Raw genomic sequence first — 72,089 nt, forward strand, 5'->3', positions numbered from 1 at the left:
CATTTTCTTCTAGCATTTTTATGGTTTCATGCCTTACATTTAAATTGTCTATTTCTCTACTTTATAATTTTCTCCTGAAAATATAAATGAACTTTTTCAACCTTTCACGATTACATACCTCTTTACTTTCTCATGTGCTAATTATCTCCAAATGAAATACTCTCTCTTCTCCTATCCCTCTTCCCTTTTTCTGATATCTAACTAAATTATATTATTCTTTACATTAAATCTCAGCATCTTTGTGAGGCTTTCTCTAACGCTAGGAATAAGTGAATCTGGTTTATGAGTATTTCGTAAGGTGTATCAGTTTTCTCAAGAATTTGTAAGGCATATGTTTTTATCTTCTATAGTTAGTATATCAATCACCTCTTTTATTGAATGAGTATATATTAAAGCCTCTCAAAGATTCATATGAAGCTTTTTTCTTAACAAAATGCTATAAATTGACTTTCTGTAGCAATGAAGTAAACAGTTAAAGTTTGAATTCTGTTTTATATCTGTAGTAATTCACTGATTTAGTAAGCCAACATTGCTATGTTTTAGAATTTTCTTTACAAGCGGGTCAATCTAAAACTCAGAAGAACATAAGAAAATAAAGGACCAAAATGTAGTTACAAAGTCTCCTTATTGTAATAGTAATTGGTCCAGTTTAGACCAACAAGTTCTTTCAGGCTTGGAACAACTACAAAGTCCAGGAAAACTTTCTAAGACATGAATAAAATATGTCATGCTATATTTTCCAAAATTCTAAAATTCCATGTATGAAATAACTGAAATAACACCTGCCTGCAATACTGAAAAAGAAAAATGATACCAGCTCCAAGGAGACTGATTTTACATCAACTTTAACTCTTCTGAATATAAATGGTTCAACCAAATACACATGATCTTTAAAGTTGCTCAAAGAGAACAGCAGTTATTTGGACTATGCTATTAATGTTTCCACTTTCACAAACGTGTTTCAGATTTATCCTTACACATTAATAATATTAAAATCTCCCAAAGCAGAGATTTAATTATACTTTCCAAACAAGGCAATAAATTTTTGAGCATACTTAAAACTGTCGTAAATAATTAAAACTAAAATTTACTCTTTAAAATAAATGAACCAAGTAAATTTGTGTTGCTGTGACCTTGATTTAATAACATTGAATTTTTTAATCATTCACTTGCTAATCAAAGAAATGTTATAATCTTTGATGGCATATCCCTGGGTTCCAGTTTATTTCCTTATTTTAATGAGATAGGATATATTTTTCATAAAATGTTATTTAAAATGGCCTTATAAACAGGTATTTATTAAATATTTACTGGGAACATGTCAAGCACAAAACTCATTATTCAAGCTTCACCAAGTCATCTGTTTTAGAGACTAAATTAGTTACAGATTATTGTAACTGATATTGCAAACAATATCGCACAGAGTTGGGCAAATGGCTTCATGATGTTCCCAATTTCCTAGGACCTAATCTGTTCCCATATCCTCAAGTAGTTTCCAATGACTTTAATTACTCTTGTTCTTCCCAAACTTAGGTGATATTATATCCTATGATACCTTTCAGTTTTATTTATTCATTCATACATTTATACATCCATTCAATACTTATTGAGTACTATTGTGTGTGTGACACTGTGTTAGGCACAAAGCATGTTACCTGCTATCAAGTGTTTACATAAATAATTTTTCACTGATAAGTAATTTTAGCAATGGGATAAATGCATTATATCAGGTAGCTTTACAGCAGTATCAACCCCAAACATATTTCTCATTCACGGTACCTGCAGGTAGCTGTGGGTTGGCTGCTGTGATTCAACTCTATGTGAATTTCCACCCCAGAACCCAGGCTAAAGACATACTTCCTATTTAGGACCTGATATTCTAATAGTAGAGTAAAAAGAGCAGGATCTAATTGTGCAGTGGCTTTTAACATTTCTGCTTGAATGTGATACACAGTCGATTCTCATTATTTGAGATAGCGATATTCTATAAAGAATATATCTATAAAAATATATATGTCTATGAAATATCTATTAATTTTAATATATTATTAATTATAACATAGTTAATATGTAGTGAAAGATAATTAATGGTGCTGTTATAAAAAAACAAATTGAAAAACTAATATCCTCCCACAGAAATTCTCCCATTTCCAGAGCTTCTTGCCTATGTCAGTGGCGTTGAATGTAAGCTGATTACAAAGGACACAGGCAAATGACCCAAATGCAGTTTTAATAATTGAATAGTCTCCACTAGCATTTAATATTTTCAGTAAAGCTGTTATGTTTTATATCATATTGAGAAATAAAAGGGTTATGAATAGGTAAGTTGAATAAAAATATTATGCTCAATCATTTAGCATATTAATTACCTTGATTCAACTATTTGTATTGGCTACTTAGCATACGAAGACACTTTATCTGGGAGACTTGAGCTTAAATTAAGCCCATGAAGGATTACACCTAGAATTATATGCTTACAATGAATGAATTTTATTATGTATAAATTATATCTAAATAAAATTAATTTTCAAAAGAACTTGTATCTCTATAGATGTTTTAAGTTGTAGTAATTAACATAGGTTTTATGAAACAATTTTTTGGCTGCCAGTATTACTGTTTAAGTTAAGTGAATAACTGGGAGTGGTATGATGAAATCCACGGCATTAGAGGTCCAGAAGTATTGATTCAGTTTCTCTCCACTTCAAACAAAAACAAAAACACCCTGGGTCAAGCGCTGATTACAAGGTTAGCCATGTAAGAATACTATCACATCTGGTTAGTAATTAGACATACATAAAAAGTCTGGCCAGAATACCAGAGGGCAGAGACAGAAGTAACTCCAGTATACAAACAAATTTTTGGCTGCTTCCTCCTCATTAGAGCGAATAGATATCCATCCTTCTGAGGAATTTGGTCAGGACTTTCTTTCATTGCAATGAACTATCTAATAATGAGTTTGCAGAGGTGGAGAAGTAAAATGCAGAGTACCCATATCCATGAGAAAAACAAAAAAAAAATTCTAGCACTTGGCAAAAAGCCAAATTAGTTTAGGCTGGCTTGATAAATATCCTTTTGCACATTTGAAGAGCACTGAATTCTCAAAATTAAGACACAGCTAAGTTTAGACTGAGTGTTGAGCATTATATTAAATGATGTTAACCAGATGAAAACATTATGCTTAAATATTTATTACTTTTTAAGTTATCAGGTTAAAAATATCTGTTTATACATCTTTTGGACATATGGTTGGGTTTTTTTTTCATTTTATTTTTTGAGTTAAATTTTCATCTATCACAAAGTTATAGAATGTTTCTCAAAGTACATATGGTAAAGAGCTAGTTTTATTATATAAATTCATAGCCACTTAGAATCAAGCAAAGTGGAAAAACCTCTAGAGCTAAACTCTACTTTTTTTATCTTGGGCCAGCACCACTGCATCTTGCATTTTCTTATACTTGTTCAGGCACTGTCAAATAGATCTTCTATTTTCCAATCCTATGAACAAAATAAATTACCATCTTTAATCCTATGATTTTTTTTTTTTTTTTTTTTGATACAGAGTCTCACTCCATCACCCGGGGTAGACTGCAGTGGCATGACCATAGCTCACTGCAACCTCCAGCTCCTAGGCTCAAGAGATCCTCCTGCCTCAGCCTCCCAAATAGCTGGGACTACAGGCACATGCCACTATGCTGGGCTTTTTCTATTTTTTGTAGAGATGGGGGTCTTGCTTTTGCTCTGGATGCTCTTGAACTGCTGGCCTCAAGCAATCCTCCGCCTCAGCCTCCTGTAGTGCTAGGATTAGAGGCATAAGCCACCACACCTGGCCTAATCCTATCATTTTAAAAATGTAAAAGTCATTGCAATGTAAACAATAAGCAGATGTGAATTATTTACACTGAATAATACTTTTAAACTTTAGTAAAACTGGTAATATCTACAACTATGTTTCCTACATACATCAGAGATATGGGAAACATACCTCTAAATTTAAAGATCCTACCCTTAAACTGCCGTCTTTAAAAAACAAAAACAAGGTGACAAGATACAAAAAAAAAAAAACCAAAACACAAGAAAAAATATCAGCTTTAATTACTCTCCTCTATAACTTTTAAGTCAAGTATTGAAGGGAAAGCCTACATCTTCTGTCTATATTAGTCATCATTAATCACCACCTGGCTTTTCCCATTTCAAAACACTTCCCCAAAGTTGCTTCCATTAGTCAGTCATCAGGGACCTCCTATCGACAATTCTGTATTTCTCCTAAAATTGATGGGGTTCACTCCCCACCAATCTATATTTCTTTATTAATCCTAAAATTTAGATTCATGTTCCAACTTTTTATGAGAAATATCCTTTAAAATGTCCCTTGAATTTTTCCCAAATTGAAGGTATCTAAAATTAAGTTCATTATTTCTCTTTAGCACTTGAGCCTGTGCTTGGATTTTCTTAACTCTTTAAGGGAACTGTAATTCACCCAGTTGCCCAAAAGAGAAAGTTACTCGTTTCTCAAATCCAGAGATCTCTAAACCTTGTCAACCTGTAATTTCAGTAAAATCTCCCACCTCACAGCCACTGCCTTATTTTCAAGCCCTTTTCATTTCCCATCTTTTATAAGTCTCTTAATTGTTCCACCTGTCTTCACTCTGTCTTTCTGCTATCAGAGTTAGCTTTCTAAAATGGCAATTTAATTATGTCACTGCCCAAAATCTGTAAGATAAGCCCCCAAATCATAAGCCTAGCATACCAAGCCGACTGCCCTCTGACTGAGCTCTGAGGTCAGCCTCACCGCCCCCACCCCACTTGTGCCGCATGCTCCACCTCTTTCCCAGCATGCACTGCGCTGTGTCAAGCCTGGGTCTTCAGATGTTTCAACTCATGGACCATTTGCCTAGAAGCTTCATTTTCCTGATGAACAATCCTCACTCTTCCTCAAAATTTGCTCAAGTATGTCCTCCTTAAAGCCTTCTGGAAGCCCCAAGAAAGTTATGTTATATTCTTGGTGCTCCTATAGCCATTTGAACATCTAGTAAGCCCTCATTCAACACTGGGAATTTTCTTGGTTGTTGCTTTTTTTGTGTTTGTTTCTTGAGACACGGTCTTGCTCTGTCACATAGGCTAGAGTGCAGTGGGGCCATCATAGTTTACTGCAACCTCCAACTCCCAGCGTCAAGGGATCCTCCTGCCTCAGCTCCCAAGTAGCTGGGACTACAGGTTCATGCCACCACACCTGGCTAATTTCTTCTATTTTTGTATAGAGACAAGGCCTTGCTATGTTGCTCAGGCTGGTCTCAAACTCCTGGCCTCAAGCAAAGCAATCCTTCCACCTCAGCCTCCCACAGTGCTGGAATGACAGGTGTGAGCCACTGCACACAGCCTGTTGCTGGTTTTCAAGGGAAAGAAATTAAAGCAAAATAAATTTCAGTGATTTTTTGTTTGTTTGTTTTAAAAAATAATAAAAGCTATATGCTAATTTCTTTTCTTTTCATTCAAGAGTGGGAAAGATTAGCAAAAAGGAGCCTATATATAGGTAAGTGGGTATGACAATGAGTTTATTTCTGTGGAATAAAAAGCAAATAAAGAGTGAAAGGCAAAAATAAATAAGAAGTAAAACAGTAGGCAAGAATTTGAGAAAGAAACTTACAATGAGAGAAAAAGATCAAGCCAAAGTTCTTTGGCATTTTGTTGTTTTTTACTTCCTTGAAATTTCTCTTTCTTGAGAAAATGTCCCCGTGTTCTAATCATTCAGGCGCATAAGGGGAAAGCAGTTCTGATGACATGAGCTGAGCCTGACTGTGGCTGCGCTAGATACGTGTGTGGTCAGTAAGCCATGACAAACACACACCTTAGTGGGGTAACTGCATCCGTGCTCTTAGGATGAAACATCAGATTTGGTTGAGGAAATCCAACTAAGGCAGGAAACCCGTGGAGACCTTGGTATTAGGCCAATGTAGCTAAAGCAAAGCCCGTGTCTCTGTTTTCTGGTATTTCTTCTCTCAGGAAAGCAGAGACAATCCCAGATGCGAAAGCCGCCAGGAGCGTGAAGGAAATAACGTGTCTATGGAGAAGAAATCCATCGTGACTGTGAAGCCAAGACTGTCATGGGGCTCCTTCCTTCAGAATTTCCAGTGACCACAGAAAGGATGTGCTATGGAACGTATCCTTTCCTTTATTTGTCACCTGAATATGCAGAATTGATCTGAATGCTGGAATGTTTCCTAAATTCATGCTGGTGGGGGTTCTGGGTGGAGCCGGTGCTGTTGGCGCCTACTCCTGTGCACACCAGCCACGACGACAGCTGCCACCAGTGGGAGTGCCCACACCTGGGCGGGGACAGGGCACACTTGCCCCTTAATGTCAGTAGTGTTTGGGGTATGTTCTTTCAAAATGGGATATCTCAAGAAGTTGCATGGGAGCCTCAAAATATTGTTACAAAACATCCACATAAATATTTAAATGTCATCTGAATACATTTTCTTCATTTGCTGCCATCAAAGACTCCACAGCCTTTTTCATTTTTTGTACTTCAATATCTGAAAGTAACACAACATCAAGTCAGAAGTCAGTTTAGTTAACACGTGTGACAATGACGAGAAGCTACTTATTCTTCAGACTCAAATGTTTTAAGGTCAAGATGTTAATGATTTGTTTTATTTGTTTTTTAAAAAGGGCACGTTTAACACCCAGATTCTCTCTTAGGGAAAATCTGAAAGATGAACACCTTCTATCTCATCCTCAACAGTTGTCATTCCAGAAAGAAAATAAGCGTATGTGAGAGCTAGCTATCCTCTCTCCATGAAGAACACTGAAGATGAAATTTCAGTGCTATAACAATAAAAACACAGACTTTCCAAAAAAGGAACCTATAAAGCAGTGGGTGAAAGCAATGAACGGTTCACATAATGACAAAAGCAGAGAAAATGATATTCAGTCATAACTCAGAAGGAGGCACGGCCGGTGAGAGCCTGAGGGAGTGTGATATTTATGAGTACTCATGCTAAGAAGCTGGTTGTGGTTCCATACAGAAGGACAGTAAGTATTTGCTTCATCTATAAACTTCATTTCCAATAGTATTTTAAAACAGATTTCAAGATATAAAGGCCAAAGTAACAAAGGCCAAAGTAAGCTGAATGTGCTTTTCCTTGAAATGTGATATTCAAATACAAAAGCATGTTACTTGAATAATTAAAAACTTAAACATTTTAAGATGAAAAGTTACCCCAAAGTGAAACCACGGACAAAAAATTGAAACAGAGAAAAAAATTTTCAGCTAAAATTGCCTGCTTCTGAGGGAAAAAAATGCTATTTAAGATAATTTTTAAAACAGTGGTACATCATTCAGCACTGATGTAATATTTTCAATTAAGATATATTCTGTAGGAATTGAAAATTCAGTGTCTGGAGGAAAGAGCTCACTAATGACTTATCTGGATGTCGCACTAAATCCAGGCTCCATTAATCAGCCTGGATAAAATCTCTGCTGTAGCAAGAAGATACGTTCGAAGGAGCTTCCAGTGCAGATCTGAGACAAACAGTGGACTTCAAAACACTGCAAATCAAAAGCAAAATAGTTCAAAACTATTTTGCAACTCTGGTAAACCTTTACAATAGTGGGTTTTCACAGGAGTATAAAAGTTATTTTTTCCTCTGACCCTATATCATCTGGACCACAATGAAAACATGTTCTTATATCCACCACTCTGTGTGCCCTGTTGTATTCTGTAGAACAAAAGAGCTGAATCAGACAAAAGTCACAAAATGATTTTTTATTGCTTGTTTTGATTGTTTGTTTACCCTCTATTTTGCACACTTTGAAGAAATGGAGGGCTTATCAATGTAGCAACTTTACATCTTCAGTGAGAGAAATGTTTTAAAACACATGCAAAGAACAGTCCAAGCAGTCCTTTTGGTGAACATAACAGCTGATGGGAATACACCAAAACCTTACTTTGTTCTTTGAGCTTCTTACTTTAAAATTTTCATCTACGCAGGAAAACCCAACGAATTGTAAATTAGCATACATTACAATAAATAATATTTTCAAAGTATTATTATTTTGTCTCTTTTTACCTAAAACAAAGGAACTCTAACCTCATAAAAACTGAACATTAAGCACTATTTTGTGACTTCAGGATTGGCAGTCTAATAAATAATGCTCTGTGCGAGGTTGGCAAGAGATTGTGTTGTAATTAATCAGAAGACCTAAATTTGAGCTACTACCTCTGTCGCATCATCTTTCTGAACCTTGATTTTCTCTCATTAAAATTAGGCTTATGGAATACAAGCACTTATTACACCGTATGTGCTGAAAAACCAGTCAATGCCGCTTTGGCTGTTTTTTACATTTCCATCACAGTGTGATCCCTGGTCCTCCACTGCTTGTGTCACGTCCAACTCCCCACTCAAGTTCAACACACTGAAACAGTCTCTCTCCTGTTCAATGAGATGAGGGCACTGAGGATGCAGTCAGATGCTGTGCCAATAGCAGACTGCCAGGAGGTTTCTGAACACTTGCTCTTAACCCCTGTATTTACTTGGTGGTGCCCGGATAATAAGCAGCCCCCAGACTGGTTTGGACCCCCAGATCAGACTCTGGCTAGCACTACCCTAATATATCGTCTAGCCCCCAAGTGCTGTAATTCCATTTTATTCTTAAAACCCTAAATGCATGACCTGTTTCTGAATTCTACCTATGCCAAAATATAGGAGAGAGGAATTCATTTCCCTCAAGTTTGATGAACTGGGTTTTCTGATGGATGGGAAAATGTGAGACCTACAGGTATACAAGGCCACGGTATTCTAGAGCCAAGAAAGACTTTATAGGTAATCTGATTCAAGTCCCTCAATGGACAGACAATAATGTTACTAATTTTCACATAACAGATGAAAATGTACCAAAGCTACACTAACTAGCAGTCTCTTTTGAATGAGTCACAAGTTGCTTTTGTATCTTGTAGTGCCACTGTCCTCATCTGTAATCATAAAGAAAGGCTAAATTTGACCTAGTGTTGTCAGATGTTACATGCATTATATTTCCAAATATAATTTTTTAAAAACCACATTTCATTCAAGATATTTTCTGTCATGTATAACCTACATTATTAGAAATTACAGTCCATATCATACTCAGAACCTCCTCAGGTATGAAAACAAATTTTGATAAATTCATACATTTTTCTAAAAGCAGAATTAGTCTATTTTTACCTTCTAAAAGGTTAAGGGCTCTAACCTTGGTATGAAATTTTCAATAATTTTCCAAAAATACAAAGCCATTCATGTCTTCTCTTAAAAGAACAGGAAAGGTTTCCAAATTCCTTACTTTATTTCGTCTCGATTTTAGTTTTGAGGGAAACAATCTTGGGATGTAGTAGTGGTTCCTTTTAATTATTTTGATATTCCCTTGTGTTGCAGTTTGGACAAATACATTCTTGTGATGAGAATTTACAATTTAGTAATCTAAAATGACCACCCAATAAAGTACAGAATTGTCCTTCTCTAACTGCGGAAAAGGAAGTTAGTGGATTCCTGGGCACAGGGAAGAGTCATGGAGAATTCCCTGTGGCCCTGGGCCTAGCTGGCTTCTGCTACCTTTTCTTTGATGCTAAAATTACACATTGACTAACATCAGTTTCTTCTACAGATTTTGGAGGATTTTAACAAGATAACAAATGTTAAACATATAATCTTACCTCTATCAAGAATTTCAATCCCTTCTTTCATCTTGGAAACCAATTTTTCGTGTAGCTTTTTTACTTCAGATTCCTTTTCTTCCAGTTGTTCTTTTAAAGATGCCACTTCATCCTACAAATTACAAATTCATTTTAAAATAGTAGATTATGACCAAAGGAGAATATTCGGAAAGCATCTTAGCTCTTTAAATCAGTAATTAGATTTTACAGATGAAGCAAGAATCTATAAGAATTTAGACACAAAAATAGAAATCAGGGGCAATGAGAAGAAAGCAAGACTATTAATAGAAGTCCAATTAGTAATAGTTATGGTATAATTATTTCAAATCTCTTTACAGTGTAATTAGGCCCAAGAGAGCCCTAAAGTTTAAATCTTATGTTAAATACTAAATAAATAAATAAATAACCAAGGAAGATAATCAAATTAGATACTTAGTGGGTATCATAAAAGCAAAATAAAATGCAAATTGGAGAAGTCTTGCTTGACGTTTACTCAGTGTTTCAAGATGGCACCTACGCTTCTTGGACAAGCACAGAGCTCATTTAGTGAGTACGGTAACAAGTCATGAACAACTTTATCCAAATCTCAGAACTAAATAATTCATCTTCATCACTAAGATAAAAAAACAGAATCTCCTACAACAAAGGGAAAAAAGAAATTTAGAAAACAAATTTTGTAAGTCTTCTTTTTATTTTTTAACTATGCAACTGTAAAAGATTCTAAGTCCATTAATCTATTTATTAATGTTTTAATTTCAGTTTCATTTTAGTAAAGAATTAGTTTTAGCAAATTTCACTTTTTTTGACTGTATTTAACATAGAAAATAGGGCTATGCAATGCTAATAAATATACGTTTATATTTGATATCCCATTTTACTTTCAGAGGTTTTTAAAGATATTTATCACATCTAATAGTATATGAAAACATAGCTCATAGAAAAGCTAGGTTGACTTATGGTAGGAGTGGACACCAAGTATAAGAAATGTTCAGTAGCACTAGCAAGAAGTGCTGCCCTGTTCTCATAGTCCTGCTTCTAAGCAGTAATTTCTATCACTGCCATGACATAGTAAACGGCTGGACATTTACCTTCAAGAAAGTCCCTAAAGAAGAAAGCAGTCTCTGCTGTTGATATGCAAGAGAATTCTTTCACAGGTGAGCTTCTACAATTATGTTACCATGCTTGGGTCTCAGTCCATTCCACTGACCTTCCTAACAGTGGACCAAATGAATGGGGGAGACCCGGTCTCATTGTGGATGGACACCATCCAATCAGCTGGGGGCCCAGACAGAAAAAAAGGCAGAGGAAAGAAGAATTCACTTTCTCACTCTTCTCCTGCCCTTGGACACCAGAACTCCAGGTTCTCCAGACTTTGGACTCCAGAACTTGAACTAGCAACCCACTTTCTACCCCTACTGGACTCTCAGGCCTTCTGCCTAGGACTGAGGGCTACACCATCAGCTTTCCTGGCTTTGAAGGCTTTCAGACTTGAAGTCAATCATGCTACCAGCATCTCTGGGCCTCTAGCTTGTTGAGGGGCTTCTCAGCTTCCATAATCATGTGAGCTGATTTTCCTAATAAATCCCCTCTCATATATCTATTAGGTCCTTAAGTATGAAATGTCCGATTTCCTTAAGTACTAAGGTCGACAGTTGATACATCTGACATTTCACTTTGACACTTCTTGTTTTATTTTTATTATGAAGGTGTGTCTACTTTTATTGTGAAGGTATATCCTCATTCTTTTAAACACATGGTTTGGCTTATGATTATTTTCAATTTTTTTTTTTTTAGAGCAATTTTTGTGAAACCATGGATAGGTCAAAATTCGTGTCATTTTCAAATATGAGTTCCATTGTGGAACCAATATAACGCAGATAGCTCAAAATATCAACGAAGTGTTTGTGAAGAATGTGGCTAATGAACGCACAGTACATCGGTGGCTTGAGAAGTTCTGCTCTGGTGATTTTAATCTTGAAAATGAGCCACAAGGGCAACCTGATACCAAGGTGGATGATGATGAGCTGAAAGCTGTAGTAGAAGCGAATCCATCTCAACCTGCACGTGAATTAGCAGCAAGGTTTGACGTTGCTATTCCAACAATATGGGACCATTTGAAACAAATCGGCAAGGTAAAGAAGCTGGCTGGATAGATGAGTACCGCATGAATTAAGCATCAGAAGAGAACTCTCAAAGCTTACCTTTCTTTGCTGTCACGACATAAAGGCAAACCATTTCTACACTATATTGTTACATGTGATGAAAAATGGATTCTTTTTGACAATCACAAGCCTTTGGCACAATGGTTGGATAAAGATGAAGTGCCGAAATACAGTCCAAAACTGAATATTCATCAAAAAAAAGCTAACGGTGGCTGTTTGGTGGTCCAGCGCTGGTATTATCCACTAGTTTCATGAAACCTGGTAAGTCAATTGCAACAGATGTCTACTACAACCAGTTGGATGAAATGATGAAGATACTTGCGATTAAGCTGCCAAGATTGGTCAATAGAGACTGGCCAATCCTCTTGCAAGACAATGCTCGACGACATGTTGCACAAACAATGCTGCCCAAAGTACAGAAGCTGGACTTGGAAACTCTCTGTTATCCACCATATTCACCAGACCTTGCACCAACTGACTACCACTTCTTCCAGGCTTTGGACCACTTTTTGCAAGAAAAAATATTCAATTCTCAACAAGCTGTGAAAAATGCCTTTCGCAATTTCATTGCCACTGGCTCGCCAGACTTGTTACTGGCATAAACAAGCTACCATTAAGATGGCAATACTGTGTCGATGGGTTAGGTGCATACTTTGATTAATTGTACTGCTTCTTGTTTGAGATATCATAAACTTTTTATTTAAAACCAGACATTTCATATTTAATGGCTTAACATGTATTTCTATCTACATCTGTATCTATACATTATCCTATTGGTTCTTTCTCTCTGGAGAATCCTGACTAATAGAGTTGGGGAAAAATCTCTTGAGGAAATTAAGTTAAAACCTGAAGGATGAGCACCTACCTTACCGAGCCATGGAAAAAGGTAGGTGAGAAAAAGAGTTTCAAGAGAGTGAAAGGACATGAAAAATCAAAGTAAGTACACAAATTCAATGCGGCTGAAATTGAAAAGTAGAACAGAGAAAAAACTGAAACAAGAGGCAAAAGATATTTAATAGGCTTCTCAACTATAATACATCCTTATCAGATCTCTTGATTTCCTTCTTCCAGTCTTCCCAATCCCTGTAAATGGTACTGCTGTTCACCCAGCTGCTCAGGACAAAACTCTAACAGGCTTTTCTGAGACTTGTCTTCAAGCCCCACATCAAATCCATCAGTAACTTCTATCAGCTCTACCTTCAAAATATAGCCCAAATCCAACACACCACCTTCTCCATTATTACCCCAATCCAAGTCACCATCATCTCATTTGGACTACTTCAACAGCCTCCAAACAGTTCTCTGGTTCCATTCTTACCCCAATAAAGTTAGTTCTCCACAAGGCAGCCAGTGATCTTTTAAAAGTGTAAATCAAATTAAATCACTTCCATGCCCTGTTCAAAGCCTTCCAATGTGATCCCAAACTCAGAATAAATCCAGGCCAAAAATCCAAATGGAATGCCTACGAACCCTTATAAGATCAGGCCATGACTTAACTCTATGACGTCTTATACTATTACTCCCTCCTTTGCTCAGCTCCAGTCACATTGGCCTTCTTTCTATTCCTTGATCACACCCCTAAGCTTGTTCTCACTTTTGGGCCTTTGCACTTGCAGTTCCCTATGACAACAGTGCTCTTCCCCCAGACCTTTGCAGGGCTCTGGGCTCTGCTCAAATATCACTTTCTCAGGGAGGTCTTTCCTGACTACCTTATCTTATCCTACCCTATAGCCACTGCTCTCCCCAATCCATCATTCTCAATACTCTGCTTTATTTTTCTTCAAAGCACTAAACACTACCTGAAATTTTATTTAGTTCTTTACTTGTTTATACTATGACTTCCCCAAAAGAATGTAAACTTCATGAGGTTAGAGACCTTGCTGTATATCCCATGTCTAGAACACTGCCTAGCATATAGTGAGCGTTAAGTATTTGTAGAATGAAAGAATGAATGAAAATTTAAAAACAGACAAATGTTAAGACTATGAGGAGTCACTATGAAGCTTTAAGAAATTTATAATCTACCTTAAAGCAACGGGAAACCATTTGGAGATTTTGAACAGGGGAGTAGCAAGACACCTCATTCTGGCTGTTCTGAGAATTCAATTCAGGAGACCAAGGGGGAAACAGGAAACAGAAAGGAAACTATTGTAGAAATGAGGGATGGTGGCCTAGACTGGGCTGCTGGTAATATGAAGAGAATAAATTGGAGATATTATAGGAAGCAGCACAGATAGGACCTGCTGATATACTGGAGGTGCCCACCCCGTGGCTGAGCCTTTCCAGACTCTTGCCAGCTCCTCAACGCTCCCCTGTCACTCTTCACACTTCTATTACTGCGCCTTTCACTCTACACAGTCTTCACCATTAATAAATCTACCTTTTCCACTACACTTGTCTGGGGCAGGCACACTATCAAGCATCCCTATAACCTGTTACATGAAGGTCATCCCATTTGGTGGACCAGAATTCAGAGCCGCAGTTTGTTCTGGCACAGCCATATGCCTCTTTTAATGTTCAGGAAAATCCATGGTTCAACACTGCTTGATAATCATTACTGAGCACCAGCACCTAGAGAGAGAACCCCAAAAGGAGCAGGTCCCAAGGGAGGGAGGATGCAAACTTTCTGACCAAGCGTCCAGAGGGCCCAGAGCAGAAACCAGCGACTGGGAGCAAGGAGACGCGGGCGCAGAGTACAGAGCGACATCCGCAGCTTTCCTACTGGCGGGCTAGCAACAAGCTGGCAGAGGATGTACCGGCCTCCCCAGGGCGGCGCTGGCTCAGCCACCGCCGCAGCCATCGTGGGGCCGGTCTTCCGCCCTCGCACCTCCCCCACAGCCCGGAAGCGACGATACAGACACTCACGCGGGCTAGGAGTGGCCTGGGACAGGCGGTGGAGAATGCTCGCCGTGTCTTGGCCCCAGGTTACAGAGCGGCGGCCGCCATGGCTTCGCGGACGGCGAGCCGTAGGGGACAAGTGTGTTCACCGTCAAGGGGGCGGGCCTGGGGCCGGAGCCGCGGGCTCACCGGCTCTTGCCCCGCCTCTTGGATGGAGAAACAGGAACCACGTGGGTCTGAGAACTTGGCGCGGGAATCAGATGTGCATGAAGCTACTTCCAAAATAGGAAAAAAAAAAAAAAATCACGAAAAGAAAACAAAAAGATCTTTCAAAAAGCGAATCCATCAGTTCCAAGACAATTAGGAAAATGTGACTCACAGAGATCTGCGTCCAACCCCACATGACCCAGGAATTTCGTCGTCTACCCTAGGGCCCTGATTCTTTGCAGTTGCTACTTTTCTACATTTATTTAGATTAAAGAAATCTTAAACTAGTGCAAGTGATATACACCAAGGGGAGAGAAGCAGTATCCTGTAGTAGTTAAAAGGTTGGCCCCTTGAGCCAGACTGCTAGAATTTGAAACTTGACTTTGCCAATTCTAGGATGTATGATCTTAAGCAAGTTAATATAGACAAATCTCTGGGTACAATATTGGCATACAGTGAATATGGTGTGAGTGTAGTCTATAACTTATCAATGATTTGGTTAGCTTGTTCATAGGTCAGGTTAGAATAACAAAAGAACTCATCAGGACCTAGAAAATAATGTTTATACTTTAATGAGTGCTCTTATTTTCTACCCTAGGATGGATTAAATACAACCGTTAATAAAACTATTCCCTATTTTTTAAATCAGAGTACAAACTTATAATAACAAGAACCACTGGAAATAATCACAACCGACTTTTAGTAAGCATACAACTAGTAGAGCAGAGGTCTACAGATGTTCCAGAGTATTCTAGCTGTGTGTATTTACTGTGCAATAGGCATCAATCAGTAAGCAGAACCATAAATGGCATGAGATGGACAATTATTTGTAATAATCACCATCCTCATCTTTTCTGACCTCTTCTCATCCCATTATTGCTCCAAAGCAGAAGCATGGTGTATTAGTTGTTCTAGGGCTGCTGTAACAAGTACCACAGAATGGGTGACTTAAAACAACAGAAATTTATTCTTTCACAGTTCTGGAGTCTAGAAGTCTGAAATCCAGGTGACTGCAGGGTTGGTTCCTTCTAGAGGTTCTGAGGGAGAATCTGTTTGATGCCACTCTTCCAGCTTCTGATGGTTGTTGCCAATCCTTTGCATTCCTTGGCCAGTAGATGTATCACACCAACTTCTGCCTTTGTCTTCACATGGTGTTTTTTCCTCTCCTCTATTTTTAAGATAAAAAGCATGGCCTTTTTGGTCAGATGGATATGGGGTTTCAATCCAGGCTCTGCTTCTTTGTGATGTTGGGCACATCCACTTAACATAACTGAGATACGTTTCAGAAGGTATTATATAAATGGCCATTGGAATTAAACTAAGGGTCAATGCAACAGTGTCTTTTTCTCTGTCAAGTCTGTATATTTCAGTAAAGTGCAAGGCCTATACCATAGAAATATAGGGGTAAAAGGAATATGATCATATTCAGAGAATTCTTAATTTGTGAGCAGGCTACTAAGAGAGGTTTCCATTCTACCTTGGTATTTTCCTGTCTTATCCCAGGTAAAGTGGATAGATGGCCAGAGCTAGAGGAACCAGAAAAATACTTCTTATTATTTTCCCTGGCATCAAGTACAGTAAATTCTATATTAAAAGTTAAAAACTCATTTGTAATGCTATCAACAGGCAATGATATCTGTTTTGTGCAGTGTGAAGAGTAAAACATTGAAATCAAGGTGTCTGCTGGGGGAAAAAAAGAAAAAATGGAGTAAAGTATGTACTATCTTGCATATAGGGATTAGTAAGACTTAAATAAGTTTTCAGTTGGGAAGGATCTTAGAGGTGAAATCATTCATTCATAATAAAAATTTATAATGCAACTTTACATAAAATGCAGAAATTTCTCCAAGAACAGGTTGAGACTTTGACCCAGCATGACACATAGAGGCCACTTTGGCTGGTCACTTTCTGCTAAGAATAGAGATTGGATGAGTGGCTTACCAGCACCAAGATGTCAAAGAACCAAGCCTTACTGTTTGGAGCAGACTGGATTTGGACCCTTTGGGGATCTGATAAGCAAATAAACCTTCAGCTGGCAGTACAGACTCTGCAGACGTCTTCTCTTCCTCTTGTGGAATCTAAACCTTGTGACCTCTCCAATCCAGAACCAAGGGTAGAGGAGTCTTTCTAGAAGAAAAGTAGATTTGATAAGCTGGAAGAATTCTGTAGCTTGATAGCAGAGGATTGTCTGGGCCTGTTTATCATCTTTGGTGTACAGGAAAGCCTAAAGACATCAAAGGAGTTGTCCTGGACAGTGTCAAAAGTCAAATGGTGAGGAACCATCTGCCAGGAGGGAAAGATGTGGCTAAATTTGTCCTGGAAATAAGATTGTGTCTCCATCAAAGAGCAAGGCTTGGGAACTGTCTGGGTAAGAAAAATGGGCCAAGAGAAGTGGGCAAGGTTTATATTAGCATCTTCTGAACTGGATATGTGTGATGTGACTGGCCTGTAAGATGAAAAGAAAAAAATATTTTATTCTAATAAGCAAGCTCATCTACTTGCATCATTCCAGTGTGGGATATTTTTTTTATTTCTTTTTCTTCCCCCATTGATTGAAAGTGATTACCAGGGTTAAAGCATATTAGTGTCACAATTATAGAGAAACAAAAGACCCTGACTGTATTTCAGGCAAACTTATGATCTTTTATTCATTTATTCAATAATAAAAATGGGGAAAGAGAATAATAAAGTCATACTTAAAGTTTGATTTGCAAAAAACAGTGTCTTTGAAATAAGAAGTCTGGCACTCAGTAGTATAACATGTGTTGTTTTTACTGCTATTGGTGGGAGGTGGGTAGGGTGAGGTGGTGTGTAAGGCTACAGAGTAGGTTTAATTACATTCATAATGCCAGTTTCAGTTCTGGATTCCGGTGCAAAACTCATGTGGATCTTTTCCTCTAACCCCTCTACCCGTGATCTGCCCCCTCCCTACTGCTTCCTCTGCACAGAGAGGACTTGGGTGGGATTTACTTTGGGATTCAATTGAGTGTTAGCCAGTGTGCTCTCCTCTCTGCCACGCACCTCACAGACCCCACGCAGGGGCTGCCCCACCTGCCCAATGGTGGAGGGCAGAAGGTACGAGGGCATATTTAAAACAGTCACCTATATAACAATTAAAAAAAGTCACCCATATAACAATTAAACTAAAATAAGTAACAGAGAGATCACAAGAAAATCTCCAAATATTGGAAGTTAAACAACACACTTCTAAATAATCCATGAGTGAAAAAGAAAGTCTTTGGAAATTAGAAGATATTTTAACCTAAATAAACATGAAAATACAAGACATCAAAAATTTTGGCATATATGTAAATCAGTACTTTGAAGGAAAAATCTCAAATCAATTATCTAAGTATCAACCTTTAGAAACTAGGAAAAAGAGCAAAATAAACCCAAAGTAAATAGAAGGAATTAAAGAGCAGGGATCAACGAAATTGAAAACAGGAAAGCAACAGAGAAAAACAAATGAAATCTAAAGCCAACTTTTTGAAAAGATCAATAAAGTTGGAAAACTGCCAGCAAAACTGACCAAGAAAAAAAAGGAGAGAAGAAATAAATTACCAACATCAGAAAAGAAAGAAGGGACATCACTGCAGACCTTTAATTCATTCAAATAATAAGTGAATATAATGATAAATTCCATATATATGAATTGGATAATTTAGGTGAAATGGACTAATTTCTCAAAAACCACAAACTACATTAAGTAACACAAGACGAAATGATATTAAGTATGAAATGTCCGATTTCCTTAAGTGCTAAGTTTGACAGTTGATATCGCTGACATTTCACTTTGACACTTGTTTTATTTTTATTGTGAAGGTACATCCTCAGTCTTTCAAATGCATGTTTTAGCTTGTATTATCCTTCAAATTTTTAGAGCAATTTTTGCACAACAAATTTGTGTTATTAATATTTTAAATTTCCAATCTTTCATGAGTTGATAACTCTATTGAAGATAATAAAAATGAATTGCTAGAAAAGTGAAATGAAAGGAAAAATAAAGACCTATAAAATATAAGCTCATTTTAGCAGTAGATTCCACAAACATAAAATTAGTCTATCATATTCTATAAAAATTTCTAAAAGTTTGTTTGTAATTCCTGTACTTATCTACTTATAAATCAGCAATACAGGGTTCTGAACAGGCACCAGTCCACAAAACATACTTTTGAATGTATACCTGTGTTTTTTTCCACAGGTAAAATAATTGCAATAAGCTTATAATTTTTCTAAATAAGGAGCACTATCCTTACCAACCTTTGATTCCTTTTTCCCAGATTTAACTACCTTCGACCCTCTAATCTGTTTGACATTTACCTTTATAAATTGAAATAACATGCCTGTGTTGCCATTTTTTGATTTTTCAATATTAGACATTCTCAAGTGACTTCATATCATGTAATATGAGGATACAGTGTATCCTACTCATATACAATAGTGTTTTTACATCCTCCCAGTAGAGGTCTATTAGATTTTTAAAAAATTTGCATTAATCATTCAAATACAAGATCCTGACTGATACATTGAACTAAGATAAAAGGAATGACAAATAGCCAATGGAAGAAATAAAAAGGGGAATTGTAATAATTTATATGATAAAATTTTCAATTCTCCCCTTAAATTGTCCTATAGATTCAATACAATACTAATATAGCAAGGAGCATTTTTGTGGGAATTAATAAAACAAAAATGGATATACAATGGACTAAGACTATCCAAGGTACTCTTAAGGAAGCAGAAAATAGTGAAAAGATATGCTCTACCAGTTATCAAGATTTATTTTAAACATACAGTAAAACAGTGTGATGTTGTAACAATAAGAAAGAAATACAGCAATGGAATGGAATAGAGGGTTTAGGAAGAGACCCATACAAATAACATGGACCCTTGATTTCTTGATTTGGCATATGCTGCACTGCAGAGCAGTGGTAATAAAATGGCCTTTAATAAAGGTAGCTAGGGCAATTATTTATTTTTATGGAACAAATTAACTAGACCAATACCTCTCATAATCATTAGAATTCATTGCAGGTGGATTATAGATCTTAAAGTAAAAGGCAAGGAATAGAGATTCTATGAAATACTATAGAATAATATGTTCCTGACCTAAAGACTTCATAATTGGAACTTATCATAAAGGAAAAGATTGATAAATCTGAATACATAAATTTAGTAGTTTTCACAATTTTTTTAAAAAAGCAAAAAAGTCATAGAGAGTGATAAAAGATATTTTCAAAACATCCAAACAACAAAAGGCTCATGTCTATGTTCTGGTAACTGTGAACAAAAAAAAAAAACCACGAAAGACAAAAGGCTCATGTCAGGAGTAAGAACTTCTGTAAATCAAGAAGTAAAAGCCAGACAAATTGATGAAAAAAATGGACAACTGACTTGAATAAAAGTATTCTAAGTGAGAATATTCAAATGACAATAAACATATGAAAATATGTTCATCTTCATTAGTCATTAGGGAAATACAAATTAAAACTACAATGAGATGCCATTACATATACACCAGAGTAAAATAAAAAACGGATAATACCAAGTGTTGATAAAAATATAAAAGAAGAAAAAATCTCATACATTGCTTGAAGAAGTATACACTGGTACAGCCACTTTGGAAAACCCTTTGACACTATTTCAACTAGAAAATGCACAGAATTATGAGGCAGTGATTATAATCCTAGGTATATACTCTACAAAATGTGTGCTTAGGTAATATGTTCAAGATACACACAGACACACACACACACACACACACACACGCACGTACGCACACACAAAGGTGCACCATGGACTTCAAGTTCTAGCGGAGATCTGTTTTTACCTTGTGCTAAGTGTTGGGCCATGGGTGCCAAAGTGTTTTCTCTCAGTGTTTGTTCCTGCTCCAGCTTCAACTTTCAGCACTCCTTGCAAACCTACACCTCAGAGGAAACTTTCTCTCCAATCTTTGCCCTATGGTAGCCATGGACTATTGTCACTCAGTGCTAGCAAGCTTCATAGTGGGGGGTGAGGAAGTAGGGTCAGTGCTACTGGTCCATGTTCAGTGGTAGGCAGGATCTACCTGAGGCCCAACCTGAAGGGGGGGATGGAGTAGCTTTCAAGTTGTTCCTGTCCCTCCCTGCGGTAGTAATCAAACTCTGCCTTGCATCTGTGGCAGCTCTAGAGCCAGTGAGTGTTCCCAGCTTCTGCCCTAGTAGCACCAGACCTCTGCTTTGAATTAGTGCAGGATCCAGGGTCTTAAGGCCTTGCTGCCACTCCATAAAGGGCAGAAGGTTTTTACTTCCCTCCCTCTCTAGGACCTTTGCCTGTGTCCTGAAGTGGAAAGATCTCACCTTCCTCAGAGAACTAAGGCTTTTACTTCATATTATTGAAGGGCTCAGAGAAACATGCAGTATTTTGTGTTTGTCTCCCAGAGACAGCTAATCACCTGCATCTCCCTCAGACTCTGGCTTCTCACCTGCTCCCAATATTTTTTGCATGATGATATGATATCTTCAATACAAAAAATAATAGTAATGAATTATTAGTATTAAAAATAATGAACTTTGAAAACTTACAAACACAGCCATCCCGAGTGATGGTCATATTAGGCATGACCATCAGCATATGTGAATGCTGATCAATAAACATCCCAGAAATCAGGAAACGTAAACTAGAACATGAGTGGAATCTGTTATAACAAAGGTAACACATTGATCCTGATTTTGCTGAAGTTGTCAGCACCCTCTAGTGGAAGTAAGTTTTTTCTTAAAAAAAAAAAAACAACATTTTTTAAAATGCACAGACCTTTCTCAAATATTTTTGCACAGATTATTATTGCTCATTAAAATTTGGCAGTTACAGAAACTACATTTTGGGACAATAATACACAGTGTAGTATCTAATTTTATTGTATTCAATAAGTATAAATCTTTTAATATAATTTTTTGTCTCATTCAGAAAAGCAATCCACAACAAAAGGAAACCTGAAGGGAGAACAGGGACTGCAGAAGATCAGAAACTACCCATATATGTTTCTGCTTTTCTAGGTGAAAAGAAATCTACATGAGCCTTTATATATTTAAATTTTATTTATGAAAAGTTAAGGTATCTCTGTTCTCACTAAATTAATATTATACAAATATTTAAAGAATATTTTGAATATATTCCACCTTCTAATCAGTACAGGACACCAAATGATCAGTCTAAGTATGCCCACATGTTTTACTCTGTCTCTAAAATCAAAAGGGAAATAAACCAGAAACCCTCTTCAATATTTCACATTAACTGGGATAAACATCTCTTTTCAGTAATTACAATTGTATCATGAATCTCAGCCTGATCTCTGAAATTTTAAAATTAGTAAGATCATATTACTGTGTCTATGAAAATGTAAAATTATTTATAAATTAAAATTAAGTCAATGTCTTCCCTTCTGACTTTTTATTTTGGTTGATTTAATAGTCCTGCAATTTCATCAGTATAATAGCCCAATTCCTTTAACAATAAATTTATGATTCTCTTAAATTTTATGTTGTTTAAGGGCAAAGGACTACATGAAGTTTCTTTTCCTTGAAATGTTTCTCTTCTAACTGACAACAACAGCTGTAGGGCTATTGTGTTTCAGCTACTTATTTTTGCAAAAAGCACAGTACCTCCTTCACATAGAGATTTTTGGAGTGAAAAAATAGATCTGTATGAATATGAATATATTTGATAAAAACATTAAATTATAGATATTTAAATTCCTCCTCTTCATTTGCTGAAGAGGAACTAGTTTATATGTTCCTTGGCAATGAACTTTGTGTTTCTCAGCAGGGTAAAGCCTGGAGATGAAGAATTGGAGAAGCCAAATTCCTCTATATGAGGAAAAAGATGAAAAAAACAAAGTAAAGATCCTAGAGAGGGGAAAAAGTAGTGTGGGTTGTCAGAAAAGAAAAGCCAGGGCAACGTGGAAGACTACAGTGTTCTCACTTGAGAATTTAAAGGCATGATAATTGATTACTAAATGAATGTTAAAATACATATTGCTTTGTTCCACCGCCAGAGTTTCAGTTTAAGGCATAGCTAATACTATGTCTAAGGCATGGTTTAATAATTTGCCTTGCTAACAGTTTCCCAGGTGATGCTAATGCTGCTGGTCCAGGGACCACACTTTAAGAACCACTGTTATGAAGCATATATAAGAAGTTTTGCTTTGTGTTGTATGGTATAAATTTCTAGATAACCAACCTTCCCTATTTGTCTGAGACTAAGGAATTTCCCTGGCCTGAGACTTTCAGAGCTGAAACTGGAACATCTCTGCAAACCTGGAACATTTGTTCTATGAAAGTTATCAGAGTCGAAATGGATTCACTTGTGTCAAACCCTAACAAATGGTGCCTGGAAAGGCCACATTCTCATGCACATATGCCGGATAACAAAAACTATTAGAGAAAACTGTGCAAAAGCCACAACCTTGCACAAAGGCTGCCACAATCTTACAAAAAATTACTTCCGCGAGGACATCTGCCCAGCAACTGCCCGTCCAAACTTGGACTGATGCTGTCCCTCTTACAGATCCTAGTAGCCAAGGATAATTATCTCAAAACAATTTATGTAACCCTCTTCATTTTTCTTTTAAAAACTCTTGTCTTCCTTTACCTCCCTGAATATGCCCATCGTATTTCATCGAAATGCTCAATCCCAAATAAATACCATTTTCTTTTAGAGAGCATCTCTCTGTGTGTTATTTAGATTTGATAGGCTCCTATATTGTATCTTTAAGATATTTTCAGTAAAGAGCTAAAATACTTGCTAATACTTTTGTACCCAACGTTTTGTGTCTTCTTAATTGATTTATTAATTCATTAATTAATTTTAAACTTTAGAATTTTTAAAAATTAATATGTTAAGATTGACATAAAGGTTAGAGTGCATTTTGGAGGTAATCATCCATGATTTTGACCCAGAGTGTAGTACCTTGCTGTGGCTAGAATTAATTATCACCTAGAACTGAGTAAGCTATCACCATGACTATCAAGTGGATGGCGTTTTCTTTAAGCAGCTAGTGAAAAAGAGCTCAGTAAGAGGCAGGATGTTTCTTGGACTAACATGTCAAAGTGACAGGGTACTTACACAAATTCTTCAGTTATACAACTTTTGGGCAAATGCACTGTTCAGTAATGGGCGTTTCAAACAGGTAAGTGTATACAGTGTTTTGTGAGTTCATTAAATTAGGCAGTGATAAATGAAAAATCTTAATGGCTTAAACTAACAAAGATTTATTTTTTGTTCACATTAACTATCCTTAAAACCCCAAAAGAAATTGCCTGTTTTTTGCCATAACTACTTATAATTCAAGTGGACAGCACAAAATAGTAAGGTGTGCAATAATGATGAGATTGCTCACCCTCTTGATGACTCTTTTACACAAAATAAACATCTATGGAAAATGGGGATTGGAATTCTTAAAGGAGAATATAAGTTGAATGTTAATGGTGATCCAGTTAAAATCCCCAGAGGTAGCTATTTTAATGGGAGGTTTTGCTTTAGGGGCAGAGCATGGGAAGGTATTTACAAGTTATCAAAGATGTGGTAATCCAAGAGGAGAAAAGTGACAACAGCTTCATCAATTTTTAGATAGTGAAAGTAAGTAATTCACTAACAAAGGAGTGACGTATTCTGCGAAGACCTCTATTAGGCCCATAGAGCTTCTTAGCATTCTTAAATAATGTCTCACACTGATGATTTCCATATTTGAAGATTATTATTTAGTGGTTTGAGATGGTACCCTGGAATCTAGCTTTTTAACATGCTCCTTTGCAGATTTTGAAGTAATTAGTCAGTAATGTGGACATTAAAAAAAAAAAGGAAACCTATATTTTCAACTTGGTTTATGGAAACAGAGAGTGGAATGTAAATTTAAAGTTATTGGGGCTAGTGAAACATTCAGTTCAGTATAAATTGTCGATTATTTTAAACTATAAGGCCATGAAGTTATTTTATTACTCTTGGTCTGATGTTCTAATTCATATTCATGGCTCTGACATTAATTAATTTTCTGTGTAATTGTCAGTAAATCATTTATTTTAACTTCAGCTTCTTCTATAAAATCAAGTCAAGTAGATTATTAATAAGTATTCCTAGTAGTTCTAAATCCCCATATTTCCTTGAAACTTTCCAACTAATTTAAAATGATTTGTACAGTGTGTATAAGGGTCAGATATTTAACTTAAGCTCTTGGTGGCAATTATTATGAAGAAAATTATATAGCATAAATGTCTAGACTTGTTTTACTCCCTTCAAAAATGCCCACTATTTCTAGGGAGGGTCCATAAGCTGCAGGGTATGTATAACACAATTTAGCAGGTTATCAGGTCTGGGGACAATTATGTAGATCTGGGGACAATTATTAACCTCTTGAAGACTGAATCATCTGGAGATGAGTTACAAGTAACTTAAATACCTAGGTACAGAATAGACTCAATAACAAAATGGGAGATAATGGGGAAAAAAAAGCTAAGCATCCCATCCAAGTAGGATCCTGACATGGATTTTATTCCAGTAGTTTAAGTGTTCCCATCCCACTCCTCATTCACTGCCTACTCCTCTTAATCATTGAGGAAATAGAAGACACCGAGTAGGGAGGCAATCAGCTTAATTTGAGAAACTTCCTTAAATTGTGAGAGACTGGATTAACTTTGACCCAAAGTAAAGGCTGAATTGAGAACCCTGAGGTTTACAACTCATCTTCTTTCTGATGTATTCTTGCCAAAAGCAACCTGAGGTTACCTGAGAGATCATTTTTCTACAAAATATTGCCAACCATGCTCAAGGCAAAATTACAAGACATAATTTATCTTCCGCATTCCTCAAATAACTTCTCACCTCCTGCCCCCAACCCCCAATACCAGAATACAGGAATTGTATGAAGTCTACACAGCCTATAAAAGTCTACAAATTTACGTGCCTACTATGTGAAAGCCATTTTGGGGACTACAAACAAGCAACACATAGAGCCATCCATTAAGATCCTCATGCCTGTGATTTAGTAGGAAAAACAGAACGCTACCACAGATATATTAATAAGAACAACCAAATTTACAGGCAACAGAGAATTTTTCCTTACCTAAAACACCCGAAATTTTAGAATAATTGGTTTCCCCAGTCTCCACAGAGTACTGAGATATGGCTATCAGGGTGCCCTATGAATGTCAATTTAAATAAATCCTCTTTTTGAGAGTATCCACATTTTGAAAGTGTTCTCTTTTAACATAAAAAATTTTCTAACTGGTGAAGTTCATTCAGCAGTGAAGAGTCTCTGGTCCTTCAAGTTTTAATATGAAAGTTTCAATATTTGCTCCCACAACCAACTTTTCCCTCCCACCCTCCAAAACTGATGGAATGAAATGTCTTGGAATTGAAAGCTTTAGTAATTCTGATCGCTGAACAGAAAGAACAGAAATAACTGGTGCGGGGTGGGGTGGGGCGGGGAACGTGCTAATTTTTAGAGCTTGGGCTCTGGAAACGTGGAGAAACGGCGCCACCTTATGGTAAGGGAAGATTTTTCTTCGAGAAGAAAAAAAGCGGACTGCCGACAAAGGAACTACTACCTTTTCAAAGCATCAACCGGCTCATCTCCCTCACAGGCGTATCCCGAGACCCGCCCCTGCCAGAGGCTCTGACCACTCAGTGCGCCCCGGGCAATGTGATTGACAGGGAAACAGTCCGGTCCGTTACATAAATTTGTCACTCCGGAAACAGTGACCCGATCCTTCCGGGTCCGCTCCCTCCCAGCATCCTTTGCCTTCCGGCTGTGCTGAGTCTTGTCCGGCCAGTCCCGCCTTGGGCGCCCATTTCGAGCTCGAGTTTCAAGCTCGGCTTTACGAGCTCAGATTTTTCCAGGAGTGGGTTCTTGGGCAGTGGCTATGGGGGCAGGAATGGCGCAGTTGGAGGGTTACTATTTCTCGGCTGCCTTGAGCTGTACCTTTTTAGTGTCTTGCCTCCTCTTCTCCGCCTTCAGCCGGGCGCTGCGAGAGCCCTACATGGACGAGATCTTCCACCTGCCGCAGGCGCAGCGCTACTGTGAGGGCCATTTCGCCCTCTCGCAGGTGGGGTCCCCAACCTGTCACCGCCCCAGGACAGGCTAGAGAGGGCCCAGCGTCCCCAGCGCTGACTTCTCCTGTCCCTATCCTTAACTCACCCCGTTCCACCTTCCTAGCCTGGTAGCATGAACTGGGTAATCTTTTGTTCTTGTCTCTGAGATCTGTGACTTATTTGTTAAATGAGTGCATAAACAGCAGATCTGGCTCCTGGGAAGGAATGATCTGGGAGAATACTTAATGGGGAACTGAGTTACTGCTTCTTTTACTGATTATCCCACTCTGTCTTTCCCAGTCTCAGGATTAGCGACCTTGGGGTGTTGCTTGGAAATGTCAGAAAACTTCACTTTAACTCACCTATCAAGCACCTTACTGTGTATTTTGGGAATGGAATAGGGTGAAATGGAGCGAGAGATCTTCAGCTACCAAAAAGTGACAATTTGCACTAATTCTATCCCTGGGTTTTTAAATATATATTTGGATCTACAAGGATATAGATATAAATACAAAAAATAAAGTATTATCCCTCCTTTTTTGGTGACACAATATTGGGTACTGGTTAGAAATATAAAGTCTGTCGTCTATTATTTACTAGTTTTTTGACCTTGGGAAGTTTTCTGAGTTTCAGGTCACTCATCTGCAAAATGACAGTAATAATAGTGACTACTGTAAGCCATGTTACAATATTAAACACAGAGGGTCTAGTACGATTCCTGGTTTAGTACATGTTAGGTGTTCATTATGTAGCCTGTGGTACACTCTCTCACTCAATACTTCTTTCTTTTTAAACTTATCAGAGTTACAACCAATTTTTCCATGCTTTTTAAAACTGGAGTATTTGCAAATTAGCCACCCAAATCCAGGCTCTCTGAAGAGTAGTTCTTGGAAAATAAAAGTGGATTTTAAGTTGTCTATTGATTGCTTGTTCCTTAACAATCATAAAGCAAGTGCAGGGGCAAAAATATAAGCAAAACTTTTCCTTGGAGGAGACATCTGCTCTGCTGAGGACTTACTTTATTTAAGCTTGTCAAAGAATAACTTCTTAAAATTCTTGATTCTTGTTGGTAAAGGTGAAACTTGAGCTTCACATGTTTGTCTGTCCGGTCTGTATTACTTTTTGCTTTTGCTTCATTGTCTACCTTTCATTTTTAAGTGGGATCCCATGATTACTACATTACCTGGCTTATACCTGGTGTCAGTTGGAGTGGTCAAACCTGCCAGTTGGATCTTTGGATGGTCTGAACATGTTGTCTGCTCTATTGGGATGCTCAGATTTGTTAATCTTCTCTTCAGTGTTGGCAACTTTTATTTACTATATTTGCTTTTCCGCAAGTTACAACCCAGAAACAAGGTATGTTTCAAAATAATTTATTACAAGTTTATGTCTGTCAGGTCCACAATTACGATGAATCAGTTTTATGAGATTTGGTGAAAAATGTCATTAACACTTAGTATTTGTTTATATTTTGTAAAGATGAATGCAAATCAACCACCCCCATTTTAGAAAAAATTTGTATTTAAATACTTGAATATCTCTTATTTATTTGTAAAATCTAAACTAAATATTTGTTATTGAATCAAACCAGTTGAATAAATATTTACTGAATTTATTCCATGTGCTAGGCACTGGGACTACAGAGATAAATGAGATAGTCTTTTTCTTGCAGAATTTATATCTTTGTTAGAGGAAGCAGACTACCTGAGAAATTTTGATGTGACTTAAGAATACAGGCCCTGGAGGTAGATTACATGAATTTGAATTCTATCCCCGTCACTTACTAATATTGTTACCCTGGGCAGGTTATCCCTTAGTGGCTTCAAGTCTTCATTTATTAAGGAGGAATAATAATAGACTCTACCTCATAGAACTGTTAGGAAAGAATAAACGAAAAGTACTTAGAATAGTGCCTATGGGAAATATTAACTATAATAATTATTTTTAACTTTTAAGAGATGATCTCAATAGTATCAGTTATGAGAGGGAGGTGGACATAAGATGGTGTGAGGATACAGAGAAGGAGCAGAGGAGCATTTAGGGTAGCCACTCTGGGAGGGAGGTGAGTGGGTGGCATTGTGTAAGGCTTCAAAGAGAAGATGGCACCAGAGCTGAGTTTTGATGAACAAATAGGGCCCTGAGGGGGGGAATAGCAAAAGTAGAAAGGCATTGAGCAACCGGGTGCAGGAAATTGCTGTTTGTAATTACAGAATTATAAAGTACAGGGTTGTGAGGCTGGAGAAGTAGATCATGGATGTCCTTATATGTTATGGAGAGGACTTTGAACTTTATCTGGTATGTGGTGGAGAGACCTTAATTTTAATCAAGGGAATGGCATGGTCTGATTTGGTGATTTAGATTAAGTGGAGCATATAATTCAAGAAGGTAAGAACATTTTCAAATTCTGAAATAGCATGTCAGAAAGGCCAAAAGAAGATGTGTAACTTTAGACTGAGCTCACTATTTCCAGGAAAATACTAAGATCATTGGGTACAGTAGTATAAATGCTATGTGCATATTGACATTTTCCCTAGTGTAGAGCTTTGAAGGATATCCTTACAGGAAATTGGTGATGATGGCTAAGTGAATGCTTATTGAAGGTGCTAAGACATAAGCTCAGGGACATGGAGCCACCTTCATTGTGTCCTGAGGATCTCCATATTCCCCAAAGAATTTAGAATGTCCCCAAGACATTTAGAATGTCTTGCACTCAATAAATCCTTAACTAATCATTGAATAATTCAAAATGTTTTAAACCATAGAAGCTTTGGCACACACTAAAATGTATCATTTTGGTGGCTTCCAAACTGATAGCTATAACTAAAATGTATCAGCAAGTGTTCTTATAAATGTATATAATGTTTTTGCAAAGCCAGAAATAAGATTAATATTGAATAATTTCATTTAAATAATATTTGTGTAGTTTTTTAATCTCTTCATTAGCGCAGAGGAAATAGTATATTTAATGATGAAAATAACTTCAATTGTGTTTTTTTCTTTCTTCAAGGCTGCCTCAAGTATCCAGAGAATCTTGTCGACATTAACATTAGCAGTATTTCCCACACTTTATTTTTTTAACTTTCTTTATTATACAGAAGCAGGATCCATGTTTTTTACTCTTTTTGCATATTTGATGTGTCTTTATGGAAATCACAAAACTTCAGCATTGCTTGGATTTTGTGGCTTCATGTTTCGTCAAACAAATATCATCTGGGCTGTCTTCTGCGCAGGAAATATCATTGCACAAAAGTTAACTGAAGCTTGGAAAACTGAGCTACAAAAGAAGAAAGAAGAAAGACTTCCCTCTATCAAAGGACCATTTTCAGAATTCAGAAAAATTCTTCAATTTCTTTTGGCTTATTCCATGTCCTTTAAGAACTTGAATATGCTTTTTCTTTTGACTTGGCCCTACATCCTTCTGGTATTTCTGTTTTGTGTTTTTGTGGTGGTTAATGGTGGAATTGTTATTGGTGATCGGAGTAGTCATGAAGCCTGTCTTCATTTTCCTCAGCTATTCTACTTTTTCTCATTTACTCTCTTTTTTTCCTTTCCTCACCTACTGTCTCCTAGCAAAATTAAGACTTTTCTTTGCTTAGTTTGGAAGCGTAAAATTCAGTTTTTTGTGATTACCTTAGTCTGTGTACTTTTAATTTGGAAATTCACTTATGTTCATAAATACTTGCTAGCAGACAATAGACATTATACATTCTATGTGTGGAAAAGAGTTTTTCAGAGGTATGACATTGTGAAATATTTGTTGGTTCCGGTCTATATATTTGCTGGTTGGAGTATAGCTGACTCATTGAAATCAAAATCAATTTTCTGGAATTTAATGTTTTTCATATGCTTGTTCACTGTTACAGTTCCTCAGAAACTGCTAGAATTTCGTTACTTCGTTTTACCGTATGTTATTTATAGGCTTAACATACCTCTGCCAACCACATTCAGACTTCTTTGTGAACTGGCTTGTTATGCAATTGTTAATTCTCTAACTTTTTATATATTTCTGAACAAGACTTTTCAGTGGCCAAATAGTCAGGATATTCAAAGGTTTATGTGGTAATGTCAGGAATATTTTGAACTCCAACAGTAGACTTAATAATTAGACTATTTCCACAATGAACAACTGAATAGGTAAAAATTATGGAATTTCTTTTAGGCACAGCAGAGATCCTCAGATCACATTAGATTTTTTATATATGTCTTAAACATATATAACAAATCCAAGGAAGTTAAGTGGTAAAGAGCTGAGAAAGTTTTCTTCAAAAGCCTGAATAATGGGAAAATAAAATTGTTTACAATTATTTCATGATATCTTTCTGATATTGCTGGCCACTGAAAAAGCTTGGAAATGTATATACAAGTTTAAGAAAACTGGGATGCTTCACTAGAACTAATTTATTCTCTTCAAAAAGAAATAGCAAAGAATTGGAAAAATACTTACAAATAATCAGGTAATATTCTTGGTTGAAAAGTTGCTTTACATTTCAGTAAATATAATTCAATCATGTCAGAATAGACTCACATAGTAGATTATAAATTAGAGACTCATATATGTTTATTTAGGAATCAGTTTGTTCTTTGTTTAAAATTTAGAAATGATGAAGCTCTTTCACTAATTCCTAATATGAAATTTATGATGGCCAAAGATAAATTGTGTTGATTATAATACCTTTTACGGGGATTTTCTTTCTGAAATACATTATTATATTAGTTTCCTAGGCCTTCTAAACAAATGACCACAAATTTGGTGGCTTAAAAAATTTTTTCTCGTAGTTGTGGAAGCCAGAAATCTGAAATCAAAGTGTTGGTAGGGTTGGTTCCTTCTGGAGGCTCTGGAGGGAGAATCTGGTCTATGCCTTTCTCCTAGCTTCTGGTGGTTGTCCGCAGTCCTTGGAGTTTGTTGGCTGTGGACACATCATTCTAATCTCTGCCTCGGTCTTCACATGGCCTTCCCCTCTCTCTTCTTTATTTTATATGGACAATGCCATTGCATTTATGGCCCACCCTAATCCAGGATCTCATCTGAAGATCCTTAATTATATTTGCAAAGATCCCTTTTCCAAATAGGTTCACGTTCACAGGTTCTGAGTAGACATATTTTTTTGTGGGACACTTTTCAATCCACTAAAGTTATTAAAGGACATTTCTTTGAAAAAAAATTTTTATTATAGATCAACAAATTATAGTTGTATATATTTGTGGGGTAAAAAGTGATATTATGATTTTTGAATACAATGTGAAATGATTAAATCAAGGTAATCTATCACCTCAATATTTGATTTTTTGTGATAAGAATATTTGAGATATACTCTCAGTGATATTGAAATGTAAAGTGCTCAATTATTAGTTATATTCATTGTGTGCATTAGATCTCAAAAGTATTCCTCCTATCTAACTGAGGCTTTGTACCCCTTGATTATCATTTCCCCATTCCTCCCACCCCCTAGCCTCTGGTGACCACCATTCTACTCTCTGCTTTGAGTTTAATTGTTTTAGGTTCCACATACTAATGTAAGTGAGAACATGTGGTATTTGTCTTTCTGTGTTGGACTTATTTCGCTTAGTGTAATGTCTTTCAGGTTCATCCATATTGTTGCAAGTGACAGAATTTCTTCCATTTTTAAGGCTTAATAGTTTTCTATTGTGTATATATACCACGTTTTCTTTATTCGTTCATCCATTGATGGACACTTAGGGTTGACGCCATAACTTGGCTATTGTGACTAGTCTGCAATGAACATGGGCGTGCAGACCTCTCTTTGACATACAGATTTCAAATCTTTTGAGTAAATACCCAGAAGTGAGATTGCTGGATCAGGAGATCATCTTTGCTGAGATCTTTTAAATAAAATTTTATTTTTACTGACCGGTTAACAAACCTGACTTCTGAGGTAATATAATTATACAACTTATGGGTAACTGGTGTTCTATTCCATTATCCAAAAAAAAGGTAGAATTGAAAGAAAGTTGAGAAATCATTTGACCTTATTTTGTAGATTTTGGAACAAGTTCTAGAGTAGAGTTTTTTGTGTTTTTGATTCTGTGTTTACTATTTTGAGTATATCCATTGAGTTGTTATTCCATTACAGGAAAGTATTATTTGGGCATGTTAACTTCAACATGTACACTAACAACTGTGAATAGAACTCATCTTTTAACCTAATTTTATGTTTCTAAACATTTAAAAATAGCTGTAAGTGTGAACAAATTATTTTCCCCTGAATATTGGATTATACTTTCTCTGGGTTTTAAATGAGTGGGTATGCAAAGTATTCTGCATTTGCAAATATAAAATTGTATGCAGTTAAAAATTACAAGTATAGTTTTGAGTAATAAGTACGGAGCATTCTTTTGTTGTACTCTATTAAGTACTTAGAAAGTATATTAACATTAGTTATAACAATGATTCTAAGACAAATGTGTTTTACCCAGACGTTTTTTATTAATTGGATGGGAAAGCACACTTAAAGAAATTATGCTTTCACCATGAATTGACTATAATGGAGAACTAAATCCAGGAAGTCAAAATCGAAAAAAAATGTGTAACTTAGGAAAAATAACTTTCTTGTCTGATACTACTAATGCAAGGCTTTTGTGTTTAGGAATATTTCTGAGAGGAAAAAGCTTTCCACTCTGATCTAGTCTGGCAAAAATGAGGAACACATTCCACCCCATAATTGAAGAAGACGGCTTTTTGGAGAGATCACTGTTCCAGTTCATTTTTAAGTGTTGAGTCCCTGCTGTTGTAAGAGATGTTTTGGAGAAAATCCACATTCAGAGAGAAACAGGTTAATATTCCACATATTCCATAAAGTATGTAAAACACATTACTTGGCATTTTGAGAAAAGAATGCTATGAGTTAAAAGGTGCTGTTTTTCACTATTTATTACTTTAAAACAGGAATGCTTATCAGTAACTATTGAGTTTAAGATAAATGTCTTGGTTAATTTTTTTTAGGCAGTTCGAAGATCGTCATTTGCTGATGAATTTTCCAAGATATGTAACAGATAAAATGATTATGTAAGAGATCACAAACTCAGCACAACAGATCATTTTGCCTTTAGTGTTCCAGATACTATAACAAACATCCTTGTGAAATCATTCACTTGAAACAACTGACAAAGCCAGTCATTCCTAGGTCTTTAGATCCTTACTTATAAAAACATTCTATTTGTGTTTTGAACTTTTTTTCAAGAGTTGTCAAGTAGATATTTTTGTCATGAATTTTAACAAATTAAACAACTGAATTTCTTGATTAAAAGGTGGTTATGAAAAAAATATATTGCCCTGTAGAGAACCTGTGGAAATTTGTAGTTATCGTTACTAAAGTCTGTGAGTAGGATTATTTTGGAGAGTATCATAAAAAGATTTAGTCCATAAATTGTTTTAGGTTCATGAATAAATCATTTTGAGCTGATTCTGTCTTACATGAAATTCTATAGATACAGAACATTAGGTAGCATTAGTATGATTCCAGTGTACTGTATGTTTCCTCTATGTTTCCTTTTAGTGAATAGCCAGAAATCTTTTGACCTGCATCTGACTATATATTTAAATGGTTTGGAAATTCAGTGTTCCTGAGTTTAAACACAACAGGTCATTTTGGCAAGAGAAATTATTTTAGCTGTCTGGCCTTTCTTGTCTTAGAGTTATTTCTGGAATGTGCTTAGCCTATCATAAAATAGCTTAATAGAAATAGTTTAATGTAATTTATATCCAATAAACAAATAGCTTAATGTAATATATTTCCAGTTTCAACTTAACTGACACTTGGCTTGACATTATTTTCTTTATAACTGTTGGAAGAGAGGAGAGTAGAAGAGATACACAATTTGTATTTACACCCCCTAAATAGTAAACTGTTATTTTGGACCCACTTTCAAATAAAATAATATGTTCACATAAATAAATAAATTCATGTTTGTTAGGTTAGACAGAAATTATTATCTTTGCAGCAATTTCTTTAAAAAGTGAAACAAGAAGTGTGATGTAAATATCAAAAAGTTTTTTCTAGTGGAAATTTAAATATGACTTCAGAACCATGGACTTTTTAGAAAAAGCATTTAACATGGGGGTTAGGATTTTTGTATTTGTTCGTGGCTCTGGAATCAGTAAGGCAAGTGGTTTAGTCTTTGGTCCTCATTCAAATGAGAATAGTATTTGTCCTAACTCTAGTCAGTGTCTGGCATGGGTCTAGCCTTATTTCAGAAAGGACTCATTCCCTGCCATCTGTTCATAAAGTTTATAAATGTGTCATATGGTAAATATTGAATAAACATACACCAAATGAAGTTCTTAGTATAGAGTGAAGTGAATATCTGAGAAAAATATATTACGTAACCGTAGCTGATTTTAGTAAATAAATAATGTTTTATAATGAGAGTCATCTTAACCCTTTTTTCTATCTAATTTCCTGACCTAGTGTTAAAAAGTTTTATTTGCTTTAGCATTTAATACTTATAGATGTATTTATTTGTAAATACGTTATATGTTGTTTTTATAATAGGTTATGATTTTAAAGTTATTACTGTTTATTTAAAATAAGTAATTATAACAGAACTCCTAATGGTTATAAGACTTTAAAGGGAAAAGAAATTTCAGCCAATTACAAATATTTTGTATTGCTTTATTTAGGCTACATTTTACCACTCTAGAAATAACTTAGTTATCTTTTACTGAGAATTCTTTTTTATATGTTCAAATGTTGGTGACAAACATTTCCAATATACTAAAACTTGTTGAGAAAATTATAATAAAAATGGATAGCTTGGTGATACATTTTTTAACATATATCCAAAAATTCTTTAAGATTTGAAAATTATTTCTAGGGTAAGAAATTTTGTCACAGAGAAGTAATCCAATAATATCTTTATATTATGCTTTTTAAAAAAATGAGCTTTTGATGAATTTAGTGTTAATTTAACTTTAACCTAGTCCATCACCATCAGACTGAAAGAAGATATGACATTTTTCCAACAAGAAAAATGTTAAACATTATATTGATTTTTCACACTCAAACTTGATCAGTTTAGTTTACTTGAACCATACATGTATGTGTATTGCCCATACAAGATGAAGAAGAAGGGGAAGAAAAGTAATAATAATAGTAGTTTCTATTATTTATTGAACACCTGTAATGTTTTAGGTGTCATACTGGCTGGTTTACAAATAGTGTCTCATTTGATCCTACTTATATTCCTATGAGGTAGTTAATTTCTAGTTAACTGCTGGAGAAACTAATGGTCAAGCAGATGAGGTGACTTGTACAGTCTACACTGTCACTGAGTGAAAATAGATAGGTCTGATTCCCAAGCCTGTGAATTTTTGACTATCATACTCTGCCTCACTGTGAAAGTTTTTTATGAAAAGAAGTGGAATATGGAGAAAGGTGATAATCTGTCTTTATAGTAGCTAAACCATTCATCACTATATTGGATGTAGTCATTTTTTAAAATTCTAGAAACTGTTTGAAGGAGCATAACAACATGATTAGTGCTTACAAGGTTGTTGCAAGGTAAATGGCAAAAGGAATATGGGTTGTTTAACTTGGAAAAGTGTAGATTCCGTAGCTCACCTGAAGAATCATTAGTTGAGAGTAAGATTGGACATATTCTATATGGCCTGAAGGTTAAATCAGGATCAACAGTTAAATTTTAACTCATGAAAAACATACATTTTCTAATTGTTTAGTTTCTGCAGGGGAACAGACCCAGAAAAAGGTAAGTTTCCCAGTCATTAGATGTAAGATTTCTATTTGTCAGAAATGCTTCAGAAGAGATTCATATAGCAAGTAGATAGAATAAAATGTCTCTTAAACATGTCTCACAACCCGGTGATTTTAAATACATAAGTTTGTTACAGCCAATATTTTTTATAATACATTAATTGGTATAACATGGTCAGGTATTTCTGGTGACTTCTATATTGTCTTTGATATTTTAAATTTCTGAACAAAAACTGTACTTTTAATTGTTACCCTGTTTTAGAAAAGAAAATTTGAGAATTTGAGATACACAAGTTATCAAGAGGTATTTTAACTATAATGTTTGGTAGTATTGGTAATATAGTATCTAATTTATTTTCTATTTTTTTATCGTTCTTATATTAGTGGGAAAAAAATGTGCTTCTATTTGAAAAGGTTTTTCCCCCTAGTGATAAATAAGGGTGAACATTATCTATAAAAATTTTTAATGTAATGTCCACTAGGTGGAGATATTGTGCTCCATTTCCAGGTGTTCTTGTCATTCAACTTTATTAGTCTGAATTAAACTTTTTTATAGTTTTGTATTGTTTTGAACCACAAAAATGTGTAGTCATTTATATCTGTTTACTATAACGTTATTCATTATAACATTCTGAAAATGTTTCCAGAATTGTATGAAACTAAGATAATTGTAAAAATTCACTTTTGTGTTTTGTAATATCATATAGTAGCTGATTTAACCTAATATATCTTCCAATATGACATTGTTTACTTCATATGGCATAGTCAGGATCTTTTCCCACAAACAATGAATGATGATTACAGATTTGCAAACTTATATAACATTATATCAGCCACTGTTTTAAGTGCTTGACCCATATTATCTCACTTAATTCTCATAACAACTCTGGGATCAGTACTGTTATTAATCTTACTCTACACATGAGAAACTTAGTATAAAGAGATTTAGTGTAGAGAAATTGCAAAATAACTGGCTGAGCTGAGATTCATACCTAGGCAGCCTGACTCCAGAATCCATGTTCTTAACTCTCGATTTGGGGAAGAAAGGCACAAAGTCTACCTTCAAATTTGTGGCATTTTAGAAAGAAAAGTTGTCATGGAGAATGTGATTATACTTCCTATTTGCATAGGTCAGAAAAATGAGGTCCACACTAATTTTGGCTCTTCCAGAGACAGATAGTCTTCTATCTGCCATTTCTGATTTTATCACCATGCCTCAAATTGATATGCATGTATACATATAAATTGAAGGGAGAAAAAAACAAAACAACTCAGGACTGGAGTCTTCAGCCATATTACTTTACATTGAAATAAAGACTTTCTTTTTTTAAATTAGAATGACTCCAGCTACCAAATGGAGGTATTTGAACTCCAAATGGAGTTGTTTGAAAATTAATATTTAGTTTCTCAAAAGAGACTCCCATTTGAAAGCAAGTGTTAGTTAAACATGACATACTTTGGATTTGTAAAAAATTTTGTCTGGAATAACTTAATCTTTCATTTTTAAAAATGTATGAATATATGTTTTACATGCTTGTAAGTTTTCTATTTTGTTAGATACTGTTCTCTAAAATGGAAATGTGTATTTGATGTCTAAAATTATATTGAGTTCTTGTCATTTAAAACTGCTTTTTCAGTAAACCTATTCTTTATAAGAATAAAAGGCAGATTTTTTCCTTTGTAAAGAGTTTGTTCAAATATCATGTTTTTATTTTGTTTGTAAATAAATTCATGTTTGATAGTGTTTTATAATTTATTGAGTCTACTTAATACATTCTCTTATTCTAAACTGAATGCCAGCAGCTTTTTCTGTCCCTCACACTGTACTACTGGCCATTTTGTCCCATCTACCACTCACCTAATCCTAGTTAGTCTTCTTGAAGTAATAGAACTGAGTATTTTTAAGAACCTGTGATGAGTGCCCATCTCTAGCCTGGGTGTGTATATAAGCTTCCCTTATTTCCATAATAATATAAAGTGGTTAACTTACTGGCTGATCACCTTGAACTCGAGGAGGCTGGGGTTTCTTTGTTAGGCTAAGTCTGGAGAAAATGCAGAGTATTTACCAAGCACATCAAATTTAGCAGGACAAACACCTCAAACTCTGGTTCTTGTGGTGAAGAGAAGAAAGTGATATCTGCTCTGTGTTTTCAGACTTCCAGCCCTTACTCTCCAAGGGACTTCTTGGTGTTTCCTTTGCTCTTATGCAGCTCAGGGGTCAGCCAAGGATTTACACACAGATTTTGGGATTCCTCTTTTTCTGTGACCCCCTCTTTTCTGGGATGCCCCCTCTTAATTTACAGCCTCTCTGGCAATCCTAAATTCCCTTCTCTCCTCAAACCAGTCATACTGCAGCTTTCTGACTAGGGTGTGCCCTCTGGGGAAAAGTTATAAAAACATGGATCTCACCCAGTGAGCTCTTTCAAGTAAGCCCATCCAGTTACTCCCTCCTTTTGCCTGCTCTTCAAATAGATAGTTCTTTCAAATAGATTTTTTTCTTTTTTAAATTAGTCAATCTATAGGAGAGTAAATGTGATAACAGTTCCTCTGCCATTACCTGCCTGGGAACCTTGTCTTAATTATAATAGACATGTACTATGTGTAGTCTTTCTTTTTATAGATAAGGAAATTAGGGTTGTTACTTTTGCTTTGAAAGACTGAAAGGGAGAGTTCCTGAAAATAGTTTAGATGGGAACAGTTAAGTTTTCAGAATATGGATTTCTAATATATTTTAATATGCTGCATCATAATATTTGTAATTAAATCCAATGACCATTTTAGGGCACCTCGTGTGAAAAAAAATGGTATCACAAAACAGTGTCCTGCCCTAGACAAGAGGAACTCACCGTCCAATTGGGGGCTAACTGATGCGGAGTATAATACGATTATCACTGAAGAGGAATATAAGAGCTAGGGTGTTTACATGGAAATAGAAGTCACATCTGGCTGAAGGGACAAAGAAATATTTCATGAGAAAATTGGCATTTGAGAGTATACTTACAGAGCTCTGTGGAGAAACTTCAGACAGCACTCCAAGCAGAATAAAGGGGCACAAACAGAAATTGAACGGTAAAGCTACCATGTGCTTGAGAAGCAGGTGGTGAGAGTGGCCAACATTTATGGAGTGCTTGCTATGTGACAAGCACTAGTCTAAGTGTTGAATGTGGATTAATTTATTTAAGCCTCATAACAACTCCATGAGGGAAATACTATTATATTATGGTCCCTATTTTATTGATGAGGAAAATTAAGGCACAGGGAATTGAAAAAGTTTGCAAACGTAGGAAATGTGGCTCTAGAACCTGCCCTCTTAACCAAGGCATTATAGCGATTCCTGGTATAATCTGATGGCCTATATTTCAGAGGAGCTGAGGTTACTTTTAGATAGAAAGTAAGAACAATGTTCTGCTACATATAATGAGAAGCAAGGAGAGCACAGATCCACACACAGACCCTACGGTAAGTGGGGTGTGAAGAAAAGTCATTATTATGTGAGAGAGGATAGCCAGGTTTCAGTTAAAACCAGAAGTTGAAGTAAACGACTCTGACACAGTCCCTCCACCCCCTCTTAAATCCCGAGGTAAGTGGTACAGGAACCAGAGAGAAGGGTCCTCTCAACCAGGAACAGGAAGAGTTTCAGGAGTCTCCCTGAAACATTTGACCTGAATGGTTTTGAAGCCAAGAGGCGAGATGTAGTCTTCTCAGGAGAAATGTTTCATGAGATGTAGCAGTTACCATATCAGTCTTTCTCAGTAAGTACTGTTGTAATTTTATAGTTTCCTTTACAACCTATCACCCTAAAGATCTGATGAAGGCATCAAATTCAGATGAAAAATCCAAGCCTGACTTGGAATCTGAACTCTAAATGATCTATTGGATATATACTACATGCATTGGGTCTTCTGCCCCCAGGGTGTAAGCAGGCCCTGGGCTGGGGAAAGCCATGGGAGAGGAAGACCTCCCTATCTAAATCAGTAATTTTTAATTAGCCTCACCTAGATATCTGTCTTGGTCATAAGATTTTGTTCCTCTTGGAAATGCAGGGAAAAGTAACACATTCAAGCTAATCAGTCATTACTATTTTAATATCATATTATTAATATCCATGTGTGTTCTTTCCAACCCCCCAATCATATCCTTCACACACACCCCACGCTGCCTGCCTACATATAAGCACAAGTATTTTGGGGGATGATGAGCATGAGAGCTTTAGGAGTATGGCTAGGAAAAGGAAGAACGTAAGTAGGAAGACTGAAGACAGAGAAGGGGCCAACCAAAAAGGGAGGAAATATTTCTTCATATATCAATGATTCTAATAATCCCTTTCTCCATTAAAATAATATCTCATTCAGGAGGCATGCATACACAATACTGATACGAAACACAAGCATGCAGTAGGTTCTGGGTTGAAAGACCATGCTGATTTCTTCACTTGTATTATAAAAACTGAATGATGTTAATTCTTTACTTGGGATAACTGTGATGGGCAGCTTTCAACTCCTTTTTGCTGGTTTTGTTTTCAAAATGCATTATGCTAAATTTCACTGAAGGTGGCAGTCTTGGACATCTTTTCCAGTTGTTAGTCTAACAGGAACTTTGTACTATTTTATTTACCTTCATAATGTCACAGATGTTAATGATTTTTTTCATTGCTTTTTGAAAGGCATTCTTTGAACATGGTTAGCTTTAAGCAAATATATTTGCTTATTTTTGTCACTGAGCAATTTGAAAATGTGATCCGTGGAAGCTTGAATCAGATAATCATAGCTGCGTTCTATTCCCCATAATTAAGAGTATGTAGAAACCTTTATATTTTTTCTTTTTCTTTCCAATTGAAATACCAGTCAAACCTGAAATTTATAAATAGTTTTAATAATCACAGAGTTTATGTATTTAGAGTCACAAAATTGTTCCAAATAGCTTCTGTTGATAGAAAATTCTTGTTTCCCTTGTATCTTGCCACTAGAAAATCAGCCATTCTTTAACAGCTGTGCTACAGAGCAGGTTACTTGCTAAGGAAAGAAGCAAAGTAATTGTATTTGTAATGTTATTAGAGTGACATAGAAGGTGATTTTTTAAAATAGTCATGCATTTTAGCTGAAATAAATGCAATTTAGATGTTTCTGCAAGTCTCCAAATGGTTTTGAGTTATATATTGTATGATTTGCCATCTAGCTTTGATATATTTGTATTCTTTATAGCTAGAACATTGATAGACTATGGGTCTTTCCTGTTTTATAATATTTGGTATTATAATGGATCTTCCCTTATGTTAATTTTTCCTCTTTTTTGTTTTAATCTATGAAAAAGTTTGTGGAATTTTATCTGTGAAAAGTCTCCAGTAAGATTTTCTTAGTCTCAAAAGATAAATAATTCATTTTGGAAGATCATTAAGTTTGTTAGCATGTAATCTATGAATCTCTAGATATACTCTGCTATTTTCTTAATAAATTCTCAGTTAAATATTTATCGTTAAAATGTAAGAGATTGGTTTAATTTTACTTTCTTGCTAATCCAGTCCTCCTCTATCAGGAGCAAATTCTTATCAAATTGATATAATGGTAGAGTTTTCTGAAGAAAACTAGCTTATTATGAGAAATAATTAGCAAACATCTAAGAAGAAAATTCTGATCAAATTGGGCCTTCGTATTTCTTAAGGGTTTGTTAACTTGGGATTAATATTTGATAAGGATGAATTAACTATGGTCAAAATTAGCCTTAAAATGTTCTAATTTATAACTCCATTTTGTAATTATTGAAATAACTTCCCTCTAATAAATAAGGGAGAAAGGGATTGAATAAAAATAAACCAACTTTATACTAAACACTAAATTCTGATAGACTGTCTTTTGTCTAAGTTGTAAGACACCTGTAAAATATAGCTGGAGTCAAAAGACCTGGATTCAAGTCATGGCTGTGCCATTAAAATGCTATGTGAACCTAGACAAGAGAACCCACCAAGTCCAAATGAGAAAAGAAAATACCTATGAAAATTAGTTGATAGCTGTAATCACACACAATGAAAGGGTTGTGTACCACTTATTAAATGTGACTCAGATCATGCACCAAATGCTTTTATTAACTTGTATCATAATTTTTATATGATGTTAAATAGTATTGGATAATTGAATCACTGTTTGCCATCAGCAGGAGTGCTTTAAAATAGTTTTTTACATTATTTAAAATGGAATTTCCTTTTTTAACTTGAAAAGACATAGATTTTGGTCACTTTTTTGTGTACTTGCTAATTATTACAGTTCATTAGCATGTTGTCTTCCAAATACAATGATGTTTCAATTTGATGTTCTTAAATAAATATTACATATGGTACATTATATAGAATTACATTAGTTGGGCTTTTAAATGATGCAAGGAAGAGATAAGGGGAGTCATTGGCAATAGACAAAGCAACATGAGTTAGGCGAAGATATTGTATTCTTATCTATATAGTCTCTTATTGTGGGCCCCAGTGCTTATAGAACTAGAATGTATAGCAAAACTGCATGGAGAAGTGAGACTTGGGATAGAACCTGAGTTCAAAATATTCACCTTCTTTTTGGTCTTCTATCTCCTTCCCACACTCAAACCCATGGAAGTTCTCGCTGGATCACTCCTGCTCCCACTCAGCACACACACAATAGGCAGGCCTTCACTCTGAGCCATGCTAAGACTCACTCAATATAACCCATAAATATTTTCCTTTGACTCAGAGACCAATTGCTGCTTCAGTCAGGTGTAGCCAACATAGTGAAGTAGGTTACATTAAGAATGTAAGTCACATATTGCTTCAACTTTATTAAGAAACAATCCTTTTATAGCTGCTCTCATAAGAAAGATCTATGAACAGGAACAACATTCATGGGCACATCCAATATAGGAATATGCCATTTTTTATAACAACCAGAAACATTTTAATGTATCAATAATAAATATAAATATGTATGTGTGGTTTTATTTTCCCAATTTTCTTATTGCTCCCATAAAAGTATAATAACCGGATCAATCAGTAGTTATTTGCTAAGTACTCAAAACTCTTCATATGCTATAACAGTATGTATAACTTAATATGTAATGAAAATATGAGATATATATTCAGGAAGGCTTCCACGACATCGTGCTCCTCATAATTAAACATTTTTCCATTCTTGTAGCCATCGTCACATCATGCAAGTGTCCAGCTTACTTCTGTATTCCTTAATAGACTGTAAATTTCATGAAGTCAGGAATTGTGTCTGTCAGAATCAGCTCTACACTGTAAGAGGCCAACATGTCTCCTACCCAAATTTCTCCTTTTGTTCGCCCACAGGACAACACCCTCTTAGTTAGGAAAAGTAACTTTATTCAGTTTCACAGAACAATCAAGGGAATGATACAATGACACGTTTGTTCATGTTGTACATCTAGGCTAAATCAGTGGCCACCAATTTCGATTGAACATTAGTGCCTTTTGGGAAGACCAAAACCTTTTGATTTATAAGTAATTATCCAGCTCATCCCGGACCTGTGATATTCAGTTTCCATATGTGCTTTCACATCTCTGTCTCTGCCATGCCCAGTCCCAGTTTGTTTTCTGCTTATTATCCAGTATGCTGGATTTTAGTTGTTTGGCCCCTAATCCACTTGTTTATGTCCTTCTATCTGTCATTAAAATAACATGATCATTAAAAAAAAAAAAAAAGTTGTGTCTGTCATATTCACAAATGTCGGAATATAAATAACAATAGCAGTGCTCGCTTCGGCAGCACATATACTAAAATTGGAATGATACAGAGAAGATTAGCATGGCCCCTGAGCATGGATGACACGCAAATTCGTGAAGCGTTCCATATTTTTAACAATTTGATTTCCTGAATAAATTTTTTAATTCAAAAAAAAAATAACAATAGCAAATGTTCAAGAAATAGTTTTTGACTGAGAACATGAATGAATATGAATAAATAGATGTGTAAGGAGGCCAAATTAGAATAATTTTATATTCATTAAATATAGAACTCTAGTAAAATTTAAGTCTAGCAACATTCTATGGAATTTCCATTTCCTATTCTTTTCATGAGCTTCAACAACCTTAATGCTCAGAGGCCAATATATGTTTCCAGTAGAATGCCTTTCTAAAAAGAAAAGAGGAGGGAAGCTATGAATTAAAAGAGACTCAAGATGTAGATCGGGAAGGTGGGATGGGGGAGGAGGTGATGGGTATATTCACACCAAATGGGTACAGTATGTACTGTCTGGGGAATGGACATACTTGTAGCTCTGACTCGGGTGGGGCAAAGGCAATATATGTAACCTAAACATTTGTACCCCTGTAATATTCTGAAACAAAAAACAAACAAAAAAAAGATTTAGATCAACCAACATGTAGAGTTTGGGTACTGATATGAGCAAATCAACTTTAAAAAAATACATATGAGTCATTATAGAAAATTTAAACACTGACAAGTTGATATTAAAGGATTATTGTTACTTTTAGGCATGATAATGATATTTTGATTAATTTTTCAAATATGATTTTTTTCAGAAATATATGCTGGAATGTTTACCATAAAGAACATCTTTCTAGTTAAAAACAACATAAGATTTCCTGTAACAAAAATTTAATTTAAAGAAATATTTGTATTATTAATGCTTCGAATATTCCTTTTAAAAAATTTGTTTAGAAATCTGTAAGTATGTATGCATTATTTATAAACATTTAGAAATAACTAATGTTCTAAATAAACATTTACTTAGAAATACATGTGTGTGTATGTGTGCATGCACATGTGTTTATGCGTGTGTGTATGTGTGTGTAGTAGCTATACAAACAAAATTCTCTACTTTGTATTTTTGGTAGTTACAGTAACAGTTCTCTGTTTCACAATGATATAAAACATTTGACAAGCATCACCAGTGAATGTCCAATATTATTTAAAATTAAATATTATCACATATGAATGTACATAAGAAAATCAAGATACTTGTTTATGGAAAGGAGATTGAAGCTAAAGATAGAAAGTCATTCTTCTTTGCAACATAAGCAATTCTACAATTGCAACTCATTTCTCTCTTGCCATTTACTACTGTTCAAAACAGTATCCTCTGTCTTGCAATTACATTGATAAATTCCTCAGGCAGTCAATGTTACAACTGCTCTCTAAAGATGTGTTGGAGCTCTGAGTCACTGAAGTTTAGTTTGAATTTGCATATTTGATGTTACATTGACATTTTCTTAAATGGTGGACCATCATGCCTAAATTCTTCTCATTCCAAATCTAGGTGTATCAAATAATTATAAAAATGTAGTATTTATTTTGTTTTCATTTGTCTTCATAATGATTTTATATTGCTTAAATGTGATCATAATTTTTTTTGCTTTAGTTTTACTGGTGTTGAAGGAGGAATGCTTTTTTATACACATTAATAAGCAGGGCCATTATTGGATGTCATCTTCCCATAGTGGTGTTCTGACCCTGACAAAAAATACAGTCAACTCACTCATCTGTGGGTGTGAAAATTTTCATTTATGTTATCCACCTGGCCAATTAAAACAGAAAAATCTTATACTTAATGAGAAAGTTCTTGCTTTCTGGAAAAGGTGATTTAAGTTGCAATGATTTAGCTCATGCATAATTTCATATAATAAAAAAGTTATCTTTACTGAGCAATTTGTATAGAATTTTACATTCATAAGCAATACCTTGTTTTCACTCTTATAGATTACAACATAAAGAGAATATCAATATGCATAGTAGTTAAAATAGCAACTGTTTATTTGCCTCCTGACTGTGCATTAGCAGTTTGGGCTGGCCTCAACTGGATGATTTTTCTCCTGGCCTCAGCTAGATTTACAGGTTCGGCTAAGCCATTTTGTATGCAAAAGCAAAAGGGAGTTGACCTGCTGTTGACTAGGACTGTCAGGATGCCTGGACTATATGTGTCCACCATGCTAGCCTGGGCTTTTCCACATGGTGGCACCAAGAGCAGCGAGAGAAGGCAAACCACAACATACAAGCAGTTTTCAAGTTTCTGCTTGTTTTATGTTTGCTGCTGTTACATTGAACAAAGTGATCACATTAGACAAGTCCAGAGTCGCCATGAGAGGGCACTACCAGAGAGCTTGGATATAAAGAGTAGAATTTATAGTTACTTTTTAAGTCAGCCACCAATGGATTTAGGGGAAATTGATACATGGATTCCTATTTTGCTGTCTTTTTAAAAGTATTAATTTATTGGTAATTATAGTTGACATTAGCTACCAGTTGGCGGGTTAGATAGCAAGTGTTTCTGCTTTCTTATGCTGCTATATCATTCGAACAGGAAATTTAGCTCACCTCCATGATGTTTAATACTTTATTTTTACAATATATGAACTTATTCTCAACTTTTCATTATCAGTTCATGTACTCTTTTTTGGTTCATCGATTGAGAACTCAGACATTTTTAGACATTGGCCTCAGATGGTGCTATGTATCATTAAAGTATGTGACTCGAAATCCCACAAATATAAAAGAATAATAATCTCAGCCATAAGTTTTGAACTTTATTCTAAAAGAGGAGATTGCAACTGTCACCAAATTTTCCTCTTAGGGCATTTTAAATGATTCATTACACTGATTTTCTTGGTAAGCAGTTGTTATTATATATATAAGTATCTATAATATTCCCTGTATGGGTCTACCTTTATTAAAATGATCATTCTGTGTTCTAAATATTGTGGAATCCCCTCCGTGGAATTATTTTCAGAATTCTGAAGTCCCACACAGGGGTTAAAAAAAAAAGGAGGCGTTTCTTTATCCCAGAGCCACAGACTACATATTTCTTTGTCTGTGGTTCCTTCCCTCCGTATTTCACCTTCCTGAGCTCATCCCATGCCGTCTTTCTGTCTGTGCCAATGTCAGAGGATCCCCAAGAAAAGGCCTCGTGGAAATGCAAGGCTTAAGTAAGTGTGAGACCTTTCCGCCTGCTTCATCCAGGTGTCATTAACTTAGTCCCACATTCCAGTGAAGGTCTGCTAGTTGTAAGGAGCAGAAAAACAACCCCAACTTAAGTACAAATAAAATAAAACTAAAAGGAATTTATTGGAAGATCAAAGAAACAGCTGTAAAGATCTAAGCCCTTCCTAGAACCTTATGGTTCTAGAACTGGTCCTCAGAATTATGTTTCCCTGTCTTTTTACCTATTTCTCTTTGTCTGTTGGCCTTTTCTCTCCTACTGCAGCCAGACTTCTCCGCTCGGCTGGGAGGAATGACTCACAGGAACACTGTGCTCGCGTCGATCTTAGCAATCACTGCAGAACGAAGGATTAGAACTGAGGTTTCTTCCATCCATTACCTCTGATGACTCTGGTTCCAGAACTGAAGAAGCTTATTACCATCATTAATTACAAATCATGAATTTTACTGCAGGTCAGATGCTGTTCTATGAGCTTTCCATGATTAACTTATTTAATCCTCACTGGAACTACTGGGGACAATCCTATAAAGTAGGTGTAATTCTATATTATGCACATTTTACCAATGAACATATTGAAGGACAAAAATATTAAGTAACTTTTCCAGTCACACATCTAGTAAGTGGCAGAGCCAAGGTTCAATATGAGAAAATCTGCCCCAGAAATGATGCTCTTGTGAACCTGACATGGCCTGGAAATTTGGGGCAAATAATGGTTGGCTTTTTCCTAAATTTCTACATAGTCCCTCTCCCAGGAAATGGCAATTCATGTTCTAAAACAGTTCTATATTAACCAACAGTTCATCCTCTTTGAAAAGATCATGAATTTGAAATACATATATAGGTTTATTTATTTATTTTTTGATATTGTGCAATTCAGGACTTTTAGAGCTGTAAAACAACTTCAGGTTTTTCTGGATAGCTGGAGAATAAAAGGACTAACTATAATTTTGGCTGGAGAGTAAGTGATCATGTAAAAACAAAGATCTTTCAAAAAATCTTGTGTTGGATTCATCCCACCCTCATTATAATTAGACCTGTTTGTGTTTTTTGTTGTTGTTGTTTTGAGACAGGGTCTCACTCTGCTGCCCAGGCCAGAATGCAGTGGCTTAAGAATAGTTCACTGCAACCTCAAACTCCTGGTTCAAGCAATCTTCCTGCCTCAGCCTCCCGAGTAGCTGGGACTGCAGAAGTGCACCACCACACCCAGCCAATTTTTCTATTTTTTTGTAGAGATCAGGTCTCACTATGTGGCTCAGGCTGATCTCAAACTCCTAGCCTCAAACGATCCTCCTGCCTTGGCCTTCCAAAGTGTTAGGATTACAGGTGTTATTTCTTGTTCTTTATGTGGGTATTAGTTATCAACTGTATAAAAAGTATATGTTTTACTGTAATTTTTTGAAGAAATAGCACAAGTACTTTGTACTACTGAATATAAGTAAAACATTTATATGCAGTGAAATGACTTACAGTGATTTATAAATCAAAGTTCTGTGAAATAGAACAAACTCTTTGAATTGTAGAGCAACAGGAACAGGATTCTATATCTTTTGAAATGTGGTGTTGTAGAACGAGCAAAATTTTCATAAACAAGAGTTCATATTTCTGTCAACTCCTTTTTATTTCAGTTCTTTGTCAACTGATGTTCAGCTTGTTTATTTTATTTGAGCTGCACAGAACATACAAGTTCCTTGTTCTGAAAACTCTTGTTATCAGTGAAGAGGCTAGAAAGAGGTTATGCAGTTTAATGACTCTGTCTCATTCACCTCTTGGGCTCTTTCATCAAGTTCAAGATCAATTCCTTTTTTTCCTGACCATTGTCCTTTGCAAAAAATAAAGGAAAAGCACATTTCAAACTAATCATCACTAGTTTGACACAGTAAACAAAGACAAAGAAGCAAAGTCAGACCAGTCTAAGGTAAATTTTTGGCTGAAAACATTATTTATTTGTAACCTGCAGAGATTTTACCACCCAAATTTATATAGAGTTTATGGTTGGGAATATCAGATTTGTGCACACTCAAAAGAGAACATATTTTGTAAACTAAAAATAGCCACACATATAGGTTTGTGTAAATCAAAGTTAATACAATATGTCAAAGAGTATGTTTTTAGGAATAAATCTACAGGTTCTTGCAGAACAGAAGTTTTTCCTATATTTTCCCATATCGTATATTGATTACTTGCAATATGCTCAGAACCGTGTTAAATATAGGCCATGCCGTCAGGAAGAGAGAGAAAACTAATATTTATTGAATAACAGTTTGGAGCTAGAAATTGTCATTCATTCCTTCAGTTCATTTACTTTTCATGGCTAGGGATGGAGTAGTGAACTAGGTAGATGAAACTTCTGGTTTCAAAGGGGTTACAGTCTAGTAAAAGAGGCAGACCATAATTAAGCAAACAAGATGCAACACGTGTCACTTAACAGCTATGTTCTGAGAAATGCATTGCGAGGTGATTTCGTCATTGTGTGAACATCACAGTGTGTACTTACACAAACCCAGATGGCACAGCCTACTATATACCTAGGCTGTGTGGTATAGCCTATTGCTCCTACGTTACAAACCTGTACAGCATGTTACTGTACTGAATACTGTAGCCAGTTGTAACACAAGGGTAAATATTTGTGTATTTAAACAGAAAAGGTACAGTAAAAATACTGTATTATAATCTTATGGGGCCGCCTTATATATGTGGCTTGTCATTAACTGAAATGTCATTATGTGGCACATGACTATAATTTCAGATAATAGTAAGTGCTATGGAGAAAATTTTCAAAGAGTGATGTTATAAAGATGGATCAAGATGGGCACCTTGGGAGATAGGTAGGGGCATCTCTTAGAAGCAATTATTTGTGTTGAAACCTGAATATTGAGAAGGAAACAGCTAAGGGAAGTGTTGGGAGAAGAGTATTTTGATAAAAGAGAACAGCAAATGGAAAGGTTCTGAGATCTGTACACATATCAACTCCTTTAATCCTTCCTAAGTTTCTTTCTGTAAGTCAGGCAGCCTGATTCTACAGATGGCAGAACTGAGAACCACAAGTAGCTTACATAAAGTCACTTACTTAGCTAGTTAGCAGGATGCCACGACAGAAACTCAAGATTATGTGACCACAAAAGCCATTCTCTTTCTGCTACCTGTGCTGCTACATGGGATCTAAAGCACAAATTAAACACATGTAACAGAAAGGAATTCTGAAGAAAGGGAAATTGCTATCCCAAATGCAGGTGTTAGATGGTCCTGGTTCTTCCATTTTCTTTCTGCTAAGAAATATACCACAGGCCAGGCATGGTGGCTCACGCCTGTAATCCCAGCACTCTGGGAGGCCGAGGCGGGCGGATTGTTTGAGCTCAGGAGTTAGAGACCAGTCTGAGCAAGAGTGAGACCCCATCTCTACTAAAAAAATAGAAAGAAATTAGCTGGGAAACTAAAAATATACAGAAAAAATTAGCCAGGCATGGTGGCACATGCCTGTAGTCCCAGCTACTCAGGAGGCTGAGGCAGGAATGGCTTGAGCCCAGGAGTTTGAGGTTGCTGTGAGCTAGGCTGACACCACAGCACTCTAGCCCAGGCAACAGAGTGAGACTCTGTCTCAACAAAAAAAAAAAAAAAGAAATATACCACAAAGACTTATATGTATCCATTTGTTCATTCAATAGATATTTTTCATAGTCTACAGTATAACTATACTATTTATGTTAAAGTTTTGGAATACAATTCTGGTGAATAGTGTGAACTATTTTCCCTCGAGGAATTGAGAATGATTTTTTAGTATATTGTTGGGAATCCTAGTAGTATAATCTGTTCTGCCAAAAGTTATATGGAAGGACATAAAATATTAAAATCCCAAAGTCTTCCTGTCAGTTAACTGAAAATTATCTCTAGCATTTAATATCTGACTCTGTATTTGGAAAGAAATAAAGTGAAACCCCTTTTTGCTCCTCTTTTTGGTATGACGGGAAAGGTATAGTTGGAATCTTTCCATTGATTTGCAAAATAAAACAGTATTTTATAAGACACAGGTTTATATGTGATTTATAAGGCATTGAATTATTTTATTACTGAGACTGTCTCTGAACTCTGAGAAATTCCAAGGGAAAGGATTAAAGGTTTTTAATTCAACCTTGCCCAGATCTGCTATTTCCGACTAATTTTTTTCTGCTGTGCTTTCTGGTTCATTTTCTTAATAGATAGATAGAACAATGGGGCAACAGAGATAATGAAAGTGTGTATACTTACCTATTTCCATTAAATATGTGAACATTCTTGTGAAAGGAAATCAATGGTTATTTAAGCCACGCCCCTACTTACTGTTCAATCATAACTGTTCTCATACCAGGAGTCTAAAGAGGTAGCATCAGTAATCTGCACATACTAAGTACTTAATATTTCTCAGTGGAAAGACAAATCCTGCTACATATTACTCTGTTTAACTTTTCATAGTCTATATAACGTTATAATATATTTTAATTATTATTATGTACTTTCACTAAGAAGTAAGGGAGCTAGATGATGTAGGCCTTGTGGTATAAGGACTTTGGCTTTTACTCAAAGAGGATGAGAAACCTTTGGGGGATTTTGAGCAGCAATGCCATGATCTGACCTGTGTTTGTAACAGAATGAGTCTGGCTGCTAGAATCAAGGAGATGATAACAGGGTATCAACTTGGGTTAGAGAAAATGGCGTCTTTGTTTGGGGTGATAGTATACGACATAGACTGGAATGTAGATAACAAGCTGGCATGAACATGGCTTTTTTTTTAACCATTGTATTCCCATGGTATGGTATCATTTCTAGTGAATTGCAAAAACTCAGTAATGCTTGTTGTATGCATGAATGAATGGATATATGGACATTAGTTTTTCACACTTCTGTCTTCTCCCCACCTGTTTATTACTTAGCTTTAAAATCTAAGCTACTTTCATGTGTTTGTTGGCCATTTGCCTATCTTCTTTGAAAAACTTCTGGTCATGTCTTTTGTCTACTTTTTGATGTGGTTTTTCTTTTTTTTTCCTTGATAATTTGTTTGAGTTCCTTGTAGATTCTAGATATCAGTCCTTTGTCGAATGTATAGTTTGTGAATATTTTCTCTCATTCTGTAGATTGTCTATTTGCTCTGATTATTTTCTTAGCTGTGCAGAAGCTTTTTAATTTGATCAAGTCCATTTATTTATTTTTGCTATTGCTGTAATTGTCTTTGGGGTCCTGGTCATAAATTCTTTGCCTAGGTCAATATCTAGAAGAGTTTTTCCTACATTTTTATCTAGAATTCTTATGGTTTCATACCTTATGGTTTCATGCCTTAATATGTAGCAGAATTTTATGCATCTTGCATTAATTTTTGTGAGTGGTGAGAGATAGGAGTCCTGTTTCATTCTTCTGCATGTGGCTATCCAGTTGTCCCAGCACCATTTACTGAAGAGGACTTCATTTCCGCAGTGTGCATTGTTGTCTGCTTTGTCAAAGATCAGTTGGCTGTATGTGGATGGTTTTATATCTGGGTTCTATGTTCTGTTTCATTGGTCTATGTCTCTATGTCCAATACTGTTCTGTTTTGTTTACTATAGTCTTGTAGTATAGTTTGAAGTCTAGTAGTGTGATACCTCTAGATTTGTTCTTTTTGCTTATGATTACTTTGGCTATTTGGGCTCTTGTCTTCTTCCAAATGAAGCACAGAAAAATTCTCAACATCACTAATCATCAGGGAAATGCAAATTAAAACCATAATGAGATATCACCTTACCCGTGTTAGAATGGCTTTCATTAAAAAGTCCAAAAACAATAGATGCTGATATGGGTGCAGAGAGAAAGGAACACTTACATACTGTTGGTGGGATTGCAAACTAATACAGCCTCTGTGGAAAACTATGGACATTTCTCAAAGAACTAAAAGTAAACCTACCATTCCATTCTGCAATCCCACTACTGGGTATCTACCCAAAGAAAAGCAAGTCATTTTATCAAAAAGACACCTGCACCAAAATGTTTATTGCAGCATAATTCACAGTTGCAAAGATGTAGAAACTACCCAAGTGCCCATCAATTCATGAGTGCATTAACAAAATGTGGTAGTATTCAACTATAAAAAGGATGAATTAATGCCTTTTGCAAAAATTTGGGTGGAACCGGAGACCATTATCCTAAGTGAAGTATCTCAAGAACGCAAAAACAAGCACCACATGTACTCTCTGATAAATTGGAACTATCCGATGGGCACACATGCGCATAGAGGAAAGTAAAAGTCACTGGAAATCAAGGGGGCGGGGAACCTACCTAATAAGTACAATGAACACTATTCAGGTGATGGGTGCACTTATAGTCAGTCCTGACTGAAGCATTACAAAAGCTACCCATATAACAAAAACATTTGTACACCTTTAATATTTTGAAATTAAAAAGAAGGGGGAAAAAAAAAACTAAGCTACTTTCCTTATCCTCTCATTTTTAAAAAAAAGTAAAAGAGAAACAAAAGCAAAGCAGCCAAGGTTCGTCTTAAATTTATTGAATTCAACAAATTTTCTTTTTAAAATGGACTCTTATGTAATGACTTCTTTGGCATATTAAAAACATCAAATGTCAACATAATATTCCAAGACAGTGAGATGAGATGGTTGCTGAGGGTCAGAGTTATGCCACAGCACCACCATTTACTTCAAAATTAAAATGGCTACATAGGATTTAATTTCCTCCTCAGAAGGGCAATAACCTTTTCAATGAATCAGACTTGGCTTTTTTTTTTTTTTTTTTTTTTTTTTTGCTTACTATAAGTGGGACCATGTGACTGTAACATTACGAAGTGCCTAAATGGCAGGCTATATTAGAAAAGTCTGGGGACAAAGAGCACAAGATTGTATTTAGTGTACAACTTTTTTGTGTTAGAAAACAGAGAAATAAGACACATACACACATTGTTTTGATATGGATAAAAAGCACTGAATAAATACAGAAGCGACTAATAAGACTGGTTGTCTGTAGAAGGCAGGAGATGAACTGGATAGATGAGACAAATTTTTAATAGATTTTTAATATCATTTTGATGATTGATCATGAAAATTATTACCTATTTTTTAATGAGTGAATGAATGAATGAATGAATAAAATAGAATCTTATACAAAGCCATGCAGAACAGCAAGGAAGAAAACAGCTTAGGGAAACTTAAAGTGAAACGTCAAGTGTTCATTTTATCACTTTTCCAGCCCTCAGAAACTGCATTTTGGGCTGAGAATTCTCAGATGAAGTGTATATGTGAAACACTAGTCAATAGTAACTGATCGTATTTTGTTCATCTATTTTCCTTTAATAATAAAGAAGTCTTAGTCCGTGAGATGCTCATTCTTCAAGGGCTAGAATGGCCAGTTGAAGGAAGCCGATCTTTGATCCTTTCAGAGGCCTAAATAAGTAAAATTCTGATATAGAAATTGTCCTTTTATATTTCTGCTTTCAAGAAAGGGTTACATATCCTGAGGTTTTGCAACATTCCTGTCCTAGTCCTGTGTACATTGCTGTAAAGACTCCCAGGCATCTAGGCCGTATCTGGCACAGTTCCTCTTAGCAGTCATTTGAGTGTGAAGTTCCTCACTCATGCAAGACTCAGCCCGAAGCAGCATGTCTGCAAGCTACATCTGCACACAGAATCACCCCACTTGTCAGTAACAGCTGTGAAATCTGCCCTTGTTCTCTTTAGGTAAGAAATTTCACCAATCAAAATAACACCTTGCCCTTATGTACAGTTTTATATTTTTCAAAATATTTTCACCTATGCTATCTCATTTTAGGAATTCATTGAAGCTGAAAGATGGAAAATATCTAGAAGCTATGACCCCATGTAACAAACGGAGAAATAGAATCCAAGAGATGAAGTGACCCCTTTGTCTAAAATCAAATAGCTTTTATATTTAGAAGCAGAGCTAAAACCAATATTCAGTTCTCCCGACTCCTAACCCACTGATTATCTCTTACTATTGCATAGCAACCTCGGTTGTTTTCCTGGGTCTCCTCTATCTTTTTATCCTTTTTACTTTGTTCTTCTTTTTGACCCATCCATATTAGTTTTCTTCTTTTATGCATTAAAAGGTGGCTTTAATCAAAATTTAATACTTATATGAGTACGACATACTACAACATATGTCAAAATCTAATGATTTCTTATTTTGGTTGATGCTTTCAAAAATTTCCAAAAAACTTATTTTTTTTGCCACCAAGCAGTAGTAGTTGCATCTTCTGGTTCCCTGTCTCACACACTGAAAACTTAAACATAAGTAGAAATGATAATTAGAGTTATTTTCCTCATCAATGCTATGATTTATACTCGTTTCCTATCAGATATGCCACAAGTTGGAACCTTCTAAGCAAGTACTCCCTTATATAAATTCTCTACCAGTGGGCAGACACTAATAAAGGCTCTGTCAAAATTCTGGTAAGAAAATGTTTCTTAAAGTCATAGCTGATGCCAGACACTAACTATTCAAGTTTTCTATTCCATGTTGGAAGAAAAAAAAAAAACTTTTATGTCTAAATTCAATTTTAGTAAAATGGAAAGAATTATATCCAGGTCAAGTTCCAATGCAGTAAGGAATGAATCAATTGAGATATTCTATCTTAGAATTCAGTGCTTAGCATGCTTAACATTCAGAGATGTGCTGAAAAGTTATAACAGCTTTGCACAGAGTTGCAATGGTATCACTTTGCAAAGGTGAGCATTCTCAAAGGATTCTGATTCTATTCTCACTGCTTTCCTCACTTGACATTCATAGGCTCCCCAATCACCAAAAGAGCTGCTTTGGTAACACAGCACAAAAAGACATATCCTCTGGCTATTAAAAAGAGAATGATGAAAAGTGTTACTTGGGAACATTCAAGACTTCCTTTTGGTTGATAAAAGACATACTATTTTCTTCCCTCACTAATAATCTCACTCCATGTTGGCAATATTATAGCAATTTTCTGTATGATTTCTTACTTGAAAATGCTATGGTAGGAGTTAGAATCTGTGATTTTTCCTGGCTCACTCTTAAATTTTTCCCCAATACCACTGTTTTCTTTTTCCAAAATGGGGAGAAAATTATGGCTTCAACTTCCAACTACCTTATGTGTATTTAACAAAACCATTTTTCTAATTAAAAATTTGTGTAAATTAATTAGCACAGGAAATGCTTTTTTAAAAAAAATTAAAAATGAAATCTTAAATAAATCTAGAAAGATCCCATTTTATCATTAAGAATGCTGACTATAGAATAATTGTCATCAATAGACATCTTTTTATTAAACCTTAAATAATTATAGGTATTGGTTTATAATTTTACATTACTTGGTTCAAGGAACACCTTTCCAAAGAAGATCCAGGATATTTCAAATTTTCTTTCATTTTCTGCAAAACACCTGTTGTTAGTGACAGAAAGCCAGAAATTTTCTGTAAAATTAAAGTGACAAAAGTTTTTAATGTCCCAGTGCCTTTAAGTTTTAACATAGAAGTTTTCATTGAAAAAAATAGTGAGTTACATTTTTAAAAAATGCTTTTGTGCTACAGTTTAAATTGCAGAGAGCACAACTCTACATCTAAAGTTTCTCATTGCTTAAAGGCATTGAGAAAGACTCAATGCTGTAACAGGAGCCAACCACACAAGCAAACTCTCCTACAACTGTTAGGTACAGACCTTATTTATACCTTTCACAAAAATTAATGCAAAATGGATCAGAGACTGCTATGGTTTGAACAGTTTTGTCAAAATGTATGTTGAAACTTCATTCCCAGTGCAACAGTAGTAAAAGGTGTGGCTTTTAGGAGGTGATTGAATCATGAGGGCTCTGCTCTCATGAATGGGATTAGGTGCCTTTATGAAAGGGCTTGACAGAGAGAGTTTCCCTCTTTCTTCCCCTGCCAACTATTCCACCGTGTAAGGAAAAAACCAGGTCCACCATTCTGGAGATGCAGTAATAAGGCACCTTCTTGGAAGCCTTACCAAAGACCAACCCTGCGGGTGCCTTGACCCTGGGTTTCCCAGCCTCCAAAACTGTGAGAAAAATTTCTCTTCTTTATAAATTACCTTGCCTCAGATATATTGTTATAGCAGAACAAATAGACTAAGACAGAGACCTAAATTTAAACTTCAAAACTATTATCTTCTAGAGGAAAAACCAGAAGAAAATATAAATCTCAAGTTCTGGCACTAACAAGCTATACAACCTTAAGCATGGCACTCCTCTAGGTCTTCATTTTCCACTTATGAACTAAAAAATTGGACTAGTTGATTGCTATAGGGCTTTCTACTCTATGATTTTATGACAATGGAAAAATATGTACCAATTTTTTAAAAGAAATAACATCATATTTTAAGAGTGTTTTTTTAAAAAACTAGCAGGTTCTAGAAAGCTTAATGATTAAGGGGTAAGGAAAAATAAGGTAATGAAAATGTAGTTTTTAAACAATGTGTGTCAAATTTTGCAATGTATTTCAGATAAAGAGACCAGGCCCATAGACATTTAGTATTTTATATGATGAAAAATAAACAGTGAGGCTTTACCAAGAAAAAGCATAGCCAAATATATTTTGACAAACTTATTCAATGAATTAGAAAGTAAGTGACTAAAGAGAGACATTAGGTATAAAGCATTAGCATATTAAAAATAATTTTTTTCACAAATTAGAGTTTCTGTTTTCTTGTGAATACAGTTACTATTAAGTGGCTTGAAGTCAGTTAAAAAATTCTTATATCCAAAAATGATAAATGTATGCAGCTTAGAAAAGCAGCTAGGTTGGTTCACCTGTCCTCACAGTCTTTATTAATGATACAAAATTATGAAAATGATATCACTGAGGAGTTAGCGTGCCTTACAGGCATCACTAGAGAATAAAAATTCATAAAAAGAACTTTGAGAACATATAATTTTGTGTATGCAAAGAATAATAAATGGATTTTCCATGAAAATAATTTTATTCTTTTGGAAGAATAAAATTTGAGTGACAGGTTTTCAAAAGGCACACACAAAAGCACCACATAAATATTTCAAGTAACTACAGTTTACATTAGAGAGGTGTAATACAATTATTTTAAGCTGCAAGGGATGAGGTGGGAAGTAACCATTCCAGGGATATAGTGTGAAATAAGGCATGAAGATTCTAGTGTGTGCATGATCACACCAGCTTTGCTAGGTGACTAAGAAAAGTTTGGAGAAATGGGTGGACATCGTATTATGGAGGACTTTGCATACTAGCCAAAGGCCATTTATACTTTAGCACGTGGCAAAAAAAGATGTAGAAGAGGTAAATGTGAAAAAGGTTTTAGGACTATAGATGTGGTGGCTGTGTGTGAATGCAGGAGTCGACAGACGACTTCACACTCCCAGGCAGCTAGGCTGGTATCCTGACTCTGCGTGACCATTAACAAGTGAACTTCCTTAAGTCCCAGTTTCCTCATAGGATTTTATGAGAATTAAATGATACATTTCTATAACCACTGACCATTAGACATAGCACCTGGCTCAATAAACAGAAGCTTAAAAAATACTTTGCAAAGAAAGGACTCAAGTGGAGAAGAGGCCAGAGTTTGGGATACCACTTGTGCAATCATTAAAATAGTTTAATGGAATGTCAATGGAAATAAAATTAAGAAATGACTTAAAGGACTAACAGAACTTAATGACTAAGTAAAAGGATGAAAAAAAAAAAAAAAAAAGACAAGGGGTAACTGTTGGCTCCAAAGTTTGGTGTTTTAATGGCTGGAAGAATGGGAGCTGATGCTATCAGAAATGCGAAATCCAGTGAAGGGCAACAGGGGGAACAGAGAATGATGAGTTCTGTTTTAAATGCATTGCGTATGAGGTGATGATGAGACTTCCAGGTAAAAATTTCTAACAAGAAATTTAGGATATAGGTGTGTAATATCCCCCTCTAACCACTAGCTGGAGGCATATATCAAGGTTCTGTTCTCAGTCATGCTCTTATGTCTGAAGTCTTCCCTTCAGTCATTTCAACCAATTCCCCTGTTTCAACTATCGCCCTCCTCCTGTCTGAGGCCTACTGGAGATTTCCACTTAGATGTCTCATGAATACCTCGAACTCAACGTGTGCAAAATCAAAGCCACATTTGCCCCTAAATGTTAATAGGCATCTCACTGACTTACCTGGTTCTGTCAATAGTGCCTCCAGTTTACCCAGAATGGGCAAAAAATGTGAAGTAACCATTTACTTCTCCCTTTCTCATAAAATCCTATAAAGATGTGTTGTACGAAAGAAGTTAGCATTCTCCTTAGATGGGATGAGAAGATTCTAGACACTTACACAAAAGATTCATGTTTAAGGTATTGCCACCTACTTTGTGGCATCTAATCATATCTTTTGCATGAATTATAAAAGATAAAATTGATACATTAAACCACATTAAGATTAATAACTTTTCTTCATCAAAAGACAAAATTGAGAGCGTGAAATGGCAGTATAGAGAATAGGAGAAGTTATTTGCCATAGATATATCTGACAAAGAAATCATATCCATAATATTTAAGAAACTCTTATTTGGCAAAAGAAGATATGCAAATGACAAAGAAGAAAAAAAAGATGGTAATTTTACTACTCTTTTTAAAGACATGCAAATGCAGCTCACCAAGACAAACTACTACACTTCCACCAGAATGACTAAAATGTTAAAAACAGAAAATGCCAAATATTGGTAAAGATATGGAGCCACTGGAACTCACTGTCACACTCCCGATGTGACTGCTAGTTTGTACGACTACTGTGGAAAACTATCATTATCCCTAAGGCTACATATGCACATGACCAGGTAATTCTATCCCTAGGTCTGTATCTAACAGAAATTTTACATATGTTCACCAAAATGCATGTGCACAAAAGTTCATAGCCACATTATATGTTATTACTCCAAACTGCCAACTACCCAAATGCCCACAAATGGTTGAATAGGCAAATAAATTATAGTTTGTCTACATAATACAATTCTGTACGGCAATAAAAATGAGTCAACACACAAAAATGTGGATAAATCTCACATGCATCATGTTGAGTGGAAGAAGCCAGACACAAAGGATTATCATGAATAATCCTATTTATATAAAGTATCAAAGCAATTGAAAATAATGTACACTGTCCAAGGTCAGTATAGTGGGTCGAGGCAGGGACAGAAACAAGAGTCTTTGGGGTTACTAAGTAATATTCTCTTTCTTGGTCTGGGTGCTGGTTTTTTGAAAATTGAGTCTATATACACTTCAAAGTAAATTTAAGACAAGGGCACTTAAATATGGGGCATGTATATTATACTTCAAAACTATTAAAAGTTCTGTAAATTTTGCCTCTTCAATATTTCTCACTTTTGTTACCTCCTTAATATTCCAGTATACACCTGTTTATCTCAGACCCTTATTACCTTAATCTAAACAATTGTTAGTTTTCTACATGCCTGTCCCTTTCAATTTCTCTTAATTACACTTGGCAGATTAGCCTTCAAAAGCAGAGCCTCAATCATGCAGATCCTTGTTCATTAAGAAATGAAGTATGGCCGGGCGCGGTGGCTCACGCCTGTAATCCTAGCACTCTGGGAGGCCGAGGCGGGTGGATCGCTCGAGGTCAGGAGTTTGAGAACAGCCTGAGCAAGAGCGAGACGCCCGTCTCTACTAAAAATAGAAAGAAATTATCTGGCCAACTAAAATATATATAGAAAAAATTAGCTGGGCATGGTGGCGCATGCCTGTAGTCCCAGCTATTCGGGAGGCTGAGGCAGTAGGATCGCTTGAGCCCAGGAGTTTGAGGTTGCTGTGAGCTAGGCTGACGCCATGGCACTCACTCTAGCCAGGGCAACAAAGCGACACTCTGTCTCAAAAAAAAAAAAAAAGAAATGAAGTTTAAATCTTTAATATGGCCGTCAAGACCTTCATATGTTACTTCCAAGAAACTTTCTTACCCAATCTTGCCTGACACTGAACAAAAAGGAAGATACGTCGTTAATCTGAACGTGATTTTGTCTACCTCTGGTCTTATGCTACTCTTCTTGAAAAAGTTTCTACCACTCTGTTGAAGCTGTCCTTTCTTCCTGTCCCAATTCAAATGCAGGGTTGGCCATAGCCTCCCACCTCATTTAAAAATGTGGTCTCCCCCTTTTCAGAGAGTTGCTTGACAGTTACTACATGTTCTCTCTTATGGATGGCATTACTTTCTGTCAGGTATTCTATTTTTTTGTCTTATCCTCTACTTTTTGAGTCTAACTTCCAAGAGGAGAATAGAAGTTTTGTCGTTTTTCTTTGCATCACTGCCTCACTGAATCAGTTTTGCACACAGTGTGGGATCAGTAAACATTTTAAAATTTCATGGCCTCAGAATAACCTAAAAACTGTTTGCTGCTTTAAACTTTTAAATTAAGCTCCCCCAAATAACTTATAATATCTGCTACTCTATGTTTAATAATCATGATATTTTCTTTGATCAAATGATTGAGTTTAACTGGGCATTCTGCAATATAGAAAAGGTGGTTCCTTTCTGCATTCTTTCAGAAAATGAAAATTGCAGAGAAATTTATCATAACCCATAATGGTGGAGAAAACAATGAAACTTAAAAAAAGAGTTTGTCAGAGGCGATACAACAATTGTATATATTTCTTTTTTTTTTTCTTTTAACCTAAACCATATAAAAACACTTGCGGTAAAGGTAACTTTAAAATGCCAGTGCGAAAGCTGCCAATTTGTTTTCCATACTACTCTGGATTTTAGGACACTCTCAGGTAGTTGGAATATACTGCTGTTGTTTTGTCCTATAGTATTGACTTGGTATCTTTGGTAATATTGAATTGCCATTTTGAGTAAATTTTCAAAATTTGTATTGTATGCATGAACTTTGGACTATTATTTAAAATGAGCCATGTTTAACTAGAAGAAAGTAAAGAGAAAGGAAAAGTTGATGTTTTAATGTAGTTTGTCCTTTTGAGATTGAAATGAAAGAAAAAGGTGGGTGGGCAGGTTGAGGTGGGGTGACTGGAGAGAGGAAAGAAAGACAGCGAAGATGATATTGACAGCCAGCATCCTGTGATAGCACATGGTATACTTACAAATGCTTGGCAGGGTAGTGCTGTTAACCCCACACATGCCTTGCCCAAGACCACACAACTTACAAGAGACAAAACTGTGATTCAACCAAGCAAAACTTAAGAAGCAGCTTCTTTTCGGAAGAATAGAGGGCAGCAGAAGATTGCCAATAGGAATTATCTTCCTAGTCTTGTAGTTCATTAATGCTTACAGGCTTCTGAATCCTCTCTTAAATTGGAAAACTAAAAAAGAGAGAGAGAGCGAGAGAGAGAGAGCCAGGAAAAGAAAAAGAAAAAGCAGAAACACTAAAAACCCCCCAAAACTCTGCATTTCTCTCAATTTGCACAAGAATTATAGAGCCTATCATTATTAAGAAACTCTGACATAGGAATTGGAAGGCATAATTTTAGTTTTCACTCCGTAGGTTTCTACCTGCATATTTTTTATGAACCTGAGCAAAGCAATTTGCCTTTAGAGCTTATGTTTTCTAATTTGTAAAATGGAGTGTAATTATATATTTGAGACTGTATAAGATGGTGTTTTTAGGTAATAAAATTGAAAATGGAGTGCATTTAAATTCCATAAAAGTTGTGAAAAGGCTGGGAATCATGTTTCTAAATGTTAACTGTTTCTACAGCAGTCAAACTGCTTTGGAACGTTTTCATCATTGTGAAACCCACAATGATGCCAGGACCATCTGATGCTCAAGCTTGTCCTGACATCACATTAAACAAAATTTAATCCAGCATCAAGAAAGAATTGAAAGGAATTTCATATTTATATTGGTTTCTCTTAGAAGATCACGGTGGCTCCATGCATAGCATACAACTAAACTTATTGAATTTCTCTTTTTCATCCCTCCTCACTGTCCATCCCCAGTGAGACCACAGGCATTTCATCAAAAGATAAGAATGCTTTCTCTCCTTCTAGTTTCGGAAAATTGTATCAATCTCAGTTCACAAATGTTCTTTATCTTCTTCAATCCTTTCTATTTTCCCCTTTCTCATATCAATTTTTATCTTTCTTTAGTGAGTACTGTGACCCTCTTGCCTTTAGTGAATGCCAATTGCCTCTGCAGGCTCCTCAACTCTATCTTATCTGAAATTTTCATTAAAACTTAGTAACCTTGACAGGGCACGGTGGCTCATGCCTGTAATCCTAGCACTCTGGGAGGCCGAGGCCAGAGGATTGCTCGAAGTCAGGAGTTCGAGATCAGCCTGAGCAAGAGCGAGACCCCCCTCTCTACTAAAAATAGAAGGAAATTAGCCAGACAACTAAAAATATATAGAAAAAATTAGCCAGGCATGGTGGCACATGCCTGTAGTCCCAGCTTCCCCGGGAAGCTGAGGCAGGAAGATTGCTTGAGCCCAGGAGTTTGAGGTTGCTGTGAGCCAAGCTAATGCCACAGCACTCTAGCCCGGGCAAGAGTGAGACTCTGTCTCAAAAAACAAAAAACCAAAAACTTAATAACTAACGCAGGATCTGTCTTAGTGATCTTAGTGAGTTCATAGGAGCAGAAGGTTATGGATACTGACAGATCAAAATCTTTCTCCTCAACACAACTACTATTTGTAAAAAACTGCCTAGGTATAGTGGGAGATTGAAAAAAAAAAAAACTGAACTAAAGAGAACAATTGATTGTAAGATTTGACCCCATTCTTAAGGAATACTTTCTAAGTAAACTCTAAAACCACTCAGGATCTATTGTCCATTAGAGCGGGCAAGTGAGTGTGGTCATGCACTATGTTTTTTCATTAATTATTTATGCTTTCTACTACAATTTCGTTTCACCAAAGGAAAGACAGGCTAAAAAATGTGCCATGTATGACTGTGGTATAGGTATTGCCATGAAACATTGGGATAGAAAGAGATTGGCTGAGGATTGCTTTAACCACGAATAACGTTAAAAAGACTTGAAGTAGGATGACTATAGTCAGAATGAGACGAAAGACAGTAATGTGAGAGGAGCTACAAGTAAATATGAATGTGCAATAGTATTTGGTAATTAGATGTCATGAATATGGGAAGAATTCATCAAAAACTGATTCCAGGTAGCAGCACTGAGGAAATGAGAAAGTTGTGGAAGGAATTAAGCTTGAAGGCAAAGATGATGAAGGGTTTGCTATTAGACATAAGTTTGTTTTTAGACCAAGTGCATCTCTACCATGGCCTGTTGGAGCTCTGGAAAAATAGGAAGACCAAAAAGGGAGCCATGTAAGCCACTCACTTATCAATGGCAGTAGAAAGAGAATATAAAAGAAATAGAAAAAAAAAAGTGAATGAGGTTATTGTGCATAATTTCCTATAGCTTTTTGGAATGAGATTATGAACTGCTTTCATAGTGAAGTGCATTTTATAAATGTTCATTAACACCAAAAGTGAATGTCCTCATTTTTCTAAACCCCTAATTCTTCATTAAAAGATACATTTTGCATCTTAAATTATTTCAAAGTGCATATAATGACATTTTAGTAAGCATCTCAAGGGTTTTTTTTTTAAATAAAAGAATTGCTATTTTATTTAGATCTACAAATAACTTTATAATAGATAAAGTTCAGAAGTTTCTGATTCCTTAAAAGATTAATTTAGAGCTGAGGCAAAACTGGAATCTTTTTAATCGTGAGGTTTGTTGGCTTGTTCATTTGATTACTTTTTTACCTTTCGGAAGTAAAGAAATTGGCAAGTCAGTTTTACGATAGCTATATTATTGAAAGTACCATACTAGTTCTCATTTTGGAGTCACAACCGGACTGGAAACGTCAGTGTTTTGTCTGAGTAGGGAGCTGAGCTGGGGGTGGGAGGGATGGGGGAGTGTGAGAGGGAACCATACAGCAGGACAAGCCAAGCACTGGGCCCAAGGGGAAGGGCAATGTCCAGTCCTGACTCAGGTAAACAACCCAGATCAGGATCCTGGGTGTGTCTGAGTCTGAAAACGTCATGATGGTCAGTATTAATTTTTAGTAAAATTTAAACTGAGACCTGAAGGAAGGGGTTATTCAATTAAAGAGTGAGTTAAAAAGCATTTCCGGTGGAAAGTTCGGTATGGAAAAGAGATTAGTGCTGTAGAAGTGATGGACTTGTGTATAAACTGCCCTGGGCATCACCTTATAGGCAAGTATAATGAGAAAATCCTGGAGAATTTTAATCTGGAAATTGTTATGACATAATATAGATTTTAAAAAATATCTCTCTGGCTGCCAGGTGGAGAATAAACTGGAGTAGCTATAAGATGATGTCTAGAAAGGTATTGCAGCAGAGCAGGTGAGAGAGGACGGCAGGTTCATCTGAGATGGCAGCAGTGGAGATGAGAGAAGTGGGTGCTTTGTCAGCTCAATTGTGTCCCCTCAAAATTCATATGCTGAAGTCCTAAGCCCCAGTTCCTTAGAATGTGACTATAGTTGGGATAAGGTGTTCAAAGAGGTAATTAATTAAGGTAAAGTGAGGTCATGTGGGTGGACCCTCATTCAATATGAATGATGTCTTTGTATGAGGAGATTAGGACACAGAAGCACAGAGGAAAGACCACATAAAGAGAAAGTGAAAAGGTGGCTGTCTGTAAGCCAAGGAGAGAGACTTCAGAATGAAACCCACCCTGCCTACACCTTGATCTCAGACTTCTAGGCTTCATTATTGTGGGGATAAATTTCTGTTGTTTAAGCCACTCACTCTGAGATACTTATTTATTATAGCAGCCCTAGAAAACAAATATAGGGTGGAATCAAGATGTATTTGAAATATAGAATTGCTAGGATTTTGGACTCGATTGAATGTTTTAAAAGGGTTTAAGTTTCCTAGTTTGAGCAATTGCCTAAATGCTATTGTGACTTTGCTACCCCTAACCTGAACCTTACATAGGTTACATAACCTGTCAAATTTCCTCAGCTAGGAAGGAGTGTGTTAGGTCCGTCTGGATGTTCCCTAATCCCCTGGTTCCCAGTGTCAAGAATGAGTACTGGTATCAAGTAGAGCCGATGGTGGAGTGATCACAAATACAGGGCAATTCCACACAAACCGTTTATTATAGGAAAAAGAAAGAAGCTATAAAAAGTGAAAGTGAAAAAGGAAGCTATACAAAATGACACAAAGGGAAAATATGTTCCAGAGAGAGTGAGAAGAACGGGTCAGTCTCCACTAGTGGAGGAAGATGCAGAGGTCTGAGCACACACCGATGTGTTCACTAGTTTGTCCACCTTTCTCCTGGCAGGATTGGTTGCCATTTCCAGCCTTTGGTGTGATTGACAGGTTGGGGTTACATAACAGGCTGGTTATGTAACAGTTTCCCTTTCTGCACATGCTCTTCCCCAGAATCCTTCATGAAAACTCCACCCATGCTATGCTAATTAGATGGTAATGAGCCCCAGGTCAGTTAAAGGTCACTAGGAGCTCCTTACTGTGTATGTTCCCACAAGGGAACAGTTCCTAGCTGGAATTTGGTTCCTAGCCACTCTCTGCCCTTGGCCACTTCCTTGCTTGCCTTGCTACCCGTTTTCCCTCCTTCAGATCTAACAAGTGGAACTGGAACTTGAATCAAGGTTTGTTTGATTCCAAAGCTATAATCTTATCTTCTATGTTGCTATACTTCTCACATTTTTAAAATAATGATAGCTGTAAAATTTTTAAAGCAAAAATGAACTGCAGGGATCGTTAACTTCACCCATTCACAGTTAGAAAAGTGAGGCCATAGAGAATCGATAGGACATACCTCTCCACTTTGAAAGAATAAATTCCGTTTATCTTTGTATGCTAAGAGGAACTGAAATAAACATTCTACCTACTATCTACAGGAACAGAACTAATTTTCTCTGCTGATGAAGGGTGTTCCTTTGAATGGTGAAAATCAAAATCATTAGCATTTTGAATAATAGATTTAACTTCGCTCTATCTGGTGATTTTTGTTTAATGACACACTACAAACCGTGAAATGTTATATGATTGGAGTTAGCTGAATCTAACTTTAAACCTTGACTCACTGGAAAGAATTTTTTAGAACAATGTAACTTAAAATTGTGTTTCCCATTCTTAATGCTTTTTTCTTCCTTTTATAATCTCACTCCCTTTTCCCCAAAACCTTTTTTTTATTTTTTTTTATTTTTTTATTTTCAGGATTTCCCTTATCTTCACATACACCCTTGGAACATATGTACATATTCACAAACAAACGCCTGAAGCAGTATACCTTGGAAATGACCACCGATATTAAAATTCTGTTTGAAACTCTGTTGACTAAGATGAGAATCAGAGTAAATCTTAAATCCTGGGACAGAAGGGACTGCACTGAGTGGAACCATGAAAAATGACTACCTCCCCCATGTCCCTCCCACCACCATCACCAGGGTCATTCCTACCACCACCACTACCTCCTCCACCACAAAAAATACCAGGTATCACTCTTAAAATTCTAGTCTTTGGGCCCAATTACAAGGCACCATGATAGGCTGTGAGCACACAGAGACAGCGGAAAACATTATTTTTATGTTATTTCCAGAAGAAGTCCCATGGAATTTTTAGTCTGCAAATCAGAATGTTAGTAGGAAACAACATTAATCAGTCACCTGGCTTTAGACTGCTCATATGCGTTTTTAGTCCTCAATTCTTTTGTCCGTGAAATGTGATATATTATTTTTAAATGATATTGTATGCTACATTGAAGAAGACCTAGCCTTTGGAGTTAAACAGATTTGGTTCAAATCCCAGCTCTGCTAGTATTACCTACTTAAGCTTTTGTTGAACTTGTTTTATCATCTATAAAATGAGCCTTACATTGTTTAATTCCTTGTGGAAGGATTAAATGGAATAACGCACATAAACCACTGGCTGCTTGGTAGAGCCTCAATAAATATTCATTTTATCAAACTCCTCACAAGCCCCATGACATTAAATCAGATTTGAATGAACAATTAGGATATGTCCTGGCAGGTAAAAGAAAAGAGAAAGACAGTGCCATCTGTTTTCTTTTAGTAGAGTTGGTGATGGTGGTAATAGTAAAGTTCCATAGTTAATTAACTGAGAAAACATTTATTGAGTGCTGGACATTTTACTTGGCATTGCGATGCAAAGACACCCATTATATATTAATAATTAAAGTTCCCACGGAATTCACAGTCAATTTGGGGAGACGAACACATAGAAAACATTACAAAGCAGTGTGGTTAGGTCAATGATAAATTTAGTGTAAGCTATTACAGATACATCAAGGAAATATGTAGCCCAATGTAGAGTGGATTTATGGATACACATAAATCTCTGGTCTCTTCTTACCATTATCTGATATAGTGACACCCTCTCTTGGAAGCCATTAAGCGTTGAGTGCCTTGTGAAGCCACAAAATCTTCATGCTTGCAAAAATAAGGCACTCAGCAAACATCCTGAATTACAAAGGACATTCTTGGGATGTTTCATATTTGGCTCTGTTTTGGGAACCCTAGTTTACAGAGTTTCATTATTAGTTATTGTCGAAGATTTTATTTTTATCTTTTAGAAGGTCTGTTTAGAGACCACATTATGATATCACTTTACAAATTCCCTTTACAGATATATGGTTCCATTGCACCTCGTGAAAAATGACTTCAATTATCATTATACTAAAATGCAAAGGGATCTTATGCTGACTGAAGGAAAGGGAGTGAATGTTGAAGGGCTTTGACCTCTACATGATATTAAGGAAGTTCTTGTTAGATGGAGGTGTGGCATGGAGAGTCATTTCAACAATGGGAGAGCCATGGTTCCTTCTCTGGAGGTCCTCATGTTTTAAATTTCTCTGTCTATTCTGAAGCAGTATATCTCTGAGATGATAGCTTTGTTCTTTTTCCTCAACCCTCCTCATTCTGGAAAGCGAGAGACTAATAAGGAAAAAAAAGTCTTTTTCCTGGCATATGCTACAGGATATAGGGATTGCATTGTACTTTTAGGAAAAAATATTTGGGTTGGTTAATTAGGCAAATCAATACCATGAGATACTTGGATTGTCAAACTGGAAACCTGAAAGTTATATAATGTGTCTTGGTAAACAAATTAATGAAGCATTTGAGTGGATGCGTTCATGTAGAAAAACCCTGTCATAAAATATTCTGGAGATATTTTTATTTAAAGTGACATAAAATTCCTAAGGAGATGAGACTCTCATAACAGAAAAATCTGTGAACATGTATAATAGGAATATATTAAAGTTTTCTTGTCATTATACTTTTCAGTCCAATTTTTAAAATCTGTCATCCGTGTGTGTGTGTGTGTGTGTGTGTGTGTAGAGACTGGGGAGAGGGAGAAGGAGAGAGAGGAAAAGAGGGGAGAGAGTTGAGAAAGCAGAAATCCATCAGCTCTTAGTGACTTGTTGCCAACCGCAGGAGCTCTAAAGTAGAGAGAAGTCAATTGGAGATGCCCACCACCCAGAGATGTTTCATTCCTGGTGGATTGATTTTTGTTGTAAAGTGAGAAAAGATGCAACCTTAACCTTTTAGCATCTAGTATCTGTAACTCTGCCAGAGGCAATGGAGTGCTCACTTGAACCGCAGGCCCACGGGAGTGTAAGGGCTAAGTACAGTGTACAACCCAGGGGTGGAAGGGCCTCATTGTTTTTACAAGTTAAGACCTTACAACATATATTAACGACAAATATTATGATTTGTCTTTCAAAACTATTACCTTGTACTTCCTGTACCGTGATGTCAATAATGTTTATGGCATTGTACAAATAAATGGAAAACAGGTCTCTGTTTTCAAAAGCATGTAAAAGATTTTAAAAGCTCTTAAAAAAGTCAGAATCATAAAAGTTCAGGAAATTTTATATTAAATAAAGACAAGCAAGTTTGTTTACTGCAGGCATTTTATAAACTATTAACATGCATCACCGGACTATAGATGGCAGGGAATAGAAAGCAGTGCTTTCATATTTAGTTGACTATAGAATCAGTAGCAAAGTTAAGGGGAAAATTGTTTGGTTCTATAGAATCAAGTCTAGCAACTCACCCTCTCTTTCCCTTAAAACAAAGAAAGTACTTCTTTTCTTTCTTCTGGCAAACAATTTAAATGAATTTGGCTAAGGGAGGTTTGGATTGTCAGGTGCAAGGATGTTTTAAGACCCTGGTAACCTTGGGCACTCTTTCTTTTAGACGCTCCCTTCCAAATCTTATCAAAACTTTAAAATGTAACCAAATGTCATATTAAAATGTTTTCACTATAACGTCATTTTAAAGGATTTTTAAAGGTAGCTTTTCTGACAGTAACAAGATCAAATTAAAAAGCTAAGGTAGCACAATGCAAAACTCAAAAAAAAGGAAGGGCCAATTACAAAGGGAATTGGCCATGATCGGAAGCAAAAATAAAAAGAGTGTCAAGGAAACATTCTGGCAGTGGGTATTAAAATACCATTTAGGGAAAAGGTTTTGCACTATCACCACTGTTGTGTAACTCCAGGGGGTAAAATTTACATAGATTGTCATGTGAGTGGTACCTGCTAAAATTGTGCTCTGTGGCAGCCTGGTCACTGACTGCTTGACCCGGGAACAAACTTGTCCTGGTTGTGAGGCAGGTATATCTGTGGAAATGCAGCACTTCCACCTGTCAAGACAGGAGGCCATTAAGCACTGCAATCAAAGGAACAGAAGAAACCTGTGCTCTGATTCCAGGATCACTAAACAATCTTCTGATTATAATTTGACTTCTTATGTAACTTCCTACAGAGAAAGAATATGATGGTCAGAGAAGTGAGTATCTGTTTCACTTGACAATTATTTTTCTCATTTAAATGAAATTAACATTCTGGTATTATCCATTAGTCCACTGTACTTTTTGTTATAGTGAATAAACGTCTTCCAGTTTGATCTAGTCTAAAACACAGAAAAGAAAAACAAATTTTAAGTGTGGAAATCTGAAGATCAGACCCTGGCCTGGTATGATTTTGAAAATACAGTACAATTTTGTGAAACATCTTAAGGACAACCAGTGGACCTCACTTGTCACTGCAATGGCTCTAACATCTTTACATTTGAACTTAAAACAGGGTGAGATCCTGGGTAATAAATAATAGACTATTTTCAAGTGGAATCTGAAAAATAAGGACAATTGATAAAATTAATATCCATTATATCATAAAATGCTTATAATTACATCATTTCATTTAAATCTCAAAACATTGTGAGTTAAATTAACATTATCTTCAATTTAATGAAGAAAGGATACTGTGAGATTTCTGATCTGCCTAAGACCACACAGCAACTGAGAGGAGCTAGAATAGATTATGGGACTACTGGATTACCGGTTTTGCATTGCATGTTTTACTATAACAACATCATGTAAGTAAGGTGACTGAATGAAACTGTCTAATATGTCTGAGTAGAGAATGGAGAAATGATATCAAAAGAGAGAGAACTGCAGAATGTTTACAAAGCTACTGCTGGCTAGAGAGGATGTTGAAATAATTAGTGAGCAGTTTAGACTATACTA

At 35.9% G+C, this 72,089-nt stretch overlaps 1 protein-coding gene, 1 long non-coding RNA gene, 2 other non-coding genes and 1 pseudogene across 4 annotated transcripts; 4 read left to right on the top strand and 1 right to left on the bottom strand.

The window, feature by feature from the left end:
* Positions 1-5,572: 5,572 nt before the first annotated feature.
* On the bottom strand, positions 5,573-14,781 carry LOC138397032 (uncharacterized). Its single transcript, XR_011235744.1, has 3 exons — positions 14,717-14,781; positions 9,690-9,801; positions 5,573-6,533 (listed from the first exon to the last, which is right to left on the bottom strand). It is a non-coding gene; the product is annotated as an uncharacterized lncRNA (long non-coding RNA).
* A 14-nt stretch (positions 14,782-14,795) lies between these two features.
* Positions 14,796-17,317, top strand: LOC138397254 (rab15 effector protein-like; annotated as a pseudogene).
* Positions 17,318-26,702: 9,385 nt separating this feature from the next.
* Positions 26,703-31,022, top strand: LOC138396979 (dol-P-Glc:Glc(2)Man(9)GlcNAc(2)-PP-Dol alpha-1,2-glucosyltransferase). The gene is made up of 3 exons (XM_069490811.1): positions 26,703-26,973; positions 28,118-28,315; positions 29,967-31,022. The coding sequence occupies exons 1-3, from the start codon at positions 26,791-26,793 to the stop codon at positions 31,020-31,022; spliced, it is 1,437 nt and encodes a 478-aa protein (XP_069346912.1). The 5' UTR covers positions 26,703-26,790.
* Positions 31,023-44,413: 13,391 nt separating this feature from the next.
* LOC138397667 (U6 spliceosomal RNA) lies at positions 44,414-44,520 on the top strand. Its single transcript, XR_011235800.1, has one exon. It is a non-coding gene; the product is annotated as a U6 spliceosomal RNA (small nuclear RNA).
* A 15,319-nt stretch (positions 44,521-59,839) lies between these two features.
* Positions 59,840-59,960, top strand: LOC138397797 (U6atac minor spliceosomal RNA). Its single transcript, XR_011235902.1, has one exon. It is a non-coding gene; the product is annotated as a U6atac minor spliceosomal RNA (small nuclear RNA).
* Positions 59,961-72,089: the final 12,129 nt, after the last annotated feature.

This window comes from Eulemur rufifrons, chromosome 16 (genome assembly GCF_041146395.1).
Source record: "Eulemur rufifrons isolate Redbay chromosome 16, OSU_ERuf_1, whole genome shotgun sequence".
Classification (NCBI taxonomy): Eukaryota; Metazoa; Chordata; class Mammalia; order Primates; family Lemuridae; genus Eulemur; species Eulemur rufifrons.

Bases quoted from the DNA above. Each gene is read 5' to 3' on its own strand.
- LOC138396979 (XM_069490811.1), top strand. From the start codon at position 26,791: ATGGGGGCAGGAATGGCGCAGTTGGAGGGTTACTATTTCTCGGCTGCC. The intron at 26,974-28,117 runs GTGGGGTCCCCA...TTCATTTTTAAG, and splicing joins GCCATTTCGCCCTCTCGCAG to TGGGATCCCATGATTACTAC. The intron at 28,316-29,966 runs GTATGTTTCAAA...TCTTTCTTCAAG, and splicing joins AGTTACAACCCAGAAACAAG to GCTGCCTCAAGTATCCAGAG.